Consider the following 64,976-nt stretch of genomic DNA (forward strand, 5'->3'; position numbering starts at 1 on the left):
TAACGAATAACAACATTTATGCTTAAATTTAGTCGTTTAGGATGGGTTTGGTTCTTTATTTTGTTTCCAGTAGGCTACGTGTCAACTGTAAAGTAGCAGTCTTTGAGTACCGTTAGCTTGTTTTAAGTTTTCATTTGAAAACCTTTCCATCAATACCACAAATGTAGGCTATATTTCGCACTGTCTATCATTTTAACCGTGAAGGGTCGCGAAAAATTTTAGGAGATTAAAATGGTCATGAGCAAAAAAGTTTGGGAAGCCCTGGGCTATAGGGCCTATTATAGATTAGTATAACAAAAATATATTTGTATAATCCTATATTAAAGCAAACAGTGCTGTCGATCAATATTCTTGTGAAACTCTGCACCAAATTATCTCGCATGAGTAAGTAAAATATTTATTTACCAAAGACGGTTCTTGAGCTCACGTTAAACAAATATCGATGGGTTTTGTACTTAGACTACCTAGGAGACTAAAAGCTAAACAAGGCTGTAAGGTATGCTGATAAGCAAAGCAGACAGCAGTGCGACAGTATTAAAAAGCAAACACGATTATTGTTAAGCATAGAAACACCGGCTTAAACAAGGGTTTTTCTAACTATGGGTCGTAACTCGTGACCCAAATATGAGTCACAAAGGGGCAAAAAGTAGGTTGCGCAGGGATTCAAATCTACCAAAATGATGAGATAGAAGTAGAAGATTAAAAGAAGTGGTAGAGTGCTGAAATTGTTTATAAATGTTGTCTGTGCTTTGGGTCGCGATTTGTTCACCAAACTCAGATTTGGTCGCGCGTAAAAAAGTTTAACAAAAGTGGAAGAATGTCCGTTTGAACTGTATCAAATCACAAATTAATGATTAATAAGATTAATGATAACTTTGATTAATGAATTTAATCAGCATTTCGTAGTTTCCTTTGTTATAGCAGATTTTGTCTTTCCCGATTCTTATTTTTGTCAACATCGATTTGCTGTTTTAACAATGTATTTACTTTAACTTTAGACACAGGTAGTAAAGTAGCCTTATGGATTGCTCACTCTGACGGAAAATAGTGAGTAAAGTGCTGTAACGAAATCAATATTTTGTGCTAAAATTGAGTTTCAGAGATAAGTAATCTTTTGATTAGTTTGCCCAGTGTTTGATTCTTTTTGCATGAAAGTAAAGCAGATGTAGAAAATCAATGTAGGTTTACAGCAAAGAGTTCTAGCCTAAATGTAATTCGTCAAACTTCAAAGGTTTGATGTTCTAGTTTTCACAAGCTTAGGTTACGACACAGCTTAGAACCTAGATTCTGTTGTAGTCAAAGGCAGAAACTTTCCTCAATTTACAGCAGCTCTTAAGATATGCGTTAGCAAGTTTGTTAATAACTTGTTTACGAATTCACAAATTGCTTTATAAACAGCATAAGAACTTTTATTAACTTGTGCTTGTACAGTTGCTATGGAAAAAGAGGCATTTCCGCCTTCCTCATGCGACCAGCTAGTTAAAACTCAAGAAAATAAAAAGAAACTTATTCTTGATGAAAAATTTCAGCAACACTCAAGCAGGAGACATTCAAAAGTCGGTCACTCAGAGCCTAAACGTGCTAAACCAACTTATCATCGTCAGGCTTCTACACTAATTTATTCCACTCTGGAAGGTGATATTTTGGAGCCATCAAAAAGACATTCTTTGAAGACACTTGGACCAGTACCTCAAGAAGTAGTTTGTAGAAACTGTAATGCTAGAATTACAAGCCAAACGAAAACCATTATCTCAACGTGTGGCTTTGTCTGGTGTTGTATTTTCTTTTGCTTTGGAGCTCAATTTTGCTCTTGGATTCTTTTAATAAGAAACGACATGAAAGAAATTAAGCACAAATGTCCTGATTGCCAAAGTACACTTGGATACCACAAGCTGAAATTTAGCAGGACTACTATCTTTCTTTTCATTTGCCTCGTCGTGTGGTGTACTATATTCATTTCTGCCATTATCTGGTACCTTTCATATGTTTCAAGGTCGTATATTGGACAAGAAAACCAGGCAAGCGTGCAATCGACGCAAACTAATGTAGATTACAACGTATTGTAGAGCAATGCTTCATTGAATTCTTATATTCTTGTTATGAAAATGTACTGCAAACAAACAGTTGGCCATGTTACAACCAAGTAGGCTAGATTGTTCTTCGGTTGAAGGCTTTCTATGCTTTCTTACTTAGGGGAAAGCCGTGTAATATGAACTGCTGTGTATTATGAACCCCCTGTTGTTTTCAGAAAACGTGGCAATAAAAATGTTTGACTTTTAACAGCTTGAATTAAGTAAGTTTGTTGGTCATTCGACCGGAAATGTTCTTGTTGAAAGTTGGCGTGTTGATGAAGTTTTGGGGGTATGAAGGTTTAAAGTAAAGCTTGCGTGATCTTATTTTGCAGATGAAAGAAATTGCTGTTTTTTATCAATGTATCAATGGACTTGTAATTTTTTGATTAATATACCCTCAAATAAACGTGATGATGGAAATCACAACAAGTTTTGTTTAAAAAATGCATTATTTAGTTGATTATCAGCATTTTAACTGGAATCACCACAAGTGTGTAACATGAACCCTAGCTGAATGTGTAATATGAACCCAGGTTCATATTACCAAGTGCTTTATGATGGTGTAATGAATTTTTGTAAACTGGGGTGGTTCTGGGTTCTGTAAACTGGGGTTCAGACTTCAATTTTACCAGCATTCTCAATGCAGTGCACGTTATTCGATTAATGTTGCTTATCTTTTTGTGAATTTAATGCTTACATTTAAAAAGTAGTGCATGTTTACTAAAATTGGTGTAAATTATTTGAAAACCTTATGGTAATAAATTTTGTTATGCTGCACATGTAATGTGGCTTGCTTTAGTGCAGTTTTGTGTAGTCAATCCACCTCTATTCAGCAATGATTCAAAGCGGTTCATATTACACATCACAGGGGTTCATATTACACAAAGGGTTGTGTAATATGAACTCTTTTGGTAAATTAATAAAATTGAAATAACTTTTTTATTGCAAAATATCACATGCTAATGTATTGATGGGGAATAGGTAAGCATGTTAGCTTGCTGTTCTGTAAATATTGTCCATATTTTCATTGAAGTTGTGAAATTAGGAACGTTTATTGTTAGGGGGTTCATAATACACGGCTTTCCCCTACATAGCAAACAATTTTAGGGTAAGCCATTTATGTTTATTTTATTGTCTCACTTATCTCGGTCTCAGTGTTTAACATGAGCATCAGTCTTTCAGTGCGGTAGCTTATGTAAATAAGTTTAGGAAATTTTATGATTCTGAAACGATCTGTTTATTGCCTTATTCAATGGTCGCTTAGTCTTACTCATCATAGCTGACATCAGCAAATCACTTTTTTATCTATTGAAGGCCGTTTTTTAAATTACTAGCTAAATATTTTGACAATAAGCAAACATAACTCAGCAACAACAGTACATTCAACATTATAAAAGCAAAAAACAAATAATAAGCGAACGTTTTCGGCTAACCATACAGCCCTTTTCAAGCCCATAAAATGATTTTAAAACAAATACTAACTAAAGAATCATACAGTATCACAGCAAAAAATATGATCAAACCTAAACATTAGAGAAACTGCTCTACTGGCTCACACAAAATGATAACTGAAAAATTACGCAGCACAATGGGTCAAGTAGCCTATCAGAGAGGTAAAATTAGTTGTTTAAATTGCCAGCAAATAATTGCCTGTTGAGCCCGACTAATAAAACTTTTCTGTTTTTGTGAACCAACCCGCAAACTGTCCACATGAAGCGGTTGACTGTCTCGTATCATTAGTATAAGCTTTGTTACTCAATAAGGCGATGTGAAAATCAAAAAATTTTAAAAAATCAAAAATCGAATTATCACACAGGGTGACTATTGCTATGTAGAGTATTTCTGTAAAATTTCACGCAAAAATATTCAGTAACCTTAAACATGTAGTCGATTTTGTCTTTGGCATTTGTTGCCAGCACAGAGTTGCCAGGTACAAATTTTTTGAAGAAAAAACTTTGTTTATCTTTTTTAAATTGTAAAAATTTCCAACTTTAACAACCACAACAACAATTACATATGATGCGACTGCTAGTTGCCCTTTTAGGTAAAGGCTGGCGGTGTACGGTAAGATATTAAACAATCACCTGGCAACCCTATTTTTGCTTGGTCAGCAAAAACTGATGATATTAAAGCCTTTTTCACTTCGATGGCAAGAGTAGGAATGCACTGTGCATAAGATGACACTTTGGTTTTGTTGTAGTAATATGTATTACATAATCACACAACGCACTGCATTAATATTCGATTGTTTTCGCCGATTTACATTTGTTTTTTGACAGATATAGTAACTGCAACTCTCCAATGGTAGCTTATACATCAACCAACCAACTTTATATGTGCTTGCAAAACGTGCACAAACGAATGAAAAATAAAGACAATGAACAAGAAACAATGGTGAATATCAAAACATTGTACTGCAGCCAATGAAAGAAAGTCAGATTTCGTGTCTGCTTTCGGCAAGACCCTACGCGAAGCAATTCTCGCCCGAATGAAACTATACCGTTGTTGATGGCCAGCAACACTTCCACAGTCGTTAGTGACTTCCCAAATGATACGCTGCACAGCCTGAGTATGGGCAGGAAAATGAGGGCATTCAAACTTTGTGTTTATCAAACCCTTTAGTTCATCTATGGTCAAGTGTGAAGTAAGGATAGACTCAGTAAGCGTGGCATGGTCCCAATCAAAGAGAACCGTGAGTTGGCATCCAAATTTAATTTTGGTTGGGTAAAAGTGAGGACAGAAACATCACAAGAGTTACTGCCTTTGCGAATATTTTCTAACATGTTCACAGAAAAAGATCGCAGAGCAGAATCATCACTGGATACCGGGGCATTGTCACATTCAGATGTACAAGGTGCAGCTGGTTCGCAAGGAGAGTCAATTTCTTCATCAATTGCTGCAGAAAACTGCTGTTTTTTTCCAGTTCACTTCCTCTATCACTTGTGACTTTTTTGCTGCAGCGAAATCATCTCCTCGCTGTTGTTTGAGGCTCTTGAAAAACAAGTTTTTTGTGTGAATGATAAATGTAAAGAACACAAAATAATCCATGTAAATCAGTTCAGTTTGTTTTTATTTCTGACTATCACAACGAAAAACAATATATGCCAAGCATAACAAATAATACTCTTTCGGACAAATGACAGTAAAAATCAGTGATAGTCAAGAAAAATCTTATCGCCATAGCACGACTAGCTTATAGTGAAAGCACAAGCTGCCTGCCTTTACAGACATAGAAATCAGAACATCTGAATCACTTTCCCCACGAGGAAATGCTTTAGGAAAGCGAAAAATCCTTAAACCACCTACTATCTAGAGTTGGTTGCACTACATCTGCAATAGTGAAGTGGGGTTGTAGAATTGGCAGTAACCCATTCTCCTTCTCATATGGCTCCATTCAACAAATGTTGTTAGAAGAGCCATGTCAATGACAACAACTGACCAACCCCAGTACACAACATGGGACATGTCTATGCATGACCCATTGACCCTGTTATCAAAGAATATACTTATAAAAGCCTTACATTTCATAGAAAATTACTAGACAAAAAAGTTTGAAAAGATACCGTATGTAAGAACTTACCTTTTGTTAACTCTCTTTTGAAGCGTTTTCGTTGTTCTTTTGTCAAGAGGCCCAATTTGGTATAACGGTGCTTCTACTCCAAGATAACGTTGGGAGAGGAGAAACCTCAATTGTTTTAGGAATGCGATCTTCATTTGAAAAGAGAATAGTTAGCTTTTTTCCAGCTTCCTGAAAAATTAATTTTTTATGAGTGCTCTGTCTCTGCAAACGTGCAATTAATTATTTCAACACATTAAGGTTTTGAAAAGTGTCTGCTAGTTGGTTATTGTAGCCTACGTGTACTGTTCATTCATGCAAGCTATATGTTAGTATTTTCAACAACTACCGGTACCCTTCATCCATACGAAGATATACGAGTTGGTCTATGTTTTATGTCACTACCAAGCTTAATTAAAACCGGTCAGAGAAAAAGTTGCCGTAATAAAGTACTTGAGTATCACCTTTAACAAAGTACAGAATGCAAGAACATATCGTAGTGTTGGTAAATCAGCAGTGGGAAGCTCCTTGGAGGGTCCAATGACAGAAGAGCTTTCCATGCTTCTTACTCTCTTTTTAGAACTTTTAGGCATGATTTAACAGTTAACAATGCTACCCACAACAAGGTCAGCTTTATGAACTAAAGATAATATGTGAAGAGATTAATGTATTTTTTAAAAAATAAACATAGCCCACTTACCGTACACAGAACTAATAATTTAAGTGCTGAAAACTTAGTTGTCTGAGCCTTCCGTAATACTATGAACTTTATTAGTGTCATTCTCAAAGCTACATATAAAAAATGCAGAACCACAAACAGCAACTTCACCTGAATAAGCAGTTCTTATTCCAGAAGACCTGATAATTACAGACACTGCCTCTTAGGCCTACTTTACACAATTTGGAAAACCTAGCCTAAACTAACTTTGAACCGAAGCCTGAACGATTATTTAACAACCAAGCATAAAATCATAGCAAACATTTCGGCTGAACACAACTTCTTATCTGAATTTTGCAGCCTTATCTTCAATAATAATTATCAGCAATTCAGCATCTCAAGCTATAAATCTCTCAGCAGCAGACAGCAATCGCTCGCGCGCGCGTGTGTGCGGCACACAACGCGTTTTCCTTAACTAGCCATTCAGAGCGCGCTATCTGGATCACGTGGATTGATGCGTTGTGATAGCATTTTTTGTGGAATCACCTTGCAAGAATTAGAAAATACTAACCTTAAAACGCTTACATGTTTATGGATACTGGATTTTATTGCATAAAACTTCACAAAAATACTCTACACAACAGTAGTCACCCTGTGTGATAATTCGATTTTGTCCATTCAAATTTCACATCGCCTTATTACTCAACGCAACAAACAGTTTACCAGCCTCATTATTTAATCATAAGTCGATTTCGCTATCAAAGCATCTCCAGTATGCATACAACACAAAAATATGCTGACGAAATAAATAAAGTAGCAAGAATCAGAGTTAAAAAAAACGCAACAAATTACCGCTCAGTATGTTTAATTGATACCGCAGTGATGCCTAAAAACAGTAGACTACTACCCGGCGTGTTATTTGCTGCTGAACAGGTTGTGTTTACCTGTTTCAGTCCCCTTGATAAACTCAGTCGTGCTGACTGACGAAACGTCGGTAACAAAAGCTAGGCATCATCCTTAACACCAGGAGGTAACCTGGTAGCCTATAGTGGCCAGAAGAACGCAAGTCACTTTATTCATCAAATGTCTGTTGAACAGTTTCACTCTGTTTTTAAAGAATATGTGTCTAGGGCCGTTGACAGGATTTCTCTGGCCCGGTACCAATTTATTTCGGGCCCCCTTTATCGACAATGTTATGAATATAAAGGTTGTGTACAAACTTTTATTGATGTTGTTTTTTATTGATGTCGTTTAAGCATGGTCGCTTAACAAATCTTGGGCAATCTTAAAAATTTTCCGAACCGCAAAACTTACTATCTCAATCTAGCGGTTACTTTTTTGAACTTTTATTTGTCACATGGCGCTAGAATATTACTTTCCAATTCCATTAATGTTTCACTGGTTATTCTAGACTAACTAGAAGAGAATTTACAGCAAAGTTAGTGCAGGCGGTCACAAAGTGTTCAATTTGATTTGGGAAAGGTTTTTGGGCCTAGGTCAAACATTTGCTGATTTGCTGAAATCTGAAAAGCGGTTTTGGTTTAATTTTTAGTGCGGAAATAGGAATAGCAATCTTCTTATCTGTGCCATTTCAGTTTTTGAGTTTATACAAATATTAGCCTGTTTATTTTGAAATTCGTGTTTCGGGTTATTTCACTAAATATTTGTGGTTCAGGAAAATCTGACGGCTGAAGTGGCTGTTTTAACCTTTGATGACAATTCCTTTAGATCTGATTATATTAAGATCTTGATTATGTTTGAATTCGCGGGGAATATTTTAAATCCGGGCCCCTTAAATATTTCGGGCCCTGGTCCAAACGTACCACCTAGACCCCCCTGTCAACGCCCCTGTATGTCTCACTATTTGATAGAATTTTTTTTTGTGGGTTTGATATCATTGCGTAATTTTGATACAGACGTTTTGCATGCTATAAGACGTTTGTATTATAAGCACTGAGCAGCTTATCGGTAAATAGCCTGTCATTTTTTGGACTTTTGCTATTTTGACGTATTATTTTTTGCTGTCGTGGTCAGAAATAAAAACAACTTTACTGAACAACTGTTTTCATTGGACTGATCTACATTATCATAAATCATAACAATTTAAGCAAACAACGTTTATTTTTGGATATAAGAATAACTGTTTTTCAATTAACATCTTCAAGGCAGAAGCGAATGCGCGTGTAAAATCTGTGCCCCCACAGGATTTTTCATGAGTCAATGACGTTTTGCGGAAAAGCTTAATATGAATGCAAATCTAATATAAACCAAAGAAAAGTCATGAAGCTAACACAACACCATTATTTCATTGATTCAAATAATAATCGTTTATGAGATCACTATGGAATAAAATGATAGCATTTGTGTAATTTGACTACTTTTACTGTAATAAGAATGTATAGCCTCATCGTGCAGAAGTCTTTAGCTAGTAAATAAAAACTGGGATTAGGAAATCTTTCCTTAAGCTTAATCATGGAGCAAGTAAAAAGTAAATTATTTCCTCATCTAGCCAGAAAGGAACGGATCCTTGAGTATTGTTGCTTTGTGGTTGCACTATCCGCTTACTACTCATCTTTTACAAGCGATCACTGGTATTCGTACTCCACATTGGAATCCCACAATGAAACTAAATTTAATAATTTTTCTCAGCTTTCTTACACGGTAGGACTATTATCATGGTGCTCTACTCAACTCTGCACTACTTGGGGTAAGTAAAAATCAAGCTAATAAAAACAGCAACATAAAATTTTGGAAGTAAAAAAAAAAGCAAAAATAGTTTTCATTCACAAAGTGTTGAACGTCCAACTACAGCTACAATAAATATTTGTAAAATGAAGTGAAGATAAGAATAGCGATGGAGAAGGCGCAGTACTGCTCAAGACCAAATTGCGGCTTTTGAGATCCATAGTAATGTCGGCACTTTTTAGAAAATTTTAACATTCAGTAACATTTAGAAATGCTTCGCGACCCACCAATGGGTCGCGACCCACCGGTTGGGAAGCACTGTAATACGTGATAGGCATTGTTTTGGAGATACTAGTCAGAGGCGGTGCTTTATGTGTTTCCGAAATAGCAAGTGTAGCTAACCAAAAATTACTGGCTAACCACAATTTTGATGCAAATGGGCCATTTTTGACAGAAAATTAAATTTCCGCATAAAAAATAAGAGGGTCCAGGTTTTGCAATTACCTTCCAAAAAGGGCAATTTGATCACAGCGCGAGTTGAATTGACAGAGCTAGTAACATGGCAAATAAAACGGTTGACTTAAAGTACGAAGAAAACACCTGGCTGTCGTAAAGTGACAAAAACAATCCACAATAACGAGCATAGGCCTACAACCCTACATTGAATAAAGATGAACAATTCTGCTTCACTGAAACTGAAACAGAAATGATTCTTATCAAATAACATAATTGATCACTATGCTGCCATATAACCACTGTTTGAGGATAGGCCATAGTTCGTAAGCTAGTTTTTTGTGGCATATGCTGCATGTGTCCGCCCCGTTAGCTCAGTGGTTACGCGCCTGGCTCAAGATCACGCGGCGCGTTGGTTCGACTCTCGGGGTGTGCGCTTCAGCAACGCATTTCAGGACTGCTCTCGATTTAGCGGCACCTAGTGAATGGAAAGATTCCCCGGCAACAACACTTCTACAATCGGAAAACTTCACTCTGTCAATCTCGGTAACCGGCCCTGCGTCAAGAGCCTTTACAAGTATGCGAAACTGCCAGGAATAACTTCCCAGTGTAGATTCTAACGATCTGTTTAAGCTTGATGCTGCGAGTTCATTGTGGTAATATCGAATTACACGAGCTTTCGGAACACAGTTCCCTAGTCACGTGCTATGACGAATGGTGTTGAATTCAGTAAGTGGTTCTTTCATGTGGCTCTTTGGTTTAGCTTAGCTAAAGAGCCATATGAAAGAACCACTTACTGAATTCAACACCATTCGTCATAGCACGTGACTAGGGAACTGTGTTCCGAAAGCTCGTGTAATTCGATATTACCACAATGAACTCGCAGCATCAGGCACAGATCGTTAGAATCTACCCTGGGAAGTACGCAACGATCATGCTGCTAAAAGCGAAACTCAATCAATTGCATACCAGGAATAACCTATCAAGGCTTTATCAGTCCGTAGATAAAGATTCAAAACCAAACTAAACCAATTTATCAATAACCTCCTTGAATCCAGTGACGTAGGTATTAAGGAAATTTAAGGAGGGCAAACAGTAGTGCCGAAGAAGTTAGTTGAGGATTGGGGGGGGATAAATCAACATTTTCTCAAATTTTAGACGATTTTGAACATTAGGGGGATGCATATTTTTATACACAAATTTAGTGGTAGGCTACCAGTATTAAGTTTATTAAACAATCACCGGACCTCAGTAAATTAGCTGCTAATAGCATAATATACAGATAAGAAATCATGGAGATAAAAGTGCTATCAGTGCTCTTGTGAATGACTGCGCAAGATTGAGAAACAAGCAAAAAAAAATTGGTACCTCCAGCGGGATTCGAACCTATGACCTTCCAATGAATACTTAGTTTTTCCAAAAAAAAAGTTATACTTTTCTTCTTGTCCTCTCCTTCACTAGAATCACTACACTTAGTGCACTTTAGGACAAAGTTACTAGTCAGGAGACTGAAAACGAAGCTACAGAAGAACTAAGATTCAAAGAAAATGAAGGGGTGTACCAACAAACATCTAATAGGATTGGCCCACGATACAAGAGAAGTATCCACAGAGGATACAAACTGATATGCGTAAATCAACAAGTGAATAAAGAAATAACAGTAACCGCTCAAGTACATATAGCTCCACACAAAGTGAAATTTACATGACTTTTGACTCTTTTTTTATTTGTTTAAAAATAATGTCTAAAACATCATTTTGACTCTTTTATGTTTGTTTAAAAGTAACTACGGACAATGGCCAGTGTTTCGATCTTCTGATCTCTTTATCGTAGTAAAATGAAAGTGAAAAGTTATCTTGAAGTTTTGAGAAGATACCGGCCACTGGCTTTCTAATCGATTGTCTATTCAGCTCTGGATAATTTTTGACCATTTCAGGATCTAAGCCGGTCTTGAAAATTCGTGCAAGTTGAGAATTGATGTGATTATCGTAAAAGTAGAACAGCAGACACTATAGTTACGAGCTGCGATTAAACGCAGGAGATTAATCCATTGCATACCATAAACACAAGGCCTGCATAAGAGCTTAATACAGTGCTTCTCAACCCCTGGGTCGCGACTCAAAACTGGGTCGCCGTTTCATTTGGCTGGGTCGCTGTATGATGTGGTGATGAAAGAAAAAAGATAATGTCTCTTGAGCAAAGTTAAAACTGCCTACCACTAATTTATTTTTCGTAATTTCCACTATTCACGCTACGCCGCAGGTTTCATCCGACGATTTTGCTACATGCATTTTGAGGTGAAGTGTACCTATACAATAGTACACACTAGACGAGGGAATAGTAACAATTAATTGCTTCAAACACCACACCAAACAAATACAATTTATTTCTAAAGTTGGACAATTATTTGTTTTAAACCTTATCAAATAAAAAAGTAATGTATTTCCCGCACTCCTTTCAAGGAAGGAAAAAGGTGCGCAAGGAAGTGAAGGAATTTTTGATAATCAAGAAGCACAACATGGCAGAAAAGTTTTCTGATCAAAAGTGGCTTTTGTTTGTGGCATATTTTTCTGATATATTTTCGCAGCTGAACGTTTTGAATAAATCTTTTCAAGGACCAAATATAATGTTAGTCGATGTATCTGAAAAACTGATTGCTTTTACGGAAAAGCTAAAGTTGTGGAAATGGAAGATCGTGTCCCAGAAAACAACATCATTTACTGTTTTGAATCAGTTACTGGAAGATACGGAGTTCGGCTTTAACGATGTCCAGCTTGTTATAGAAAAGCATTTGGGTTCATTGATACGAGAATTTGATTTGATTTTCCCTAAAAATGCGAAGGGTTTGGAATGGATGCGAAATCCGTTTGCTATTGACGTTGATCCTCTGCCTGAAAACTACCAAAGCATTTTTGGGCTTCAAGAGGAGTTTATTGACATTCTGCGCTTACTCACATCAAACAAAGGAAAGAAATTGTCTTCAGCCTGAAGATGACATGAGATTGGCACTGAGCACAATAACCTCAAACTTTGACAAAATTGTTGAAACAATACAAAGTCAAAACTCATATTAATTAAATTCGACATTTTGTTGTTGTGTTCAATCGTGTTATATAGCCTATGAGTGTAGCTCATTTTTTCATGTTTACAAAACGTTGTGGGAAACGTAGTTTTGGAAGCAGGGTCGCCAAATCTTCACTATTAATTTAACATTAATATTTGGGTCGCCACAAATAAAGGTTGAGAAGCACTGGCTTAATACAATGAGTCCCCTCATAAGCATTACTGTAGTGCCGTGGCCAGTGGCCTGGTCCACTCGTTCTTAATACCTTCAATGAAGGTCCTTCATTGTCTAGTGTTAAATCCAAAACAATTTAGAACTATGATCAAACATTAATAAAAGAAAAACAACAGCAATTAGAGATGCTTGCAAAGTGCAAACAACTAAATCGAAGTACAACTTCATAGCAAATATTTTTTTCTAAATTATTGGAGGGGATGCTGCCAAAATATTGGGGGGGGTATATCCCCCCATCCCCTCTACTTCGGCACCACTGAGGGCAAAACATCTGTTAAGGAGGGAGGGACAAATATTTTAATGTGTGAAGTTTTAGAAGTATGGCTACTGAATGCAGCCAAAAATTTATAAAACGTCATTTAACATGTAAGCCTGATGCAATTCCATTAAACTGTTGTGATAATATTAAAAACATATACTTTTTGGGGGACAGATAAATTTTTGGTCAGATTGCTCTCCCAAGCTCCCTTCCCTTGTGGCTATACGTCCTTGCGTAAATCAATTAACCACATAATGTATAATTTATTTCATCTACAAGGTTGGAACCCGACCTTGGACGTCGTCCCAGAGGCTTTTGTAAGCCGAGTATTTATGATTATAGCTTTCTTTATCATCATCTATTGTTTGAAAACAAAGCTATCTTTGATGTTTTTCAACGAGAGTCAAGCTAAAAAAAAGATTGTGCTGGTTGGCTTGTTAGAGATTGCTGCAGGTATTTGAAAAAGCCAAGTATTTTTTTATAACATTTGCATTGAATCACTCTGATTCTTCTTATTCTCGAGTTGTCGCTAAATATTATCCCACCCGTCGGTTAGCCACGGCCTGATGTCATCATCAATGGAGACGAGGGCTTTCATACCATGGGGAGGTCTGTACAGTGTACACTGTGAACAGCAATCACGCTGCTTAAGTTGGCACCAAGCATGAGAAGTCCTCACACCGCTCGAGGCTAGAGCAGAAGATGTGAGGTGGTCTGAGCGATGATCGAATGGGTATCGGTTCGACACCGCAACAGAACACGCGTCTGTATCTAGGCAAGACGTTTTACGGCATGCCAATATAATCAAAATTGCTGACTCGATAATTGCATGTCTTTTCACTGCTTCCAGTTGCCTAATATGTTACATGTGTGCTTTGTAGAGTACTATGTTGTCGTAATGAACATAAAATAAAACTATTTTTTTACTATTAATATTATGATAAAGGTAGATTGCTGTAGCTTGCCATAGAGCCACTGAAGAAGCAAGAGATTGTTCTATTCCTCTTAAAAGTCTATATGCACCCCAGACAGCCACTTCATCTGGCCCAGATCTGGACCAGAAAAGGTGGCTGTCTGGGACATTCCTCAATTAAACCGCCATGTGATGTGCCTATCTCCTTTGCCATGTTTAGTTCAATCTTTTGCATTTCTTATTTCATTTCATGTAGAATATAAACTAGAGTAGAGTGTAAAGTATCAGATGTTCAGATGTTTGACTAGAGCTAGCATGCGGTATAGTTGAAAACATTCGTAATTCGGTTTTGGTTTATTTCTTTATACTGTATTGGCTACGTCGATTGCTTAGGCGTTGCTTAATGTCATCTGCTTATGGTTCTGATAAAAACTACCGATTGTTTGCAACACAGTGAAGAGAAAGTGTGTTCAATTTTGATCACAAGTTGCATTGAAGTATCTACAAGTTTGTTTACCACCAAAGATTTAGTAAGCTACTGTAGTAACTATAGTACACTGTATATAAAACTATGGTAACAATAACAATTGTGTTATAGGCTTTTGCATTTGGTTGGCTGCCATACTTTTTCCATTCATACAAATTTTATCCCTTGTCGACTACGGATCGTATGATTCAGGGTTAGACAAAGCTTGGGTATCTGGAGCCGGTTTTATTGCTTCAGGTGTCTTATCGTATATTGATGCAGAAAGCTGCATTTCTAATTCTTTTGAAGAAGTATCCTGTCACAACCCAGATGATTTTTTTGATCAAAAAGAACTTCAGTCATAAGGCTTTGATATTAAATTTGCTGACAGAAGAAAAATTCAATCAATCGGGGAGGATTAAAGTTGTTGAATAGACAAAGTAGAGCTCAAAGATTTTTTTCAAAGAAGGAACTTTCTAAATCAGTGGCGGGTAAAAAGTAAACTTTGTTGTCCTCATCAGCAGCTGACTGGATGACAAAATGGTTTTTCGCTGCTCCTGACTAATCAGATTGATTTGTTCAAAATTCAGCGTCAGCGTACTTAGAAGTTTCTTGATGTTTGTGAAATGTATGTTATTATAATGTAACTTATTGTGTAACCTACTTGTATAAAATATGATCGGCAAATAAAGTTCAATTCAATTCAACTTTTTATTGTTTTTTATTTCTCTCTTGCATTACACGTACATGAAATGGATAAATTTTTGACTGAAGGGTTCAGATAGCAAGATCAGTCTTTTAACATCGATTCAACGTTTGCACACGTTAATTAAGTGTGAAAAAAGTTGATTCTGCCTGCTAGTAGACGACTTAAATTTAGAGTAGCCTACTCTCCTACTTTATCACAGCTAGCAAAATTTGTTGCTTTTACATTGTTGCCACGTCTAGCGACGTTAGACGTTGAAACGATGTAAAAACGGCAACTTTTGCTGGCTGGGATGTATTCTCCAAGCGAATTTCTTTCAACTTCTTATTACACCAAAGCAGACAATTGTGTTTATTATACAACAATAATGCATTATTTACCATGCTTAGCATTCCCTGAGCGAGTTTCTTTTTTTAGTGGCTCCTGTGCCTAGTCAGCTCAAGTTCAGTTTACAAAACATGCAAAAATGCAGAAATAGTAAGAATAAATTTTGTGAGTGCGTTAAAAACCAGCGGGCAGCGAGTACCCATGTATGACTCATTACCACAAATGATGGCAAGAAGAAAAATCAAATGATCTGCTTCAGTTCAGTGTTGCTGTAGTTTTTGAGATAGAGATTTAACTTTAGGAAGTATGTTAAAGAACATTTAGAACTCTTGACGTGGAGAAGCAGGATTTCTATGAGAACTTCGCAAAACGTCAAGACGCTAAACTAACTGCTTTGAATGAACACCAGTGTCGAATGTTTCTTAATCGTTTCCCAGTGATTTCCCAACTGCCCAGCAGTAAGTTTCTAGCTGACGTGGATTGAAATAAATCATACCATAGGCTACTTTCTACTTTAGGAAAAAAACGTGTTTGTTACAACCCGAGTGAGAGCAAAAAAGCATAGGATTTTTGAGAAAGCCAAGGTTAAAAAACTGTATTAAAATTGCCTGATTCGAGAAGAAAAGGGAAGTTAAAAAGCACTGAATTTCTCGCTAAGAAAAGATGAATGTGCTCAGCGAAGCCAATTCGTAATTGGCCTATATAGTTTATTGGGAAGTCACTTCAGTATCATTCAAGTGAGTTTTCTTCCTAGGGTTGATACCGGTAGCCTAATTTAAATTTTATAGTTTTTAAAAAGGCGCAACGTTTAGCAGCCTATTATTTATTTTTAAATATTGTTTTTCAAAAGAAAACCTTTTTTCAACTGAGTGCATAAATAGCTTTGGACTTTTTGCTTCGAATTTTAGCTTCTTCAACATAATTCTCACCAGCTATCTTTATTGTTTGAACTAGCTTTGCATTCAAACTTCATCTGTTGGTTGACAATGACAGGCTGGTGCTGCTTTGCAAAATACGATTTTGTAAATGGTATGGGTCCTATAGAGGAGACTACTGTACAGTATAGGCTACAGCAGTACAGCAAGCCTACAGCTATTTGCTGATTTTCAGGTCGTTACTCCTTGGGTCATCATGACCAAGGAAAAGTTGGCTTTTTTTACAACAACTGCTTTATTTCTGGTGGGTTTAGCTGCTGGCATGATCTCTATCTTTGGAAACTTATGGTATTCTGTGGATTTATCTACAATTCCACCCGATGGAGTTGCAATACCAGCTAATTCTACTTTGTACGTAGAAGGACTGCTTTCTGCTTGCTGGTTTGATGACTGCGAGTTAATACGTAAGCAAAGAGAACCGTTTATTTTTTTTGAAACCATTATCACACTTAAACAGGGGTGCTTTTTTTTAAATACTGCTAGAAGATATTACATGAAAAGTCGCTCCTCTACACAATTTTTTCATAGATGCTAAGTCATATATAACTTTTGAATAGCGAAATGAAGATAAATTTTTAGCAGTAAGTTTTGTTAAAGTAGATTAAGATGATTGCTAGCTGACGAATACTTTGAATAGAAACTGCTGCGCTACATTTAACAACCTATTGTATAGTCTTTGTTATAGCTTTTGCTGTGGTACATTGCTTAAGCGACATCTTGTTATTAATTGAAGATAATATTTAGTCGTCTCACACCTTTTCGAGTAGATTACACAATTAGACCGTTGTCAAATATTGAAATTCAATCGTAAATATCATACGAAAATGGACAAAGATTACTGTCGCTAAAAGACCTTAGCTGTTGAAGAGCGACAATAAATACACCATTATTTTTTGATGTACTGGATGTACTGTATGTTTATTGCTAAATTTCAGTAGGCTATTAGTTACCAAAGCTAAGGTAAATTTTTTTCTGATTCAACAGACTCTCTGGAGGCAAAAAATAGCCTCGGTGAGGTTTATGCTGCCAGCGTAATGATGATAATAGCGATGGTGCTTGAATTGATGTGCTTGCTAATCAAGATTTTCAAGTTTTTTCTGTGTAAAGATACGCCTGTTGGAAAAGTTTATGTGAATGCTCTTGGAGTAACAGAATTATGCTCAGGTATAAAAAAGTTAAAACTTAGAAATTTTTGCCGTAGCTCAACATTAGACTACCTTCTGATATACCATTTGATACATAAGAAGGAAAATTCAACGGTTAGAAACAATTAGTTTTATTACTATCAAGAATCAATCAATCATCAATCATTTTATTTTTCGTCATTAACGCGTCTGGAACGAAAAAGATACTAATTCCAAAAATCGATATAGAGTATAGATAGACCTACCAGCACGTAAATGAACGGGAAAAGGTGCCAAAACCAAAGAATAATAGCCTAATCTAATCTGGTTGTAAAGTGTATACTCTGTCTACGATAAAGCACAGAGATTACTGAAGATTTTCATAGATTTGATGATATTAATAAATCTCTATGTTTCTCGTTCATGGTGAAAGTGGAATGCCAAATGTTCGATTAGAATTGTAACTTAATATTAATTGACATATTTTCTGTTCGTTTTTGAAGGTGCAATTTCCCTGTCGGCCCCCGGGTATTATTGGAGATTTCACAACCTAGCGAATAAGGGTTTGGGAGCATTTGAGTATTGTTTTTATTTGGCCTGGGTTTCCGGAGGTACATTGGTGCTTTGTGGATGTTTAACAATTTTTCTTGGAAGCTATATTATAGGGAAAACATGTCCAATAAATGACAGAAACCAACCAAGTAATAAGTATTTCCGGAATAGCGATGATTCGATTATAAGCAAAGCGTTGCAGTCTTTGACTGAACTTGTCTTGCCCAAGAGAAGACGAACTGTTTGACTTTTGCAACGCGTGCGAACAGTTTTGTAAAATATCAGTAAATTGCTAGTTCTTCTGACTCACACAGATGAGAGGCCACGAGGAGATGTAAAAGAACTGCTTCATTTGTATGAATTTCAGTTTCATTATATTGCTTGCTTTTTGATTTTGTAGCTTTTTAGCTACTATAGCCTACCTGTTTAATAGCGTACAGTATTTGTTACTTTTTGTAATACCGGTACGTAAATACTGCACTTGTCTGTTAGGCTGCATGAATTCTAAGCTCGATAAACAGACCAGATTGAATCTTTGAGCAAAAATATTTAGTATGATTGTACTTGGAGCAAACACGCTATCATTGTTTTGGAACACCTGCTCTTAAACTTTATCTCTCTGTTCACCCTTTCATCAACAGGATTGGAAGATTTTCTCTAAACCCGCTGTATTTAAGCAGATATTATCGGTACTAAAAATATACAATGCATTCCTGAGTCTGTTAACTGAGCAGCATATCTTGCCAATGTCAGTTTTACAAATAATTTTATCCACTTTAAGGAAATGAAGAAACTTATTCCCAGGTGTAAATTTAGCACAGTTTTTGAATTGCTGCTTTGGAACATGTTGTAGCCTAACTAACGTAAGCTACTGTAGGCTATGTATTGAAGTAGCCTATGTGGCGCACACCGATATTGCATGCGTTAAATTAATTCCGTAGAAAATTTTAACTGTTTTCACCTGCTTTGAGGATAACATACATTTCAAGTTCGGACTTAAATTTTCGACCTCAGATGAGTATCACATTTTTTTCTAGTTCCTACGCGTAAAGGAAGGATTGATGACGTAGTTTATTGGGATATCAAACGTTAAACAATATATAAATTGTCGAATAGTTCTACTTGTGAAATGATGGTAGCCTACTGCTATTTTGCATTCATTGAATTGCTTGTGAAATGATAGATGAAAAATCCTAAACCGACGAACTTTTCACCACTTTCAGCATACAAAGAAATCAAATTGTGACCAGCAAACGTCTTTATCAATTTCAAAATAAATATACACTACTACTTGCCACAGCTACTTTACAATTGGCAATAACTTCCACTTTACAATATTCAATATCAGCCGCGACTGTACAATCGTTTTCAATATAGGCTACTTTTCATTTAACTTCTAATGCCCGTATTTAATAGGTTACACAACTTTAAACAACACAACTCTAAATAATAAAATCAAATCACGCGTCTATAACAGGTGTGCTTGGACCAGAAGCTTCCAGAGACTATAGGATAATAATACATCACAAGAATTCATTCTTTTGGTCAACAAGTCAAAGAAGTTTCCAGAATGTCACGTACACAGAAACTTTCTAGAAGCAAGATTTCACACGAACAAATTGCGTAACTAAAGGGGACTATCTGTCAGTAATCGTCGAAACACCACAACAGAATTACGCTGTAAAATATTTCTCCCATTCTAGAATGAAAATGTAGCCAACCGCGGGACTATGCATATTGATTGTGACAATGAGGTTGTTTGACCTGAAACGCAGTTGCGGATCCATGAGCTAGAATGAGACAAACTCTCCTCTCCTAAAACACTGAAAGGTAACTTTATTCACTGTGTATTTGCAAAGTTGAATTAATGTAGATCTACACCTTTAGCACCTTCTGTGTTTTATTGAAATCATCCTCCCTGAAGCTGGTGCTGGATCCGCCCCTGTTGAAACGTCAACCAAGTTTCTTACTCTGGTATAGCCTACTCCAGTTTCTGATGAAAAACTGAATGTAGCCACAAGCAATTTGTTGTCGACCGCCAATGTACGTGGATAAAAAGCAATTTATGTTCTCGCTTCTACATTTAAGTAATTTGGCGGTTTTACATTTTTCTAGATCTCTGCTATGTTTGTCATTGTTTTTCGTTGTCATGGTCAGAAATAACAACGAACTGAACTGTTCTCTATTCAGCAGCAATATTATTAGAAAACGGACAAATTTACCGGCATCAAGAACGGAAGCTTTGCCAGGTTAATCTCGATGACCGGCCAGTTTCAAAAGTTTGTGTGGTTTTGTCAGTTCGAAGAAGATTCAATAGGCCACCAACCAAACCAAAGTACACGAAACTGGCAGGATTGACCTATGACAAAGGTATTCTCAATTCGAAAATAAAGATTTTCTCTTTTAACACCGAAATTTGTTTAGCAAAACAATTCTTTCTCTTCACGTCACAAAATAATTTAAAACTGTTTTTTTGTATACTAATAACTAAGTCTTGCATAAACGAACTTTGTCCGGTCAGATCGCTCAGAGAACCGTTTTTACTGAATATTCGACAGCGTGCAGTAGGCCTAAAGGTAAAAAAGTTTTGCCAGGGTCATGTGACCCATTAAGCCGCACAATTCGTTGAATAGGCCTGCAACTTCAATGTTATACGTTCTAACGCAGTAAGGTAAGTCCCACACTTGATCCAAGCATCGGGGGATGAGAAGATAAGGTTCTCATTATAGCCTATTAAGCCTTCGGCACTAACGAGAGTAGGATGGCCAGTTCCTTTCTCTCGGTTGCCTTTCCTTCAGCAACTAGGCCACCCAGTTTATTATACCCTAGGTAAAGGTGAGCGGTGTTTTTCAACAACCAGCTTAAGCCGAAAAAAAAAAACGTTTAAACGCTTGTTATTTCTTTAATGTAACAATACATCTAGATCAAGCGCACCAGTTCGGTTCTCGGGGTGTGCTCATTTCAAGACTGCTCTCCGTTTAGAGCCACCTTATGGATGGAATAATTCCCGGCAACAACTATGGAAACTTTACTCTGTCGGTCAAACTCATTGACTGGCCCTGTGTCAGCGGCTCAAAGTCTCTACTTGTATGCAAAACTGCCTGAAATAAGCTCTCAAAGGCTTTGTCAGTCCGAGGTAAAAGATTCAAAAACCAACCAACTGTTATTTTTTTGCTTTTGAAGAAGCTTCATGACTATACAGTATAGTCCTATGCGCCCGTCTGGATTTGTTCATTAAAAAAACAGCCTTTTTTAGGAATCATTAACCTATTTCACTGTTTTGTTGTGATACAGTCACCTAAAAGCAATTGTGCCAGTAGGCTACCGTATGTGAACAGAGAAAACAATCTATCACGCGTGTCTTCCAGCTACAACATCAACATTTGGTAACTCAGACCACGTTGACAGTAGACTATATTGCAATTTAATCCAAACTACAGTTAATTTGATTAGGCTATTTATTTAAAATCGATGTTTTGCAGCCGAAAGAAGCAAACAATTTGAAGGAGATAAACCTATTGAGCATAGACTAGGGTTACCATATTTGAAAAAGCAAAATTCCGGACAATACATGACTATTTTCATGAGACCATAATATGCGCTACCGAAATGCTAAAGCTGCAAAAGTTGTACGATACTCATGCTAAAGCGCCAGCTACCGAAATGAAAAGTATTGTCTTCTGTCACGAGCAGAATCTCACACCAGGCAGGGTAAGCACTTTCTAAATATAGCTACGGACCGTCACTGAAAAAAATCTCAAGTTCACAATGAAAAATAATAATGAGAATTAGGTTGTGCCGAAAAAGGAAGAACAGCAATTACATGCTTAAAACAAATTAAAGACACGCTTGTAAGTCAAGTCACTACAAATTTACTCTTCCGACGATGCATATTTTTCTGAAGATCTAATCCTCTTCAATAGGGCCTTGTGTGATTTCAAAAATGAGAAAAATAAACTAGATGAAGCTAAAAAAAAGACCAGAATGAACCAAATTGAAGCAGAAATACACTAAAAAATAAACCAACATACAATACTGATAAATCACATTACGACACATGAAGCTAAACAAATATAATTCCGGACATTTGAGCATTTTTTTAAATTCCTCCCGGACGCAAAATTTAACCCTAAATTCCGGACATGTCCGGAATTTTCTGGACGGTATGGCAACCCTAGCATAGACCTCACCGAATTTCACAAATGTTTTTTGTACAGTAGGCCTACAATCAGGCGCGGATTTATGGGGGAGGCCCAGGGGGCCCGGGCCCCCCCCGAAATTTTGTGAAAAATTGTAGAAATTGTATGTTTTTTGCATCATATGGTTTGATATGCTTCTAAACAGCTGATATTAGTCCCTCGGCATCACAATTGATGAAAATAGTCGTTTTAATGTCTATTTTATAGCATATCGTATATGTCGTAGTATCATTGTTCATATCTGTTTAGCTTTTTCTTTCTTTTTAATTGATTTTCAAATTTCCTGGCCCCCCCCGAAAAAAACTCTTAGATTCACGCCTGCCTACAATAATCACAAATCTATAAAAGACAATTTTTAGTTTATTGTTGCGGCTTAGTACAGGAAAGCGGGACCAGCTGTTAAAAACAAACGATTTGTTATATATTTCTAATAGCAGATGTAAGTCTTGTTTCAATATGTAGCATCAAAACGGTTTAAAATAATTATTTTTTGAATGGTTTGTCGCATTGTCTTTCCATCCATATGTAAATTTGCCGCATCCATTGAGACATTACCTCAAAAGAATAAAAAACCTGAACGGTCATGCATGTGGTGTAGTATTCTTTTATTGAGCATTTAAACGAAACTAACTTCCGATAAAATATACAAAATTGTAAACAAACAATAGGTAAATTTGTCACATCCATATGCCAAATTATTTTGCAATGCAATGACATGCGGCTTATTGTTTGAAGTTTAAACCACAAACATAAAGGATGACATTTCTCTTCTGGTCATCTGGAGCTTGTTTAAATTGGGGACTGTTCGAGAAAAACGACGTAAAACTCTTTGTCTCAGTTTCTAAAAAAGCTGTTTCGTTTCTCTAGGAATTCGAAATGACTTGACTTGTCAACGATTCAGTCTCAACATTCAGCACAAAAACGCTTCAGATTCAGCACAAAAACGCTTCGTTTTGTGACGACAGAAACTGCGTTGTCTTGATTTCGTGTCAAATGAAATTCTTCGTGAAGTAATTTTTTTTGAACAGTCCTACTTTATAAAACATTATGCAACACATGTTAAATATGTCATTCAGGTTTTTTGAATTTTTTCTACAAACATCCAAACTTTCATCCAATCATCTTTACAGCGTCTCTACGTAGAAACTGAACTATCAAATAGACTGTCTTCCTTAAAATTAAGGTTTTAGTGTGATGATGTATTGTACAGGTAATGGACACGTAAACTAAAAAAAATGTAGCAAAAGCAAAGTAGTAGAAGCTTCAATATCTTGATTTCCTTACGGATGCAATTGAGCATAATCCTGACAAGATAAACATTGCTCCGGAGACCCACCCAAAGTAATAGGAGTAATGATAAGATACGCCTGAGCTTTTACTTCTGCCAAGAAACTGAATCGAGTTGATGTCTTGAGAGGTAAACGTTCCGCAAGCTCCTAAAATAACCAAACCTGAAAACAATTGAATTTTAGAAACTAGGGTATAATAATTTTTAGAGGCTACCAAAAATTCATGGAGTAGGCTAGAATATGTATTTTTTTTCATATTGCACTGTTACAATCTTGATGCAAGTAGGACTTTATCAGACCACTGTGAAATGAAAAATGCTAAGAACTAATATAGTTTACGCAGCAAAACGGATGAAGACGAAGCTCTTATGATTTATGTAAAAACATTAAGGTCTACACTCTACAGACTCTTTTGGGCTGTAACCATAACCACCTATTGAGCTTTGGATTACAAAATTTGATAAAGAGGGTTACGTGAATTTGTGTGTAGAACTCGGAAAACCATTTCGCCAACGTTCAATTTCAAAAGACTCTAAGAAGCTTTGTTGTTTATGCAAGATATACAACTTAGTCCGCCTGTGCCATCGTTCATATAGTACTTGTTTAAATGAATATCTAAGTCCAAATGCTCGCTCTGTTTGACCACAATTGCGAGTAGGGTGATTGAATTTACGTGTAAAGCCTTAGGCCTATTGCTTTTCATCTGAAATGTGGTTTATTGGTTGTTTTATTTTCCAGTGATGTAATGCAACTGCTCTGTGTTCTTTATGGAAAATACACATTTCATCTTTAGCGGATTAGCTTATAGCCTGCTAGGCCTACTTTAGCTTGAGAGATTCTTTTTTACCTTCGTAATTCTAGTTGGCAACTATTCAAGAAGGCAATTTAGCTTAATCTGAAAGCAAGCTTTGTGTACGTTAATTAACTTTATTTACAACAGGAAATACCGACGGAACGAACCAAAAATATCCAAATAAATAAATGCCAGAGTTCTAAATTCGATTGATTTGTTTTTGTACATAGGTTACATATGAGAGACTATTCGCCGGTTTATGATTTCTCAAAAATTTATGGGGAGAACTCTACAAGAAGACTTAAAAAAATTTGTGCTTAGGCTACTGCAATAAAAAAAAGCTGAGCTACTAATTTTAAGGTATTACCACCAAAACTGGTTACACATCTAGTAAAATATCTGTTATGTATGTTTAAGCTTTCCAAACATCACAAAATTAAGATTGTGTTTGTTATTTTTATGTGATTTTTTCTCGAACACTTGTTTTTGAAACTTACATTTTTTTTACTTTTAGTTTCTCAAGGTGTTGGAGTCTATTCAGTAAATTATTTTAGTTTCAAGCGCTCTTCAATGTTTGCGTCTTCTGCCTTGTTTTACACTCCTACTATCATGGCAATAGCCTATGACTTTTCTCTTTGATGATCAGAAATAATACTGAAACTTGACCTACACTCCTACACAGTGCCGGTCTTAGGGTATTTCGGGCCCTGTGCGGAATATGCTTTGTGGGCCCCAATGACAATAATCCAATTCAGTAGCGTAGCTAGGTACTTTGAAAGGGGAGGGGAGGTGGTGGCGGCGTGATCGCCGAAGGCGACAACCAACGGCGGGAGGTCTGGGGGGCCTCCCCCAGAAAATTTTGAAAAATTACTTTGCATTTGGGGCATTCTGAGAGCATGTTCAACAAAAATTCAGGTATGAATACTACTATAAAATGGTGCTGTCCGGTGGCATAGCAAAAAGATAAGATCATTCGGCTATGTCGTTTTTTTTTCTCGATCATTTCAGGGTACGAAATGTTCAGGTGACGAAATAGGTTGAATTCGTTGAGTCTCTATGTTTTCTTGTTGCTAATTCCTTTGTTGAATTCACTTGTTAAATTTTTCCATTGAAAATGACAAAATTACTGCATTTTCTGAGTAAATTGCGGACCCCCTGATTTGCGGGCCCTGTGCGATCGCACGGTTTGCACATCCCAAAGACCGGCACTGCTCCTACAGTACAGTCTACCATACATGAATCAATTTTTCTTCACGTAGACTTTGGTTACGACTTTGATATAGAAGCAATTTAGAGCTTTTTCTTGGACACTGCTGATGGTATGACATTGGTGCTGAGTTTTGACTAAAAAAATATTTCCATTTTCTCCCACTAAAATGCCTACCTCCAAGTATTTCAAAGCATCCTTCAGTGATCATCGGGCATCCCTCTCCAGTGCATATTCCCACCATGCCAATCAGCACTCCCAATACAATCAAAGCCGCACCAAGTAGCATCATAATTCGAGGAAGAAAAATCAGTAGAAAAATGGGGTTGTTAGGATGTATGTTCCATCCTGAAAATTGTTTATAAAATCATGGGTTTGAGTAAGTTATTAGGCTATGCTGTTGCTAGTTTTTAAATTTATTTTTCTTGGATTGTCTATTGTTTTGCGTATTTGCAATCAATTACATTCTACATGAAAGAAAGGTCTCGAAAGAAATTGTTAGAAGAAGATACAAAAAAGTTGACTATACCTGTTATAAAGTGAATGAAATCAAGCCATGCATTGTTTAAGCCTTTATGAAATGAAATGTCACGTGAAGTATGAATGCTACAACCCAGCGTATCTACAGTAGGCTATAGCCTACTTTGTAATAGATTGCGTTTTGCTTTATTCTACAATACACGCAGTGCCGGTCTTTGGGATGTGCAAACCGTGCGATCGCACAGGGCCCGCAAATTAGGGGGCCCGCAATTTACTTAGAAAATGCAGTAATTTTGTCATTTTCAAAGGAAAAATTCAACAAGTGAATTCAGCAAAGGAATTCGCAACAAGAAAACATAGAGACTCAACGAATTCAACCTATTTCGTCGCCTGAATATTTCGTACCCTGAAAAGATCGAGAAAAAAAAACGACATAGCCGAAATCGCTGATCGGAGTTGCCGCAAACATTTCAAAATTTCTCGATCTTTTCAGGGGACGAAATAAGTCGAAATTTAATTTTGTTACACGATTTCAGGGGACGAAATAGGTTGTATCCAGACTCAACATACTGTAGACATAGCTTTATTTCCAAAAAATGCCAAAGAAAGCATGATCTTATCCTTTTGCTATGCCACCGGACAACACCATTTCACAGAAATATTCATACCTAAATTTTTGTTGAACATGCTCTCAGAATGTCCCAAATTCAAAGTAATTTTTCAAAATTTTCTGGGGGAGGCCCCCCAGACCCCTCGCCGCTGGTCTTTGGCAATCACGCCGCCACCGCCGCCCCTCCCCTTTCAAAGTACCTAGCTACGCCACTGAATTGGATTATTGTCATTGGGGCCCGCAAAAGCATATTCCGCACAGGGCCCGAAAAACCCTAAGACCGGCACTGATACACGTGTAGATATAACGAGTTGTTTCTGCTTAGTGCTGCGGGTTCGCTATGGTGATATCGGTTTTTCACGAGATTTTGGAACACAGTTTCCTAGTCATGTGCGATAATGAGCAATAATAGCAATGTTATGGCTTTATTTAGTGTCGCTCTACAACTGCTACTTAGCGTTTTTTAGCGACATGGCTCATTTTAAATTTTGCATCATATTCAGAATGTCATCACATTATTACCCGACTTATTCTCACTGCGTTATGCAAGGAAAGAACACAATCTGTACCGTTTTTAAAGTCTTCGGTTTGACCCGACCTGAAATCGAACTCATATCTACCAGCACTAAAGCCGAAAGCGAAACCACTCGGGCACTGAGCAAGTAACTATGATGAGTGATGATGGACTGGGACATGGACTTCTAAATAGTAGAACCTGGACTGGACACGCAGTGGACAACATTAGGCCAGTTGGCACAACAGTTGGCCAACAGTGGGCCAACAGCCAAGTAACTAACCCTGTTGGTCCACTGTTGGCCAACTGTTGTACCAACTGTTTGGCCTCATGTTGTCCACTGCGTGTCCAGTCCAGGGTCTACTATTTAGAAGTCCATGACTGGGAATATTGTAGTATAAAAGGGATCCTGTTTTCAGCTTGAGGCTTCTGTCATAATTGCCGATGGTTGAGTTTGTGTGCTGCCAGGCGAAATTACTGTAACTTGTCTTGTCAACTGATTAGTAGCTAGCTAGCTTTAGTCAAAATTCTTCACTCTCGGCACGGTTGCTGATTTCAAGTCCGCACGGCACTTTTGCTAATGATCAAAATGGGAGCTTATGTCAAAGCTGAGAGGCATTTTTCTTAGTTTTCTGAACGATCCACGGTGCTCACGTGTTGCAAAGTAATGAAAGTTGTTTTGTTTTTTATGATGGAAAGAATTTTTTAGCTGTTGCCAACATGAATTTGGAAAGTTTTTATCACCTTGGAATGAACGTTTCATTTAATCGCGAAACAACATTGCTGCATACTTTAAGTTTTAAATATTAGGATATAGTTGGTTTACAGTATATTCTTTTTAATGTGACTTTGAAGGTGCGTGCAACAAAAAACATGCAAAAGTTATGAATCTGATCGTGTTCCCTCAGAGAGCAAGAGAATGATGGTGAAGCAATGGAATGTAAAAGTAAATGATGCGGGTACCGAACTCTATGGGACCAAGAAGTGGTATGAAAGCCTTGAATAATCCAAACCGCTCCGCAGAATGTCCGGCAACCCAATAATCCGTTAACATTGCTGTGAGGAAAAGTCCTGTTGCGATTGCCCAAAATACAAACGCAAATATCTTTGCAGTTTTATTCATTTTAACATTCAGTAATACTGTGGGCTTGCTTACAAACTGTTAAATCTAAATAGACTGAAATGTAATATCAAAAAATCAATGGTTTATTTATCAGAAACAGGAACAATAGGCTATATGTTCAAAATATGCAAGTTGTAGGCTTATATACACCAGTAGCGCACTCAGAAAAAAATTTAGGGGGGGGCTAATTCAGAAATGTTGGCTGAGTGATTTGCGACAATAGTGACAGTGACAATAGGCCAATGCTCATCCCTTTGATTAATATTTAAAGGCACTTACAACCCACCGGTTGCCGATACATCAGGATTTGTTCTCTCAATCAACTTAGAAGTTGGCTTAGTGAACCCCATGCTACTAGCACCATCAGCATCCTCATCCAGTGGCGTAGCCAGGAATTTTGAACGGTGTGTTTACCTAAGACGAAATCCAGCAGCGGGGGGTCTGGGGGCCACCCCCAGAAAAATTTGAAAAATTACTTTGAATTTGGTGCATTCTGAGAGCATTTTCAACAAAAATGTGGGTATGAATATTCCTATAAAATGGTGCTTTCCGGTGGCATAGCAAAAGGATAAGATCATGTCTTCTTCGGCATTTTTCGGAAATAAAGCTGAGTCTCTATCTTTTCTTGCTGCTAATTTCTGGCTGAGATATTTGAATGTTTGATATTGGCAAAACTCGCTTTTTTAATGCAGTTTCGTTTAAAATCAGGCAAACTTTGTTTTAAAGACATAAAGAGTCTGAAAGCATCATTCTCAATATGGTGACGTCACACGTGTGCCAAAGAGGGTGTTGAAATCCCCTAAAAAAAAACCTTGGCGACGCCACTGCCTCATCCCTACGTCCACTCTTGCAATCTTCTATAAATTTCGACTTTTTCGTCATGTATGACAAAATAGAATTAGCTTTCCGTTTACATGTCCGTGTGATTCGGCATTGACGTACATCGGTATGTCCACAGACATTTGACCACGAGAGTAGGCTACAGGAGCATCTGAACTTTAGGGAGTTAAAGAAAAGTGCCATCAAAGACCATATCATGGAATATTCTTTTTGCTTTGATCGAAAATTCTCTGCCGACTCATTTAAAATTTTGCGCAATAAAAATCTCAATTTGACACCAAAATCTAGAAAGCGCTTTTAATCAAACGCTACAACCCAAATTTAAACAAACAATTATTTGCTGGAGGCGTGTCCATTCTCTTCAACATTTACTTGATGTATCACGTTCCCTGTGGTGCAAATTTTTTTGTAGTTATTTATGTAGTTGCCTTTTCCTAATGTTATTTTACTTTCAAGAAGTTGAAATTTATTGCATTTTTATAAATATTTTCGGATTCCTGAGGAGGGCTTAAGTTAAACCGAAAGCGTTCAACTGTTAAAACTATTTGTAAATATGTAAAATATATTGTTATAATGCTCAGCCCTGTTGTGTCTTATTCATACCTAACCTGTAAGCAAAATATATAAATTGAGAACATGCAAAAACTTCATTTTTAGTGGCGAGTTTGGGGGGGGCTTGAGCCCCCTTAGCCCCATGCTGGGTGCGCTACAGATATACACTGCAAAACTGATACAAGTTCTCATACTGACAGGGAGACAACGAAACGACCATACGCTCTACGAGTCAACTTTATTTATAAATAATTATTTCCTAATTAACAGGTTAACTATTTTCACAAATCAGATTTTCAATACGAGTATATAGGCCTAATCTAACGAAACAGTAATCACTATGAAACACGTTAAAGCAAAAGATGGATCTGATCAAATAATGCTTTTTTAATTGTTCACTCACTGTATTATATTATTACTGTAGATGAGCTCAAAGCTTCACTTGCAACTAGGTTTCTATTCTCTATGCCTCTAACTAACCTAAACGCATATTACAACATTTCTTGTTGCAGAAAGTGCACCCTACATAATGTCGTATCAACCATTCATCTTCTACGACCTGACAAGCAAACGCTTTGTATCTTTGCCTGCCCTGATTGAACGAATCCTTCAAAGTGCTGCAGTCTGACCTTTTACAGTACGGTACAAGCTGTAAATGAAGCAACGTCTTTCGTCACGTATCTTGCTTGTTAAACAATTAATTCTCAAGACAGTTGAATACAAACCAAGTCGTGACGTCCAAATTGCTTAACCTACATGCTACGAATATTAGCTAAGAAGCCTTTTCAATTTTCATACAGCTGTAGCCTATAACTTGAAAACAAGTTTCATTCTGACAAAGTGCTGTAACCAAATACGTTAGCATCCACAACCATTTGATGTACTGTACAAGCTTATGTTACCAGAGGCTTTGAGATGATGTTTTGGGTCCGGTACTGATGAAATTTCTTGGGTGCCCACAAAAATCGATACAAAAATTAAGACACTTCTTCAAACGCGAAAATTACCTTTAAAAAAATACCACTATATAGTATCATGAAGAACAAAAGAGTCGAGTCTAAAAATACAGTACCACTGGATCACTCTGTTAACATTATTATTTGCTATTGTGAATAGTAGTATAGCCAATTGGGATTTTATTCCTTCTTATTGCTGTAAAATTAAAGTCAGCAATCTTTTTGTTCTATAAATTTAATCTAGAGAGACATTACTTTAAGGTACCGGTCATCAAAACAGTAGTAGATTGATAAAACCGAAATAACTAGCCACAATTGCATGTAGGCTAATGCAACTTTGTCCAAAATGAAAAGAATTGCGTGTTCTTCTTTTTGCGAATCAGCATTGAACGACTCGTGATCCTGTACAGGTCTGTGGCATGGTGAATTTCGTCTTCTGCTAAAAAAAACAACAAAAGATATATTTCAGCGATTGTAGTTTAATTTTCTTTCAAAGTTACTCGTATAACATGTCAACAAATTGTTTATCCTATATTGCTCACCAACTTTTGTAGGCTATTTAAGAAAAATACTATGACCCGACGTAGATCGAAATAGGGTCTATCAAAAACGGCTATGATGACGTCAAACAGTCGGTCAGGTAACTAGAGTGTGTGTAATTTGAAGTGGACACTTGATAAATCAGTTCAATTGTTTTGCCCACAAGGTGTTTTGACTTGACCTTAATTTGTCATGGTTGGTAGACAACATGGCATATTTCGAAAGAAGCTATTGCTTGAAGTCCAGATGATTACTTCGGAGGATCTGAACAATTTCAGTCGATAACTGGTTGGGGTCTTCAAATCTGCTTCTGATAAGACTAGGTTCGATTTCAGGTCGGGTCACATTCATATCAAAGACTACAAATACTTCAACAGTTGAGCATTTTGTTCTAGGCCTACCAACCAATAGCCTACTTGCAGTCACTGATGTAATCAGTAGATCACATCAAACAAGTAAAACTTAAAATTTGAGAAATGTAATTCCGAGAAACTTTTTGATGTTGTAGAACAGAAAAAATAAAAATTTGTAGCCCACATGTATTATTAATAGTTTACGTAGGAACTACTATGAAACTCTTTACTAAAATGATTCGATTTGTATTTTTCATGTGCAATTGCACTTTCAACAACATGATACGCTCTTCTGGTGTAAAAATAAACTAAAAATTACACAAGAAGAGCGTCTGGCCTATATCATGTTAAAATGCCTGATGGACACTGGATAGTCTCAGTCAATGTTTAGTGCAATCCCAGTTTGTTAGACTCAGTTCGACTACTTCTAAACAAAGAATCAACATGCTACAAATGCTGTTACGGACAATCGCAGTCTACCAGCCCACTCCTTGATGTCAGCTGCTAAGTGATGATAATGTGCCAGAAACATAACTTGCGCGTGATTTTGAGGGAGCGCTGCGCAAAATAGCGTTGACAGGGAGTCCAGGGGGCACTTTTGGGCCCGGGCCCAGGATGAATTTAGCGGCCCGTAATCTTTCCAAGGGGCCCGGGAAGTTGAAAAAAATACTTTATATTCGTTAGAGATACAGTAGTACGTTTTTCTCAAAAGTGTCTTAATTTAGGGCCCAAATCATTCATTGGTACTAGGCCCCAAATGATCCTCTCAACGGCCATGGTTGCGCTGGACTCTAATCTCACTTTCTCGTCTCATGCCTCAGAATCGCTAGATAATGTGAGTAAATTGACAGTTTTTTTAAAAGAGAAAAAAATGAAATGCTCTCCTTCAAGAAAATCCTGCGTGCCGTACACTTCTGGCTCCAGTCATTATATGGGAATCAAGGAAAGCCGTAACACAGCAGCAATATTAAAAAGCCAAGCTATTTGAAAGGTCTCCCCAGGTATACGTTTTGATAACAGCAGGCCGGTGGTGCGCATTTTATTGTTTAATTGTTGTAAACTGAGAAAAGTGACGCGAAAAAAGCTTGGTAAGTATTGAGAAATTAGCAAACTTTCTTAGGGTTATGTTTTGGCGAAAATACCACCACTAAAAAAAGTTAGATTGGTTTTGTTATGTACAGGAAGACGTACCGTAATATTAACATTACTTACACAAAATAAAAATAAATGCACAAAGACGACTAAACTTTACTGCAAGCACTAAAACGGTAAAAACAGCGTTACTGACATCATTCGAGTAAATCATACGTACAGTATAATAATGAACATAAAAGACACGTGAAATATGCAATAGTCTGTAGTCTATTTTTAACAGTAGAATAGTATGATTAATTTTAGTAGAGTAGAATAGTATGATTCAATTTATGTACTTAATTATACCACAGAGAACTTGTTAATAATAATTGGTAGACCACATAAATCACGGTTTATTGAAAAGGATTTTTCAGACCTAAATCGATTAAGCGATAAAAATCCTTGATGAATAAAGTCTTGCCAACAGAGCTATTTTATATTTAATTCATCAACTGATCATAGCAAATAATAAGTATTGATAATTGCGCCGCTTAATGTAAAGAATTAGGCTACATCAAAATGCAAAGAAGGCGTCATAGTCAAAAGCGTCCATTGAACCGATTTCTTATCCATGTGTGTGTATAACTGTCTCTCTCTACCTACAAGCTACTAGCAATTGAGTAAACAGCTGTACGTTCGCAAGCTTGTTCAGTTAGTTTATGAACAAACTTACACAGCAGCAATTTAACTGAGAACTTTTTACACATTGTTCTTTCAAGTTCAAACTTAATACGAAGAACTTTTCGATGAGATTATTGAGCAAATCCCGGCTACAATGAACACCGCTCCAGAGACCCAAGCGAAGTAAAAGGAATAATGAAAGGTTTGGTTTGGCTCTATAGGTATCCCAGCAATTGTATCCGGTGAGTAGTTGAAAGCTGTGAAAACAGCACAAGCCGCAAAAACCACCAAGCCTAAAAAATAGTTTGTTCAAAAAAATAAATAACTGAGTAGGCTGACTTTCATAGCAGTTTTATAAAGTAGTTTAACGAGGTTTATAGGAATTACAAAACGGAAGGTAAAAGTGGCAAAGCGTAATCTTTAAAACGTGCTGAAAACAGAAATGATATACATAAATAAAAGGGATTGGCAAGGCCTTCTTGTGTTATTACGACCAAAGTCCTGTTCACCGTAAGCTCCTCATACAGCTCAAATGAAAACTTGCTCGGTAACATTTTTGCAATCGAGCAGGCAAAACCGCAGTTCAGTAATGTAGACTAAGTTGTTGCTATAACGTTTGATAGAAATACATGTCATATAAGACAAAACCACCATATAACATTTAATTATCTTTATTTAATATACATTTTAATCTAAATTGAACTTCCTTAAATCTAATTGAACTTTCTGACACTTCTCATACCTCCAAGAATTTCAAATATTCCTTCAGTCACCAAAGGACATGATTGGCTGGTACAAACTCCAACAAGTCCAATTAGGGTTCCCACAGCTACCAGGCCGGCCCCAATCAGCATTAGGATACGAGGAAGGAGTAACATGAGAAAACTATCGCTTTCTGTATCAATCTCCCATCCTAGGAATGAAATAAATGCAAAAAATGTCAAAAATCAGTTTGAAATAATGTTTGTAAATTCTAGAAGAAGAAATCGTTATTTGTTGAGGGAAAACGCATCGACATTTAAAAAAGGAGTAGATCGGTGGTTTCCATCCGTATTTTACGAGCCTCTGAGGATTTAGGAAAAGTTTTACTGGGGTCCGTTAAGGTTGATTTTAAGACTAAAATTTATGCACTAAACTTCAAACTAAACGTTTTTTTTTTAAATTTTGACTATAGGTATCTGAAGGTCAAAGTTCACAACCCACTCTCGCTTCACTATTAAAATGAAATCGTCATCTATTCGGGGATGCCTGACATCATCAACACAGTCCTTCCAAACAGTGAAGTAGCTATAATTTTTTTAGAGGGGCAAAAGCAACTTGTGGGTACAAACATCATTCAACATGAACTACAAGGGTTTTGCAACTTTGTAATAGTAATAAAACATATTTTTTGGAGTACGGTAATGGCAAAATAAGATTTTGGAGGGGAGCGATTGCCCCCAAGCCCCCCGTGACTACGTCTCTGCCCCTCATCAATTTGGTAGTTTACGTTTCTGTACTCCAATATCCTGTTCCAGTTGGTAGAAAAGGTTTTTGCCTATTGACCTTTTTCCTAATGTTATAGTTTGGTTCTCAAAGACTGCTTGAAATTTTTTGTTGACCTTTAAAGCAATGGCTAACCGTTCTCCCTATTATTATTACAACATAAAGGTTACAGATTACAAGACTTTTAAAGCAATGGCTTGCAACCGTAACTATGGTGTTGCAATAATTTTTAACAAACAAGCACGCGTACCAATGTCAGAGCAACCAAACGGAAAACAACGCTTGAAAAGTCCATAACTGGTTGACAGTCTTCCAGCAACCCAATAATTAGTCAGCATTGCCGCAAGGTAAAGTCCTGTTGCAATTGCCCAAAATATAAAGGCAAACACTTTTGTTGTTTTATTCATGATGGAAAAAGTACCTGATAAACAGATAAATCTTACTACCTAAAAAAAGAAATAAAAGTGTTTAGAAACAGAAATAATGCTGATGTTTTCTCACATCTACATGTCACATGTTCCAACTGTAGGCTATAGTTTGAAAGTATCGTACAGATGCATTATATCCGGGTATGAATTGTAGCTATTAAAAACATTGTGTATAAAGAAGCATTATACAATAAGTGCTTTTAGTACTACAAGAAGTGCTCAATGCCATGCAAAAAGCCAAGCAGAGCGAATTACATCAAATATAGTTATTATTTTCTACACCTCTACAGCCTGCTGTTTCACCCAAAAAAGGGGATCATCAGAAAGTCCTTATGCAAATAGAATTTATGTATACAGTATATAATCAAATAGAAGCATTATATGTTTTGTACGGTGTGCTTGGGATTTGGCAATGCAAAAAGATATTTTTGTTATTCACGCTTGATGCGTGTCATTGGCTAGGCTTCTATTTCAGATGAACTTAAGAACTGTTTGTCCAAAAACGGTGATAAAAATTAAGATGTATTATTTTTTATGAAAATACTGATGCTAAACAGTAAACATTTATAAACAAAGAAGAAAACATCCTAAAAGTAACGGAATTGTAAAAATTAAAGTATTTGGAAATAGTCACAAGCATCCCCTCCCCCATATCCCAAATGCTACTATTTTCTAAATTGTGAAATATTTCAAACACCAAATACGGAAGTCAATATTGTGTGAGCTTTACTGTTTGGTAATGATAAGGTATCAAATACATTATGTAGACTACTGTAGTATCATAATGCTCAACAATGCTGGTCAAGTTGGGATGCATCATGCATTCCACCTATGATGTCGAAAACAACAAACCCAGACAGCAAATCTGTCATTTTTACATTAATTCAACGTCTGCAGACGTTGTAATGAACTTTGGTTTTCATGAATCAATCGGTGCGGTTTACGCCACGAAGCAGTCATACAGGAAATGACGTGAGTGAACTATGACGTGTCTGGCTATTTCTACAATCGATCGATCTTGCTGCAAATCTTCAATTATTGCGTATTTCAATGAATACCATGTTTGTAAAGCTTTTGAAATTATGACCGTGCCAAAATTTAAACGGATTATCCTGTTTCGGTATCCAACACGTTGTGGGATTTGCGTTTTGTCGCTTCTACTCTTTCTTAGACCTCTGCTATGTTGGCATATGTTGTTTTCTTTGTGATGGTAAAAAAAATCGAGCACATCAAAAGCAGTTGTGTCCCGAACAGCAAACCCTGTTTTAACATTGATTTAAAGTCTGCAAACGTTGAATCAATGTAAAAAACAGTTGATTTGCTGTCTGGGTTTGGATGAATTCATGATTATAAATGAAGTGAGATTTAATCATTTATTATGTCTTTTGCTATGATCGTTACACATTACAGCATTACAGAAGCAGTGGCCGATACAAGGGCGAAGTTTTAAAAGTCGAAACTTTACCCAATGAGCTTGATATTGATCTTCACCAGCTCAGTGGCCGAGTGGTTTCGCCTTTGCCTCTGGTGCTGGTAGATCTGAGATCGATTCCAGGTCGGGTCAAACCGAAGACTTTAAAAACGGTACCGACTGTGTTCTTTCTTGCATAACGCAGTGAGAATAAATCGGGTATTAATGTGATGACATCGTAAACCTGATATAAAAAATTAAAACATGAGCCTTGTCGCTACAAGACCTTAGCTGTTGTAGAGCGACAATAAATAAAACCATAACATTATTATTATTGTTGATATTGATCTTGAGTCTGCTCCGTTAGCTCAGTGGTTACGCGCCCGGCTCATAATCACGCGGCGCAAGTTCGACTCTCGGGGTGTGCGCTTGAGCAACGCATTTCAGGACTGCTTTCCGTTCAGCGGCACCTAGTGAATGGAATAATTCTCCGGCAACAAGACTTCAACAATCGGAAAACTTCACTCTGCCAATCTCGGTAACCGGCCCTGCGCCAAAAGCCTCTACAAGTATGCGAAACTACCAGGAATAACCTATCAAGGCTTTGTCAGTCCGAGGATAAAGATTCAAAACCAACCATATGTTAACTTTTTTTTGAAGTTTTATTTATTTAGTATGGTTTATTTCATAGGAACAGTTTATTTTTCTTTGTCACTAAACATATTCATGTTTTTTGTCTAAATTGACGTCAAGAAATACTCATTTTTGTGGTGATATGAGCAACAAATTGAGAAGAAAAAACAGTGAAAAAATGACCTAGCCTGATTGGTATCAGCATTTTTAAACGTTTGGTTCTCTGCAGCCTATGCTTTTGCTGTATAATAAGTCTAGTACAGCTGCTTGCAGTAAATCTGGGCCACTGTCAACAAGGCGGACCAACGCGCAATAAACCGGATTATTGCTCAGTGGTGACAAAAATAGTTTTCAGTAGCCTATAGGCTACAGTTTCCACCGTTTATTGAAAAGACACAGTTTAATTTGCTACATTTTGCGGACTGTTTTCACCCGTTGACTAAAACGTTCTGTTGTATAAACCAAAGATTATCTAAGCCGTCTTTCCAAGGCTATTAGAACATAACACTGCCTGGCAGTGAAAGTTTGGAAATTTTGTTTTGAACAATTTCGTTTAGACTGTTAGCAACAGTCTTGCAAAGTGTGACAAAACAAGCCGTCTCACTAGTTCATCATGGCCAATAAAAATTCATGGTTTATCTCAAGATGCCAGAGGATAACCCCACATGGCACTGCGTAGCTTATCTCTTGTAAATAGCCTATTTCCTTTTTGCATATAAGCACCATCAAAAGTTTCCATTTTGCATCGTTCTAACATCACGAGATAATACGTCGAAAAAGTAGATCAGGTCTCGATCAGCAATTCGAGTAAACATAAATCTATATATTTGTCAGCAATTCGTCTTCGTGTTTAATTTCCAGATTTCCTAAAAGTTTGATATGACACCCAAACTTTACTTTGAACGTTAACAAAATTTTGAGTTAGTCAAACATTAGGCTATGTGCAAAGCGTGGCCTACGGTGCAAAGCCATTTATGAATGAGAAAGGATGAAGGAACAGAACAAATCCCCACATCTCTATAATGAACGAGAACCTTCATAGATTCCATTTCAGGACAAAACTGACCCCAGACAGCAAATCTATCGTTTTTTGAAATGTAAAAAACGGTTGATTTGTTGTCTGTGTAGCTTCAACAAGGTTACTTTTACAACAAAGTGATATTACTGAATCTTCATCACTTGTGACTTGCGAGATTGAATTGCGATTAGCCAAGAACGAAAGTAAATTGCTTGATCAATGAAAATATTCACATAAAGCAACATTTCAACAGGGGACATCACTTTGTGAGTTTTCAGAAGTGTTGGTTTCGCTCAAACATATTGTAAGAAACTTTCAAAAAGGAATCAATACGATATTATTTCAATCAATCTATTTTTTTTTATGTACGGCCATTACAATCAGCTTGCCAGATAAAATATCCACAATATTTACTATTTTATGTGCAAAGCAATGTCTGCCTTATTTTACCTTCAAATCCAGTTACTAGTCTATGTGTATGTAAATCACCTCCCATTGAAAAGTAGGCTCTCACAAAAAGGTACCTGACGGAATCACGTGATGTCACACTTCATTGCGTAATTTATCGCCATTTGGTGCCAACCGTATGATTTATTCATTGCTACTCTACAGCAGCAATTTTTTTAGCAGTTACTTTTATGAACTTTATATCATATCTACCGTGTGACTGATAACATTATTGCCCGACTTGCCCTCACTACATTATGCAAGAAAACACAATCGGTATAGCTTTCAAAGTTTGTAGTATAACCTGACCTGGAATCGAATCAAGGCCTACGAGAACAGGATTCCCAGTCCACACCTGAGCTGGTACCGCCTTACGCAAAACTTGCAGCAACAATCTCCGCTACACTAACCCTTGAAGCCTTAAAAGTTAAATTTTGGTTTCAAGTTTGGCTTATATTGTTTACCTCGAAAAAGTGTAATTCTATTCCTAACTAGAACACTTCCTTCTAGAAAGAAACATTGCATATCTAGAAACATTGCATATCTAGAAATATTGTATACACGTTTCACTTTCGCTTCCAAAAATTGTGGTGACGGAACTCATTTCGCAACCGCATGATCCTGCGGTCACAGCAAGCTCGAAAGCTTTAAAACCTGTAAAATTAATAAGTGTGACAACAAGCTGGGAAGTAAAGTATTTTTCATACTGTAGCCTAGTTATATTGAAATCTGTGTGTCAGCACATAAATAAAATTTGTAACCTGCAAGCTCGATATCAAGCCCAAACGAAAAACAGCCTTATCGCAGGAGTTACAACAGCTTATAGCATATCCGGTTTTAGTAAGCAAGAAGCACAAGGTACAAAATCTGCTACATGTTTAGATTTCGCTCATATGATGTTCACAATCACACGAGAAAACGTTTTTAGGCAAATGCCTCTTTGGTTTTCATAAATAAGACGTTGTTTATCATACTAGCAACAGCATTAATTTTGACACGGATTGGCTGTTTGGGACTATTTTTTTTCACTATTTTATGCGGGGCGTATTGGTACAGGTGGTGGGTCGAATGGAATGTGCAGAGAGACTGTAAGTTGGCCCGGTCTGTTCTGAATGATGACACAAGCAGGCAGCCCACTACGTTAAACGGAGTTGACTGAACATCTTAGTTACGCTCGTTCCCTGTTCGAAAATTCCGAAACTAAAATGTTGTAGCCTGATCAGTTATGACACGCACAGAAAAATCCGTCAGTTTTACATTGATTCAACGTTTGCAGAATGACACTGTTTTGCTCTCTAGGGACACACAAAACCATAGCGATGTTCAAGCGTCTTCATGCAAACATGGTGATGTTTGCGTTCCGTGACTTCCATTTTTTAAAATGTGCAAATTCAAAGAAGCATCTCGATTTTCCAAGTACAGTAGGCCTAATACATAAAATCTTTGCATTAGTGAGTACCACATTTGCAATGCATAAAAACAAAAGCACTAGCCTACCTTATTTAAAAATATAAACGTAAAAACCTGCAAAAGTATGTGGTGCACTAGTGACTTGTGCGCCACGGCACATGCTACGAACCACGACCAAAACAACTTCCTTGACTAAAAAAAACTGGTTTTCTGCAATTCCGAAGCTTGAAGACTGCAGGCGATCATGACATCGATTTCATTGTCGACTCATTCATGTTACAATTATTACGTTTCTATATCAGACGTTGAGTTGACGTTTTCTAGCCATCAAATCGGTCTGCAGACATTGAATCAATGTAAAAAAGATCGATTTTTTACCAGGTTTGGAGTTTATCTTCTGGGAATAACACAAAAAAAAAAGGAACCCATGAAAGAAAACTACAAATCACAAGCAGTTCTATTCAAAAGCTTGCCTTACAAGAAAACTAAACTGTACTGAAATTTATACTGTAGATATGGTAATACGCATATTCGTAGAATCGTAGTAAGCACGCCTCATGGTGTTATTCTACACTTCTAAAAGAGAAATCTCGCAAGCAAAAGATACATTTAGTCACAAATGTTTAAATTATTTAATGCAAATTTTTGAAATTCCGTTAATGACTTTCACAGAATTGGACATCAACCCAGACAGCAAATCGACCATTTTTTCACATTGACTCAACCTTTACAGACGCTGAATCAATGTAAAAAACGTTTGATTTGCTGTCTGGGAATCTGCGATTGTCTGGGTGCGCTATGTTTTCTGGCTATTCATCTCAAACTAATTGACATCGCAATGAACGCCACCAAGGAAATTCAACACTAAAGTCGCTTGTCGAAGGGCAAACGCCTACACAGTTACACGCCTTCATCATAACTCATATGCTGCATTATTAGCCTTCAGGCCACTACATCATCACATGATTTCGTTAGACAGGACTTATCTCGATAAGGACTACTAAGTCTGGATATGAAAGTTGCTGAACTTACACGCTGATTTATTGTTGTGTAGTGTGGCATTAACGTTAGCTTGCAACTCATAGAAAATAGGCGTTCGTTTCGTGATTTAGACAAAACTAAAAAAAGAAGTACTTGCGTATCAACTGTCCTGATTGCAAATATGGTCTCTTCCTGCTTTAACCAACCTTACGTTGTAGGTTCGACGATACTGGATGACCTTATCCGAAAAGCAGATATTTATAATTTTCTTGTATTTTCCTGTTTGCATGCGTAGGTTGTACGATAATAATAATTAAACGTACGAAAGCTGTCATTACGGAAGGAAATGCGCATCACAATGCCAAACCTGAAGCAACATTTTCTGATAATAGAATGTTGAAGTCAAAATAACCAAACTAAGGCCAAGTCAGAAAATGAGTTCAATTTAAATCATGCAAAGGTAAATGCGACAATAGAAGAACGATCATTTCAACATTGTGATTTACTTGAAGAGCAGAAGCTTGATTTTGCGTTGGAATTACATGATGGATTTAGTTCCAGTCTAACACTGACAAAGTCGACTTGTTGGGAGAATGCCATGATAGAAACTAGAAACAAAACCACACGTTGCAATATGGCCTGAGAGGACAACAGGTTGAAACGACACCGAAGTGTAACCCAGACAGCAAAATCCGTTATTTTTACATCGATTCACGTCTGCAGACGTTGAGGTACATCAAAGACACCAAGGAACTGACGCGCAAAGTTATAATGTCACAGGAACATGGAAAACAACTCGGCTGCACAAGGAAGATGCAAAAAGTGGCACAACTCTGTAATGAGCAAATCACCTTTGCATGACAGAGCAGCTTATACAGCAAAACTAAATATTAGATAAAAAGAAATAGTCAACAAGTAGGAATTTTTAAATTTCTAGTTCAAATTGTAGGTTTAGTTAAAACGTCAAGGTACCATGGCCCCTTCCTTTTGAGAAAATATCGACATCATTACTTAAGACTGGTTAAGTTAAAGTCTGCAAACAATGAAAATACATGTTCCGTTTGTAAGCGACTTGCAAGGTGTTATTTACATGCAGTAATGCAGTATCCCTTTGAACGAGGCTGTTCACCAGGCATTTAGTAAAATAACATGATGCGTTCTACTGCTGCAAATTAAGCTAAACTATAACAAGATCACAAGATGTATAAAGGGAGAACCTGCTTTTATTCCGACGTTTCGTCAATCAGACACGACTGACTTCTTCAGGGAGCTAGACCAGGTAGTGACTACTTGTCACTTTATACATCTTGTGATAGTTTAGCTTTATTTGCACCAGTAGAACGCATCATGTTATTTATCACTTTAATAACATTTTCATTACCCTACTAACGTAAATGTAGTCTTGCGTTGTCTCTGTCTGAACAAAAGACATAACGTTCGTTGTCAGAACGTGCCCTTTTCAATCGGTAATGAAAATATCGTGACATTAGGCTACTCGAAGTCAGATTCCTATCAAAAGCATAACCTCAACCGCCCACACAAATGTACCTGTTTGACTCCAAAACTGTTAAAAAGGTCGAATACGTGCTTACTAAACTGTAGCTGGAACCACAGTAACTCTCAATTTGAAAAATAAATTTCTGCAGTCTATATAATTTTTACAGGACCTGACAATATCTGTCGGCAACGCTTGAGGAAAACAAGAATTGATTTTGTCAAAAACTTAACTTTCTGTGTGGTGTTGTGTACATGGCCTGCTGGATCATTTGTAATTATTATCAGACATTGTTGGTGGTTTTGACAGCGGAAGTTCAAAGTCTGGACGACAGCAACAAATCCCGACGTAATGGCAACCACAGCTATGTAGCTGAAATAATTCAATGCTTTATTGTTTTTAATGCACATTATCTGTGATGTTGAGGCGTAGTACAAATTTTTTTTGATTTTGAAACCATCGTGAATGTGACAGTTTTGATAAATTGATGACGTAATCGCTGAAAAAACTGGAGTTGTAGTCTACAGAAAATGCTATTTCTGAATTCATTTTTACTCTAAAAAAAACTTAAACGAGGCACAGGTTATGTTTGAATTGGCTTGTTAAAACTGGTCCCTAGCTAAAACCCGGGACTGAAAGTAATAAGCTACCATTTTCCATACTTCAGACACTGATTGATCGAAAGTAGGCCTACGTAGCTTCCGTTTCATGCAGGACAAGGCATGAACTTTCAAAATAAATTCTTATGAATAAATAATAAGATAATTGAACCATTCCTAACCGTACAGAACGTAGCCGTAAGAAACGACTTAAGAAATTAATCGGTCCAGTGCAATTCCTCACCAATATCATTCCTGAGTACTGAGCGTTGTTATTAAACGTTTTGAAACAGCAATATCTCAGACAATAGCCACTCCAAGGCCAAATTAAATATTCTGCTTTAATGTATTTACAGTTGAATGAAGTAACCAATGCTATGTTTACAAAACTTACAATAAAAAAGAAGCAAATACAAAAAGAGAAAAATGATACCGATAGTCTAAATTGGCTAAAATGAAAAAACATATTGTTCCAAAGTGCTTTACTAGCGATAGCAATGTACAACAGAATGACTTGACCATAAGAAAAAATTGAATTTTAGCGTTTTGCACATTTATCGGTGAATTTGGTTTTGTTTTTAGCTTTTGCTAAAAGTTTAAATACACTTTCATTTTGTTCAAGAGAATGCGATAGTTTTTAATAAAAGTTTACGTTCATTTAATGGAAATATACATTACATTACAATGAATGTAAATTTGGCAATGAATTTGTTCAAATTTAAAAATAAAAAAAAGTCATTAAAATTTAGGATTTGAATTCAATCCCGGTCCGATTCTATAAAAAAAAAAACGAGATCCCGATACAATCCGGATTCGTAGAAAAACAGTAGGGCTAGAATCCTGGTCATGTTCCTGTACGCCTACACCTCTGCTGCTTTGTAACCTTTATTTAGTAGGCCTGCTGTTTTTCATTTGTCAACCGTCAGCTTCACAACTCCTTCACTTTCATTTCCTCCAGTAGGCCTGCAAAACGGGATGGGTTTGAATTTTCTCGGCCAGAACTAGTACCAGGCTAAGAAGGCTTCGCTTTTACCTCTCGCTTTGGTCAAACAATAATGAATATAAACACAACGATTGACTTCAAGACTATATCATCTCCAAACTAGCCTACTTGCTTGCGAGATTTAAAGTTTAAAGGAACAATTAAGCCCTACTTGAAATAACTTTGAATCACCATGAAAAGAAATATAAACTAATAACTGGACGAGATGAATACGAAGGACTCAAGTCATCGCAAAAAAAAAATTAAACTTTTTGAAGTGCACCAAAAAGCTCCTGTAAAAACAACAAGAGTAGCTGAGTCTAGTAGCCTCCTTGCATTTGATATTGCAACAACGAGGTTAGAAAACAACAAAACTTGGAAGTCTTTACTGTATAATTTACTAGTAATTTAGTTATCACAACTCCATATCTGAAATACGTTGCAAAGCTAGCTGACCTTGAGATGGAATTGTTGAATGTAAAAGCTCAGGAATAAAAGTTTCACGATTAACTAACTGCAACTGCAGATTATGCATTCTCTTTTCATCGTATTACTGCGGAAGAGCTGTTAACCAATTAAGATTGAATGAAAGTAAATACCCTCCGGAAAACTCCTGAGAAAAAAAAAACCCAGAGAAGATCCACTCTGGTAAATATACTTTCCAGGTAAAACTTCTTCGGATGGGCATTGCCAAAGTGGATTTTTCGTCGAGATACTTCCCTGAATACATTTTCCCGGAGAATGTTTGCCAGGATAATTTTTTCGGGTGAAATTTTAGCAATCATGCAATCAATTCAATCATTGCTCACGAAGCGTAGAAACGTGTAGGCTTAAATGGTTTTCAAGACCAATAGCGTATTGTGTTAAGTGCGGGTTGAGCGAGAGCTAAAAGCGTCAAGGTCTGGACATCACAACACAATTTACATAAAAAATATCTTTTATATTTAACTTAAGCGTGAAGCCTAGTTCTAGCAAACAATGTGTCCACGCATGTAGGGCAGGAAGTCAGTTTTACTCGCCTACGCCCAAGTAGCAAAGTCAAGCCCGTCCTTTTTACATCAATTCAACGTTCACAATGGTTGAATCAATGAAAAATCATAAAATTTGTTATATGTGGTTATAAGCAAAAGTTCTCAAGCGACAAAAATAAGATGGTATTGCTAATTGCAAACACAAATTATCAATTTTTGACAAATCATCAATTCTCACAAATCATTAACACAAATCACAGATCCATCCATCAGTGCGGCTGCCTGGGCGGACTACCAATGGAGCTCAGAGTGGAAAAAGAACTACTTCAAAGACTCCAAAGTTTCATCTCAAAGTTTCACCGGCCCCACCCAACCGGAAGGCCTGGGTGCGGCTCATCCGCCTGCCTACTGACGTTGGATTATTCCGTTCCAACATGCACAAATGGGGGATGGCTCCATCCGCGATCTGTGGGTGTAGCAAGGAGAAGCAAACCGCAGACCACACCATCTGTAACTGCGCTATGTACCATGCTCCAAATGGTGTGCGTGGTCTGCGTGAAGTGGATGACAAATCAATTCAGTGGCTGCTCGACATCTGCTTAAACATCTTCTAGACCGAATCGCCGCCACTGCCCAAGGGTGGTAAAAGGCAAATCCCCTCAACCATTAGATTGGCGAAGAAGGTTCAAACGAAGAAGAAGATCAATTTTTGCTTCAGAGCAAACAGTTGACGACTAACAATGGCAAAAACAAAGTTTTGGCAATTTCAAAAAATAGGTTCGACTGCATTTAAGATACTCTATGCTACTTTTGCAATACCGGCAGCTTCAGACTTTGTGAAACTGTGAGGAAAATGTTTGCCACTAACACTATCAACAAAGCCAAATGTGACTCCTCATGTTCGTGGATCTTGCCATGTAATCTTGTTGGACAGTTTCTGTAGTTGTGTGAACGTTGCACACTGACTTCGCAAGTCACCTCTTTTATGCTCTGTTAAATTTTATCGCGATGTGTTTCGTTTTACAATTTGTTGGAGACACAGGCTATTGCGGTCACCCAGTAGCGGATCGAGAAATCCTTTTGGGGGTGCACCAGATAGCCTATTTCAAAGAATCAAAATTTACAAGCTAAATGAACATTTTAAATTCTTTGCAAAGAAATTTATTTTCACGCGAGTCAGTTTTAAATTTTTTTAACTCAGAAAAAAAAATATAAAAGCTTAAAGCAGGAGTCTGGCTCTGGAAATGTAGCCCTAGAAAATTATAACAAATATTTAACTTTTGCATTGATCACGTTTTATGCATTTTCGACTCCAATAATAGTTTGTTTTTATCAAGATGCACACCTTGTATTGTACCAAATGCATCAAATTGATAGGTAGCCTACTAGGTCACTCTAAAATTTGAGTGACAAGCAGTAGCGCACCCAGAAAAAAAATTAGGAGGGGGCTAATTCAGAAACGTCGGCCGAGTGATTTGCTGTAACAGTGACAGTGATAATAGGCGAATGCCAGTGGCCTAGCCAGGAATTTTGAAAAGGGGGGGGGGGGGGGGTTAACGGCCGGCGGGCAAAGCCAGATGGCGTGTTCGCCTAAAACGACACCCAGCGGTGGAGGTCTGGGGGTGCTCCCCGAAAATTTTTTAAAAAATTACTTTGAATTTGGTGCATTCTGAGAGCATTTTCAACAAAAATGTGGGTATGAATATTCCTGTAAAATGGTGCTGTCCGGTGGCATAGCAAAAGGATAAGGTCATGTTTTCTTCAGCAGTTTTCAAAAAAAAAGCTTATAGTCTCTATGCTTTCTTGTTGCTAATTCCTGCCTCAGATATTTGAATGTTTGGTATTGGCAAAACTCGCTCTTTTAATGCAGTTTTGTTTAAAATTAGGCAAACTTTGTTTTAGAGAAATAAAGAGACTAAAAGCATCATTCTCAATATCGTGATGTCACACGCGTGCCAAAGGGGGGATTGAAATCCCCCCTTTGGTTATGCCACTGGCCAATGCCCATTCCTTTGATGAATATTTAAAGGACTAACAGCCATACCACTAGCACCATCAGCATCCTCATCCCTACGTCCACTCTCGCAATTGTCTATAGATCTCGACTTTTTTGTCATGTATGCAGGGCCTGATTAAGGCTCACGGGGGCCCGTGGCACAGCTAAGTGTAGGGGCCCCTATTGGCAATCGCTTTCGGTGCAGAGCAGCAGTGCTCAATTTTTGCCTAGCATAGCCAGTAACTTCGCCAAAGCGTGACGATTCGGAATCGTTATTCTATTTAGCAATCGTTACACAATTTGAAATCGTTTCTCAAAAATAACAACTGTGCACACACTGGCACAACAACTTTCACTATCTACGCCTACGGTACTAATGTAAAAATTGGGGGCCCCCAAAACCAGGGGGCCTGAGGCCTGTGCCTCGTATGCCTCATGGTTAATCGGGCCCTGCATGTATGACAAAATAGAATTAGCTTATTGTTTGCCAACACAAATAAGTGCGAAAACAACAATCAGCACGAAAACAGTTTGAAACAAAACACTAATTTTGTAAACATTAAATTTGATGTGGACGTTTTTCCTACAGTACTTACAAAACATTCAAAATTAGTTCGTATGTGCAACTAAAGTCCCAGACGCCTTCGTCTCTCTGCTCAAATGTCGTACACAGTTTTAAATGTCCGTGTGATTCGGCATTGACGTACGGTACATCGGTATGTCCACCAGACATTTGACCACGAGAGTACGGGAGCATCTGAACTTTAGGGAGTTAAAGAAAAGTGCCATCAAAGACCATATCATGGAGTGTTCTTTTTACACAGATCAAAAATTCTCTGCTGACTCGTTTAAAATTTACACAAAGGCAAATCCTAATTTGATACTAAAATTCAGGAAGCAGTGCTAATCAAACGCTACAACCCAAATTTAAACAAACAATTATTTGCTGGAGGTGCGTCCATTCTCTTCAACATTTACTTGATGTATCACGTTCCCTGTGGTGCTAATTTTTTTGTAGTTATTTATGTAGTTGCCTTTTCCTATGTTATTTTACCTTCAAGAAGTTGAAACTCATTGCATTTCTATAAATATTTTCAGGTTCCTGATGAGGGCTTAAGTTAAGCCGAAAACGTTGGACTGTTAAAACTATTTGTAAATATATAAAATATATTGTTATAAATAATGCTCAGCCCTGTTGTATTGTTGTGTCTTATTCATGTCTATCCTGTGAGCAAAATGTATAAATAGGGAACATACAAAAACTCTACTTTTCGTGGCGAGCTTGGGGGGGGGGGCTTGATCCCCCTTAGCTCCATGCTGGGTGCGCTACAGGTGACAAGTGTTGGTTCAAAATTGAACTTACGTTTTGAATATTTTTCCCCACAGAAAAATTTTGTCGAAGGCTTTCACTGCTGAAACCGTGCGTCTCCAATGTCATCATCTGGATCAATAAAATAGGATTGAACAAGCGAGAAAATTTAACGTTAGCGTAGAAAATTCAGCTTACGGTACCTACTTGTTTTTTTTTCTGTTTTCTTTTTGGGAAGAAGAGCACATGACCAAGTGCCCTCCTGGATCTGCTACTGCGGTCTAGTCTATGATAGGCTACAATCAAACCTGTAGTTTCAGCCTAACTTTGGCTATTGGCCGTGTCCTACTTTTTAGGCTATACAGATCAACTTCCTTTCCTTGTAACATTAACCTCCGTACGTGGGTCGACGAATTAATTAAGAGCTGCTTGACAACGTATAGGCTACTAACAACCCATGGCCAGCAGTACGATGGTAGGCGATAGGAAAGGGTGGAGTAAGATAAGCATTTTTTTGCTTAAGTTGCTTTTGCAAAAAAAAAAACAGATCGCTTTGAAATTTTAAAAAGGGTTGACTTGAAACACCAGTCATTTAGATACATTTAGAATTAGATTGAGTTAAATGACTTTGATTGATGGGCGGTTATTTTGTTGCAAGTATATAAATACACACATTCATTAAGGCAAGGTCACATAGTAGCCTACAAACGATCACGAAGAATCTGTGGATACTGCAACCGTGCAACGGGTGGCTGCGAAGCAGGGGCGCCGGAACGATTTTTGACTGGGGGGGGGGCAAGATTACGAAAAAAGGACACTTTTGTTTACTAAAAGGCCAATTTTTTTCAAGTTTTGAGATAAGATATAGCGACAATGCTAATCTATCAGCTCACTATTTATTGAGTAATGATAGCCTACAAGTGTCCGGTATACAAAGAAGGGCATCATGCTATGTTATAATGATGTAACCTACTGTCAAGCCTTAAAGCAGCCTGTGGCCATGGCCGCTAAGTAGTGCTTGAATGACCGCCGGTGCTACCTCCTCAATCGGCCAAGTTTGCCCGCCGGTCTCTTCTAGCCAATTATTTAATTTCGCAATAGAATGATCGTGGATTTAACTGTCGAAAATATGTAGTATCAAAGAGTGACGCAAAATTAGGTCAGCGCGTCATAATCGCCACTGTTGCATTGTGCGGGAATATTTGTTATTGATGGAATATATCCATCTGCGATCACCAGCGCTGTAAGTCTTGTTTGTAATTCTCGACGTTTTAACAAAGTCTTAATCCGAAGTGCTAATTTACGTCGGCTGGCAATATTGTCGTTTTTATGTCGACTCGATGTTGTCGGACATAGAATCGTTGTTAAAAGGAGAACTAGGTTAGTTGACATCCGAGGGGAAAACATTTTTTGATCATATTTTGCAAAAATTATGCTTCTCTTAGTACCAGTAATGTCCTTCACATCATTGAAATACTTATTTTATTACCTTGCCGTCATCGTTAACACATGTCGAACGTTGTCTTTCGTTGCTAAAAAGAATTCTGCGGGAGTGGCGAACTTCTTTAAAATCAGCCACATTGGATACACTCGTGCAAGTGTCGTTAGATGGTCCCGCAGTACTGGATTACAATCCCAATAAAGCAGTTATTGCGTGGTGCAACAATTCTATTGTAGGACGTCGCCCAGGCCCAGACTTCAACAACGCTAAGTGATCATTTTAGCATTGTTGCAAGTTTAATTCTATTTACTTGTGCTATCGTTATTTTTATTTTGTATTTTGGCCTCCAAGCACGCAGATTTGGCCGCCGAGAAGGAGCTCCCGGTAGGCCACGATGGCTACCGAAAAAAAACGAGTTTTAAGGCCTGTACTGTGTTGCAAACTTTTGTGCCTTAAATATTATTTTGAGGTAAAAATAAAAAATTATAATTAGGCTAAAAGCGAATAGCAGAAATTGTTATATTGCAAAATGTGAAGTAGCTTACATGACATTAAAAGGGCACCATTGCCCCCCCTGCCCTTCCATCTGCAGAAAAATTGAGGGCAGGGGGGCATCCGCCCCCCTGCTCCCCCGCTTCCGGCGCCCCTGCTGCGAAGTGACCTGGAAGATCTTCTAGTCAAGCAGCCACCCATGTGATATTTTTGATATTTAAGTTTAGGCCTATATTTAATATTTTATGCTTAGCCTATTGTTCAACTTACCCCGACAAAATTTATGGGGTAAGGTGAGCAATGACTTGGGGTAAGTTGAGCAACTCCATTAATTCCTCTGCCCGTTGTTTTCATAACTGCGAGGTATTGCTCAAAACATAATAGGCCTACTACATTTTCTATTTTATCCAGTAAAGCTTCACAATACAAATTAAACGGTTTAGAAATTAAGTAAGCTATCGGTAGCATAGCATCTTTTCACATATAAACTAGGTGGGCAATTGCCCACCTAGTCCCTTTGCTTGCCCCCCTAGCCCTTTCTTTGCCCACCTAGTTTGAAACTAGGTGGGCATTTTTTAAGACTTAATTTTTGTTTAAGTTAAATCCAAATTTTACTCAAGTTAAAGAATGAACAGCTAAATGGAAAGCTTCAGCATACATTTAGAACTTATGATCCTACCTTTGACCTTATATTTATAATATCCCTAATTTTCCATTCAAGCAGATTAATTAGCAATTTGTGTTCTGAGTATAGGCCTCAGGGCCTCCGAGAGAAATCAGGACTGGTCGAAAAACAATACGAAAAATGGGCCTCGGAAAAATAATTTTCAGCAAAAATAAAAGCAACCACTTTGTATCATGCGTTGCGTCATATGCTTTAAGCTGAACTTGGCTTTCCTCAGCGTACAATTGAATTCCTCTGAAATTCAAATTTAACTAGGCTACGTATCGTCAAGAAAAAAAACTTTCAATGTGAAAATCAACAAAAATCACTCGACTACTTTTGCAGCAAAATTGCTTTGTTGCTCACTATTTTGTCTAGAAAAACTTGTAGCCTAGTAGGCGTAGGGTGGCATGGTGTGCACATCTCATGTGCGTTGCAACCAGTGTTTAAAAATATCGGATGTGCTGTTCCATAACCACCACTGATTTTGTGGTTGAGCACACCTTTCTTGACCAAGTGATCGATGTCCTGAATGTTGGATTCGCAGTGTGAACATCCAGGGCTGCTGAGAGTAGCCTACCCCACCTACCAGTATCTAATGTTTGGGCAGTGGTGCGAGCTTGTTTGCTGATGATCTTGTTAGCTGTGACATATTCTTGTTTGTTTGTTGCGTGGAACAGAGCCGTTGTTGGGTCGGTGATAACGGCCTCCTCCCCTTGACAAGTCTGCGTACGAGTAGCCTATAGGCTATTGGTTTCGATCATGATGCGAATCGAATTTGTTCTAGCTGGTAATTTTAGTATAGAAATTGTATAAAATATTGTTAACACACAATACAAGCATTGAAAATAGCTCAACAAATCACTCAATCCGTTTTGGACCTTTTGCAATGCAACGTTACGGATCACAGCATCTTTTAGTAGAGATGATGAGGTGGTGCGTTCCGGTGTACAGCTCAGTTAAGTTTACTGTGTAGCTTTCTTTCAAAAGTACCAACTTATCCAAAATTTCATTATTGTAGGCTGGTAGGGGATAACCTTTTAAACTTTGTTCCACATGCCAGCAACTACACATCAGACATACGATGATATTTCCATAAAACTTCAAACTTATCGGCAATATGTTTGAGTTTATTGATACGTTTATGAATAAACTACCAACACTAGCGAATCCTTTGCAACATAGCACACGGTAGAATAAATATCATTTGTATGATTGAGTTGGTGAAGTGGAGTTGTTGGATAGTTTTGTTCCCAATAAAAGAAAATTCTTTTCATTTCATAATTGGTACAACTACTTAAGCTTGCGAGTAGCCAAGTCCAGCCTACTCTTTCGAGCTTTCTCTACTTTGATTCCATTTTCCTATAATTTCATTCAATTTTTCTGATTGTCCATTGAACAGTTCTGCCAGTTCTTTATCGCTATATGAATTAATTAGTCGAGTAAATCTCGTTTGGGACTGTAATCCACATCGTGTAAAGAAGCATAAATTTTAAGCAGCTCAAGTAGTCAGCTTGGACTATGGGACAGCTTTCTTTAGAATTTCCTATCTGGCCGAGTTACTATCGAAAAAGACATAAGCTTACAGTCGATCAATTACTCCTAAATTGATATGACATCTGGACAACACTGTGTACACTATGAACTCCAGCTAGGTTTAAGCAATGCCATCCATCAGAAAATAGGCAGAAAGGTTTACTTCCTTTGATCTTGCTTGAACATCGTTCACCTTTCCAGACATGTTAGACCAATTTGCCTGGCCAACGCAGCTTTTGGAGTCAAGATTCAGTTGGTCAAGCAAAAATAGGCTACACGCTTAACAAAATCAGTTTCTAAGTTAAAACAACAGAAACTGTTCAGTGATACAGAAATCAATAGGTTTAAAGCAGCATATTTTACGCCTTAACCCTTTGCTTTTCAACGTTTTTTTGGAAGTTAACTGCTCAAGGGGGGGCCGTTTTTGGATCAAATTCAATCAGCTGTTACGAGTTATCCGCTGATGCTATTTCAACAGAAGTTGCACTGGTGTGAAAGCAAATCACTTGTCTATAAGTTTGAAAACTCATTATTTTAAAATTTTATATGTTAAACTTGATATTTCAATTTTTGCAAAGGTACCCAAAAACGACAATTTTGATTTAACTTGCCGCCTTTAATTAACCGTGCTAATCCGATTTCATGCAAACTTCTAAATAACAAAGAGCTCGATCGAACGCACGAAGTGTGTGTGCGGTGTGCCGAATCATTGCATTGATTTGAATTTACGACTTGCGAGCAAATCTTGTTGTAAGCTACTTACTGATTCTAAAATAGTTACAATCAGAGTAATATTGTTACACGAATTTGAAAAAAACAAAATTGCGTTTGTTGTCTTACATTTTTATCCTAAACTAATGCATTCCGAAACTCATGGCTAGCTTCTAGTTTTATGGAACCAAATTTCTCATAAGTAACACCTTAGCCTGCTTGAATAGCTCTTTACATCTTCGTTTGTGTATTTTAGGTCTACAATTGAGTTTGTAGTATGAATATTTTTAGTAGAGAGAAGACAATTGAACAAGTTGTTGAAATAATCTGAAATTTCTAAGTTCAAATTAGGTGCTTTTGAAATTGTGGATTTGTGTCAAGTCGCATCACAAATATCATGCAGGCCACATCATAAGTCATTTCGCTTACGGGTGTTTATAAACATGACTCATAAATTACATCCACAAAAAATACAGCATTTACATCAACAAAGCTAAGTTCGAAGCTCACTTTTTATTGAAGATTGTGTCAATCAATTTGAAAATACATTTTTAGTCAGCCAGCGTCGAAATAATGCAACAGCGAATTGAGGAACATGCGTAAACAAAGGAAATGTGAAATAACCCACAGTCAGCAAATCTACATAAATTTAACGTTTACAAATGTTGAATCAATGTAAAAGGACTGGATTGCTGACTGGGTCCTTATTGTTTGAAGCACTAAAAATACGCGTAAAAGGGACAACGTCAGCAAGGCAGTGATTATGTTTCTGGCCAAAAAAAAATAACGTTTGACTTCAAAGATAAAAATGATTATAACGAAGCTTCAAAGTTTGTCGTAAAACATTTTACTGAGATACAATAAACATAATCATTTTGTGCCAGATTGTGAGAAGACTTCCTAGATTCTTTCCAACCATTTGCATGATTGCAAATTATTTTCTATAACTTTACACTGCTAAACAATGGCTTCTTTGTTGAAACAACGTGGCTACAATTCTATAAAAAATTCTTAGGCCTACTACATTGAAGTAATGAAATTTTTTTTGTGATTTTGCTGATGACGTTTTACCATATCCGAGAAGTAAAAAATAATAATGATGAATTATTTTACAAAACCGTGGTTTGCAAGTGCTTCACAAAAAATTGTTGGGGGAAAATTTACTATTAGACGTAAAACGTTTGTAAAAGAAAATTGTCGGTTTACGTATTTATGATGTTTATTGCGCTGTTATCGAATTATAAACTGCCTGTAGGCTATTGTCTACCTTTGTGGTTGCCGGCCAGCTTAGAGCAGCATGCAAACTAAGCGTTTATGGTATTTGCATCGTGTTATGATTCTCGAAAATTTCCCACAAGGTCTTTATTTTTATCGTGATATTTTGTGCCTCTTCTGTCCTAAACTTGAAGTTATTGTGCAGCACTATCCACATCGGTTTTTAGACTCAGTCTTCATTGAAAATCTTTTGTGTGGTGCATCATTTCAAGTAGTGTCTTTCCCTAAACTGTTACACAAATCGCCCAGAACCAGGTTGATTATTATGTATCTTACAGCAGTTGAGAGCCCGTTATTGTATGTGTGGAATTATTACTGTAGATGTCTGACTAAATTCATGCCAAAGTCGAGCAAATTCTGCTTTCGGGATCCTTGCCGTTATTTACTGTATTTTTTGTTGATAAGTTTAGGCAGCATTTTTCCAAGATAAATGAAGACATCGGTATTGTTCGTCACTTAGATTTACTTTTCTCAGCATTATTTATTCATTCTTTGATCCACTAGTTTGTCCCACTTTTGGTATAATCGGATCGTTTATAAATGGCGGGTCTTCACAATAGCCGGCCTCTTATACATTGGCGCAACGTATTCAGATGTTGAATCAATGATGAAGAAAGCTGATTTGTTGTTTGTCTTATGTGACGCCTAAATTTATGCCTCGTCTACAGTACAAAATATTTTGTAATGTACATTGTACATTTTGTTTGTAGGCCTACATTACAAAATATTTTGTAATGTAGATGAGGCATTATCATCTTTATTTTGCGCTCTTTGGAACAAAACACAGTGCACTGTGAAACAAAAAATACAGGACATAACAACAAGTAGGCGACATAAAGCAGTGAAGGGACGCCATCGAGTTAGCTGCTACGTGTAAATGGAGCCTATCTCATAATTTTGAGTGTATCTCACAATTACTGTTTGCAAAAACGCTATTTCTCCGGCTTCTCCCAAAAGCATTTGCAGTGATACATTTCCACAATTGCAAGTTTTGTCAATGAGAGCATTTCCATAGAACGTTTATTTCGAAACCAGGTTTTCGTGTCTTTATCCAAGAGAAGGTTTCTTATTGTAACGTTTTTTATTCGTCAATGAATATTATCTGCTTGAAACAACTGTTTTGAATAGTTTGTGGCCTCCATAGCCTACTATTTTGATCGTGGATTGCTATTCTTCTTTGTAGAGCTGATAACGCAAAAAAGCTTGCTATTATTGTTTCTAATTAACAGCTTTGTGATCACTGGCTTTTCTTTGTAGCATAAGAAATAACGCGCTTTGTATTATTGAGGTCAAACTAAACAAAAGAAAGCAAGAGGATGCTTCTCTCTGCTCGCGCATATCGATGCACGAAGCAATTATGAGCTTATGGCTTGTCATCGCAATGTAATCCATTTCACGCTTTGCTGGAAGTTAGCTAGAAATAGCAAAAATTCACCAAAATCTTGAATTTACAAGAAAACTACACAACTTTTAGCATCAAATTTAATATCATCAGATCCGCCTGGCAATTTTAGGAAAAGTCAAGAAAAACCAAGTGCATGGCGTTACTGTGCTTCAAATAATTAAAGGAAATATGAGGGGGGGGCCAAATCTGGCCTCCCTTTGAGGAGCAAAGTGTTAAAGCAATCATAGCCTACCTCACTACGAAAACGATTTGTTCTTGATTGTAGCATTTACAATGATCGAAAAATACTTGAAACATATCACTCAAAATTTATTCATTTTTGAGTTCAGACATTTTATTTTAAGAGCAAAAATGGGCCCCCCTCAAAAGTTAAAAAAATAAAAACTACTCGTTTTTCCTTGACAATGTTATCCTAGGGGGGAAAGTCGCCCGACTTCCTCCTTTCTCGGAGCCCCCGGTAAGCCTACCTCAAATTTTGTGTGAGATTCTAAATGTCTGAATTAATGAAGTTTGTTTCCAGATTTTCATCAAAATAAAATACCAGCTCTTTAGAATGATCTAATTCGCAAAGATTCAACTCATTATAATATCTTACCAGTTGTGTTTCATAGATTATCGTAGTTGTTTCTTTTTACTTTAGTACAAGAGACCTCTGCAACTAAATGTTGCTAGATTAAATTTTATTACATTATTATTTATAAAATATTGTGGGCGGGCATGAATATAGGAATCAATTATGGGTCTCAAAAGTTTAGTCTAGGTATGCCTTTTTACCCACAATTTGCCTGAGAAATCTACATTTTTAAGCTTACATGTTTTACGCTCGGGAAAAAATGCCCTTTTTCCCATCATTTATGCGCGAAAAGTGCCCTTTTAACATAACTCTCGCGCTAAAGGTGCCCTTTTTTGAAAATCTGCCCACCTAGTCCCAATTTGTGAAAAGATGCTATGATCGGTAGCCTGCAAGGCTATTTCTTTTGGGGTAAGTTAAGAAACTGCTTTAACGTAGGCTACCTAGCCTACTTCAATTACGGCATCTTGAATTTTCTAACAAAAATTAAAATATTTCAAAAGTTACAAATTAAGCTAACTAATGTAAACTGTTCATTGAATATCCTTACCTTGACCTATTATACAGTGATGGCTGTTTTTGCTTTGAACATTAAGTCTGATTCAACAGAAAAAAACCTTAAGCCATGCTTTGTGACAACACGCCCCGTGCTGGGGCGTGTTGTCACAAATTTTTTTTTACAAAAATTTGATTTTCTTGAAATCCTTTTGCGGTTAAAAAGTTTAACTAGTGGCAAAAGGAAGTGTAGGCCTAAGTGGACAGCGTACGAATGATATAACCAAATCATTTGCATTGTAGGTAGCAAAAGCACAAATCGAAAAACCCCAAACCTGTGACAGCACGCCCTGGTTTGCCTTAGGCTACCTATCAAAACAAAAAAACAAAAACAAAATTGATTTAGGCCTACATAGTGTACGGTACGGTAGCCTACCAATAAAAATGTTCCAATTTTTTGCAATCGAAAAAACGATTTTTCGACATAGGCTAAGCAGAATAATTGCATGTCATCGTAAAATGTTCGGCACTGCGCGATGTTGTCATTTCATTATTGAAAAGTTATAATTACATGAAGCAAAGTCAAACATCTATTCGCGCATTCTTAAAACCTGCTTCCAAAAGGCGTCGAGATAATTGAAGGATAACTCTGAAGAAGCTACGTCCAGCACGAATGAACGTAGAGATGACATTGATGAAGAAAGCAGTGCTTCAAGGATGGACAGTGGTGACGTCAATGTGTCAGGCACCGGTAGTTGTAGAAGACAGCATGAGCCATACATCTCTACTTGCTCCATGTGATGTTAGCATGCTGCCGGATCAGCTTCCTGCTCGTGAAGGTCGTGTGTTGCAAAGGAAGTTTTTTTCTGAATTCCAGTAAAAAGATTGATTTCAACGATTTTGCATAAAATATTGCTTTTATATTAGTTCCGTATGTCGAATGGGCCCCCATTATGGGTAGCTTAGGCTATGCCTTTTTTTAAATTACAGAATATTTAATTTTTTGAGTTTAGGGGGGCCCGACAAAATGTTTAAATTTGCGTGCTCAGGTCGATTTTTTCATAAAATATTGTTTTTATATGAATATTAATTTTGTATTTTGAATGGGCTCCCCCATGGGTAGCCTATGCCCTTTTTTAGAACAACAATATTTTCATTTTTTTGCCTTCAGGGGGCCAATAAAATGTTTAAATTTGCGTGTTAAGATCAATTTTGCATAAAATTTTTTTAATATTTTGAAGTTGGTATTTCTTATATGAAGTTGGTATTTCTTATATTGAAGTTGGTATTTCTTAATGTCATGAACAATAGCAATGCATTCATCCTAAGTTTGCTGCCCTAGTCTCTGCTGATTTCAAGGTCAGAAATGGTATTGTATGTTAATGTAAAGCTGTAAGCACACCAGTGGCGGCTCGTCATAAGAGACTGCGTGACTGCAGCCCCCCCAACATTTTTGTGCATATGTGAATTATATTACATAGGCCTATAGATCGTTTTGCCATGTTTTTTTTAATTTATTTCGCTTGAAGAATTAAAAAACTCTTAATATTAATTTTTTTTGAAAAAAAAAAAAAAATTGTATTACAAAATTTAATTGGCAATTCTGGGTCTGCAAATTTTGCAGGGTAGCCACTTTAACAAGGAAAAATTCTGCCACTGGAATTGACTAGAATGCACCGCCAACCAATCATAAGCTACGTTTTCTATGACGCGAAAAAGAGCGAAAAGATGATGATACAAAGCAAATCAAGTGATGGATTTTCTGTCAGCTGGTTGGCTTAGGCGTTAGGGTTAGGGATAGAAAGTAGTTATTTTGTTGACGCGGGTTCGATTCCCATCACTGCTATTGCCTTTTTTTCTTCTGTAATTACCAAATCGAGTTCAAAACAAGCATTAACTCTATGGCTGAGTGCTAGAAAGGTCACAATTGGACGGTAGCCTCTTATAACATGTTCTGATCGGTTGGCGGTTGCATTCTAGTCAATTGCAGTGGCAGAATTTCTACTTGTTAAAGTGGCTACCATTTTGCAGGCCCGGTGTTGTTTGTTCTTTTTTTATGACGTAGGTTTTTCAGAAAAAAGTTTTCTAGCATCACTGAGCAAGCGCTGCAGGGAATGCAAAGTGCAAATAGAACAGAACAGACCCTGGTCAGGGATTCCAACTTTGGTTATCGTAAATCTTTCTGGTAAGCGTGTGGAAGCTATCGGTGATTAGGTGAAGGGATCGTAGGTTACTTTACTTGATCTGTGTTTTGAGAAGTCACTGAGACAGACTAGTTTTGTGAAGTAAAGTCAATTACTGACATTGTGGCCGTGCTAACTACTGATATATAGCCTACTACATAATTTTTCATTCAGGCACGTTTTAAACCTTTCAGTTTCAAGGTTTTGCCACCTTTTCCCGTTCGTTAACGTGCTGGTAGGTTTAGGCTATATCGATTTTTGTAGTTAGTATCTTTTTCGTCCCGGACGCGTTAATGACGAAAAATAAAATGATTGATTGAATTATTGTTAACACGGAGCTCGTCTTGCTCCATTATTGGTGCTATTTCACAATTCGCCCTCTGGATGATGACGTCATGACACGTCACACAAGTTGGAATAGACTATTAGAAAGGAGGAAGTACAAGGTGGAAATGCTATGAAAAACACCTGAAGGAAATTGGGTGCAAGTATAGAATCCGCCACCCTGGTCAACATGACGTCACAAAACAGACGCAACTATTATTGGGAGGGTAAAAAAAAAAGGAAGGTGAAAAGCGGCGGAATGGAGGTGATAAAGCGGAATGGATATGGATTTTTTGACAATTTTACTGTGTTTTCACAATAAAAACATTAAACCAACGTCGAGTGTTGAATATTACTACCTAGAATGACATAAAATTTACCAAATTGCATCAATTCAACTAAAAATTTACCCATTAAACTTTAAAAATAAAAATATGAAACGTTTGCAACTAAATGTGTTGTAGCTATCTAATTTGTGCTCGCATTTTAATTTTTACAATAAAATAACCAATCAAACGCAACTGCAAAGAGTATGTCTTGCTTTATGCACGTGGAAAGTTTCAGGTTTATATCTTATCTACATAACAGGCAATCGTTGTTCAAACGTAGCCGCTCGCCGACACTTTTATTCAATGCGTTGTAAAGGCGAATCGATCCTTATTCAGTATAGGCCTAAGCCACCCCCTGTTTGCTGTGATCGGTAAATAGTGCTTCCACTAAACTTGCGATAGTTTTCTCGTTTCTGCTCGGATTTTAACAATTTTGCCATCGTTGGAAAGCACGATCATACATCTACACGAATCAATTAAACAGTAGCACAAAGTAAGTACTAGATATATCTTGTGATAACTTAAACTTCACCAATTTGTAACAATTCTCAGCTACTTAATTTTCACAATAAAATTATTAAATCTTTGCAAACTAAAAGAATTTGTCTTGCTTTATGCACCTGAAAAGTTTCAGGTTTATATCTTATCTACAAAACTGGCAATCGTTGTTCAAACGTAGCCGCTCGCCGACACTTTTTTCCAACGCGTTGTGAAGGCGAATCGATCCTTATTTAGTATAAGCCACCCCCTGTTTGCTGTGATCGGTAAATAGTGCTTCCACTAAACTTGCGATAGTTTTCTCGTTTCTGCTCGGATTTTAACAATTTTGCCATCGTTGGAAAGAACGATCATACATCTACATGAATCAATTAAACAAACACATGCACAAAGTAAGTACTAACTTCATCTTGTGATAACTTAAATTTCACCAACTTGTACAGACTCTCAGCAATTTACTTTAATAATAAAATCATTAATTTTTTAAAAATTGAAAGAGTATGTCTTGCTTTATTCACCTGAAAAGTTTCAGGTTTATATCTCATCTACCAAACGAGCAATCGTCGTTCAAACTTAACCGCCCAGCGAAGCGTTTTTTCAATGCATTGTAAAGGCGAATCGATCCTTATTCAGTATACGCCACCCCCTGTTTGCTGTCATCGGTAAATAGTGCTTCCACTAAACTTGCTGTAGTTTTCTCGTTTCTGCTCGCATTTTAACACTTTTGCCATGGTTGTAAAGCACGATCATACATCTAAATAAACGAATCAATTGGCTACAAATCCAAAACAAGTACCATCTTTTTCTTGTGATAACTTAAACTTTACCAACTTGTAGCCTACAGATTCTCAGCAATTTACTTTATACAATAAATTATTAAACTTTTGCAAATTAAAAGAGTATGTCTTGCTTTATGCACATGAAAAGTTTCAAGTTTATATCTTATCTACAAAACTGGCAATCGTCGTTCAAACGTAGCCGCTCGTCGACACTTTTTTTCAATGCATTGTAAAGGCGAATCGATCCTTATTCAGTATACGCCACCCCCTGTTTGCAGTGATCGGTAAATAATGCTTCAAGTAAACTTGCTGTAGTTTTCTTGTTTCTGCTCGGATTTTAACAATTTTGCCATCGTTGGAAAGCACGATCATACATCTACACGAATCAATTAAACAGTAGCACAAAATAAGTGTTAGCTTTATCTTGTGATAACTTAAACTTCACCAACTTGTAACGATTCTCTGCAACTTAATTTTTGCAATAAAATCATTAAATCTTTGCAAACTAAAAGAATATGTCTTGCTTTATGCACCTGTAAATTTTCAAGTTTATATCTTATCTATAAAATTAGCAATCGTTGTTTGAACGTAGCCGCTCGGCGACACTTTTTCCAATGCATTGTAAAGGCGAATCGATCCTTATTCAGTATAAGCCACCCCCTGTTTGCTGTGATCGGTAAATAGTGCTTCTTCTAAACTTGCTGTAGTTTTCTCGTTTCTGCTCGGATTTTAACAGTTTTGCCATCGTTGGAAAGTACGATTACACATCTACCCGAATCAATTAAACAGTAGCACAAAGTAAGTACTAGATTTATCTTGTGATAACTTAAACTTCACCAATTTGTACCGATTCTCAGCAACTTAGTTTTCACAATAAAATCATTAATTTTTTACAAATTGAAAGAGTATGTCTTGCTTTATTCACCTGAAAAGTTTTAGGTTATTACCTTATCTACCGAACGAGCAATCGTTGTTCAAACTTAACCGCCCAGCGAAGCTTTTTTTCAATGCATTGCAAAGGCGAGTCGATCCTTATTCAGTATACGCCACCCCCTGTTTGCTGTGATCGGTAAATAGTGCTTCAACTAAACTTGCTGCAGTTTTCTTGTTTCGGCTCGGATTTTAACAATTTTGCCATTGTTGGAAAGCACGATCATACATCTACACGAATCCATTAGCTAAAAATCCAGAACAAGTACTAGATTTATCTTGTAATAACTTAAACTTCACCAATTTGTACCGATTCTCAGCAATTTACTTTATACAATAAAATCATTGATTTTTTGCAAGTTGAAAGAGTATGTCTTGCTTAATGCACCTGAAAAGTTTCAGGTTTATATCGTATCTACCAAACAAGCAATCGTTGTTCAAACTTAACCGCCCAGCAAAGCTTTTTTTCAATGCATTGTAAAGGCGAATCGATCCTTATTCAGTATACGCCACCCCCTGTTTTGCTGTGATCGGTAAATAGTGCTTCCACTAAACTTGCTGTAGTTTTCTCGTTTCTGCTTGGATTTTAACAATTTTGCCATTGTTGGAAGGTACGATTATATATCTACCCGAATCAATTAAACAGCAGCACAAGGTAAGTACTAGATATATCTTGTGATAACTTAAACTTCACCAATTTGCACCAATTCTCAGCAATTTACTTTATTCAATAAATCATTAATCTTTTGCAAATTGAAAGAGTATGTCTTGCTTAATGCACATGCAAAATTTCAGGTTTATATCTCATCTACCAAACGAGCAATCGTCGTTTGAACTTAACCGCCCAGCGAAGCTTTTTTCCAATGCATTGCAAAGGCGAATCGATCCTCATTCAGTATCCGCCACCCCCTGTTTGCAGTGATCGATAAATAGTCCTTCCACTGAAAGTGTTGTAGCTTTCTTATTTCAGCTCGGATTTTAACAATTTTGCCATCGTTGGAAAGCACGATCATACATCGACACGAATCAATTAAACACAAGCACAAAGTAAGTACTAACTTTATCTTGTGATAACTTAAACTTCACCAATTTGCACCGATTCTCAGCAATTTAATTTTTACAATAAAATCATTAATCCGTTGCAAATAGAAAGAGTATGTCTTGCTTTATGCACCTGAAGAGTTTCAGGTTTATATCTCATCTACCAAACGAGCAATCGTCGTTCAAATTTAACCGCCTAGCGAAGTTTTTTTCAATGCATTGCAAAGGCGAATCGATTCTTATTCAGTATACGCCACCCCCTGTTTGATGTGATCGGTAAATAGTGCATACATTAAACTTGCAGTAGTTTTCTCGTTTCTGCTCGGATTTTAACAATTTTGCCATCGTTAGAAAGGAAGATCATACATCTACACGAATCAATTGGCTACAAATCCAAAACAAGTACCATCTTTTTCTTGTGATAACTTAAGCTTCACCAATTTGTATCGATTCTCAGCAATTTATTTTTGCAATAAAATCATTACACCTTAGCAAATTGAAAGTGTGGGTCTTGCTTTATGCAACTGAAAAGTTCAGGTTCATGTCTTATCTATAAAGCGAGCAATCGTTGTTGGTATTTGGACAACACTGATACATCTCACATCTAAGAAAAGAACAAGATGCTAGCCGTTTTTGTCATTCGTCCAGTTCAAAGAACACGCAACACAATTTAAACCCTTTGAATTGGGAAGGTTTGGAGGGTAGCTCATAGCCTTCCTACCAGTTTTGCAGCCAAGGGGGGGTTGGGGGTTGCAACCCCCCTTTAGCACGCGTGTGACATCACTGCAAACAGGGGGTGGCGTATACTGAATAAGGATCGATTCGCCTTTGCAATGCATTGAAAAAAACTTCGCTAGGCGGTTAAGTTTGAACAACGATTGCTCGTTTGGTAGATAAGATACAAACCTGAAACTTTTCAGGTGCATAAACCAAGACACACTCTTTCCATTTACAAAACATTAATGATTTTATTGCAAAAGTTAAATTGCTGAGAATCGGTGCAACTTGGTGAAGTTTAAGTTATCACAAGATAAAGTTAGTACTTACTTTGTGCTACTGTTTAATTGATTCGGGTAGATATTTAATCGTGCTTTCCAACGATGGCAAAATTGTTAAAATCCGAGCAGAAACGAGAAAACTACAGCAAGTTTAGTGGAAGCACTATTTACCGATCACTGCAAACAGGGCGTGGCGTAGGCTATACTGAATAAGGATCGATTTGCCATTGCAATGCATTGAAAAAAGCTTCGCTGGGCGGTTAAGTTTGAACGACGGTTGCTCGTTTGGTAGATGAGATATAAACCTGAAACTCTTCAGGTGCATAAAGCAAGACATACTCTTTCAATTTGCAAAACATTAATGATTTTATTGTAAAAAATTAATTGCTGAGAATCGGTGCAAATTGGTGAAGTTTAAGTTATCACAAGATAAAGTTAGTACTTACTTTGTGCTTGTGTTTAATTGATTCGTGTCGATGTATGATCGTGCTTTCCAACGATGGCAAAATTGTTAAAATCCGAGCTGAAATAAGAAAGCTACAACACTTTCAGTGGAAGGACTATTTACCGATCACTGCAAACAGGGGGTGGCGGATACTGAATGAGGATCGATTCGCCTTTGCAATGCATTGGAAAAAAGCTTCGCTGGGCGGTTAAGTTCAAACGACGATTGCTCGTTTGGTAGATGAGATATAAACCTGAAACTTTGCATGTGCATTAAGCAAGACATACTCTTTCAATTTGCAAAAGATTAATGATTTATTGAATAAAGTAAATTGCTGAGAATCGGTGCAAATTGGTGAAGTTTAAGTTATCACAAGATATATCTAGTACTTACTTTGTGCTACTGTTTAATTGATTCGGGTAGATATATAATCGTACCTTCCAACAATGGCAAAATTGTTAAAATCCAAGCAGAAACGA

The 64,976-nt window shown here is 37.1% G+C and overlaps 4 protein-coding genes across 13 annotated transcripts; 2 read left to right on the forward strand and 2 right to left on the reverse strand.

The window, feature by feature from the left end:
• Nucleotides 1-8,688: 8,688 nt before the first annotated feature.
• Nucleotides 8,689-15,061, forward strand: LOC145786788 (protein FAM200A-like). Of its 3 annotated transcripts, XM_082598531.1 has the most exons (3): nt 8,689-8,993; nt 13,261-13,434; nt 14,493-15,061. In XM_082598531.1, the coding sequence occupies exons 1-3, from the start codon at nt 8,759-8,761 to the stop codon at nt 14,723-14,725; spliced, it is 642 nt and encodes a 213-aa protein (XP_082454657.1). In that variant the 5' UTR covers nt 8,689-8,758; the 3' UTR covers nt 14,726-15,061. The 3 variants fall into 3 exon arrangements, 2 of the variants coding, with proteins under 2 accessions (XP_082454657.1, XP_082454656.1); XR_014291317.1 differs by lacking the exon at nt 13,261-13,434; XM_082598530.1 differs by lacking the exons at nt 13,261-13,434; nt 14,493-15,061 and adding an exon at nt 11,887-12,528.
• Nucleotides 15,062-15,509: 448 nt separating this feature from the next.
• Nucleotides 15,510-30,329, forward strand: LOC145786658 (uncharacterized). 8 transcript variants are annotated; one of them, XM_082598362.1, is made up of 7 exons: nt 15,510-16,130; nt 16,504-16,732; nt 17,313-17,492; nt 17,956-18,063; nt 19,708-19,834; nt 27,952-28,083; nt 30,124-30,329. In XM_082598362.1, exons 2-5 carry the CDS (start codon nt 16,525-16,527, stop codon nt 19,710-19,712), a joined length of 501 nt encoding a protein of 166 aa, XP_082454488.1. In that variant the 5' UTR covers nt 15,510-16,130; nt 16,504-16,524; the 3' UTR covers nt 19,713-19,834; nt 27,952-28,083; nt 30,124-30,329. The 8 variants fall into 8 exon arrangements, with proteins under 8 accessions (XP_082454488.1, XP_082454489.1, XP_082454490.1 ...); XM_082598363.1 differs by lacking the exon at nt 27,952-28,083; XM_082598364.1 differs by lacking the exons at nt 27,952-28,083; nt 30,124-30,329 and adding an exon at nt 21,487-21,606.
• LOC145786659 (uncharacterized) lies at nt 22,711-28,268 on the reverse strand. The gene is made up of 3 exons (XM_082598365.1): nt 28,060-28,268; nt 25,670-25,840; nt 22,711-23,654 (listed from the first exon to the last, which is right to left on the reverse strand). Exons 1-3 carry the CDS (start codon nt 28,217-28,219, stop codon nt 23,467-23,469), a joined length of 519 nt encoding a protein of 172 aa, XP_082454491.1. The 5' UTR covers nt 28,220-28,268; the 3' UTR covers nt 22,711-23,466.
• A 2,154-nt stretch (nt 30,330-32,483) lies between the features above and the next one.
• LOC145786748 (uncharacterized) lies at nt 32,484-35,142 on the reverse strand. Its single transcript, XM_082598478.1, has 3 exons — nt 34,951-35,142; nt 33,958-34,128; nt 32,484-33,508 (listed from the first exon to the last, which is right to left on the reverse strand). Exons 1-3 carry the CDS (start codon nt 35,105-35,107, stop codon nt 33,321-33,323), a joined length of 516 nt encoding a protein of 171 aa, XP_082454604.1. The 5' UTR covers nt 35,108-35,142; the 3' UTR covers nt 32,484-33,320.
• Between the last annotated feature and the right edge of the window lie 29,834 nt (nt 35,143-64,976).

This window comes from Aplidium turbinatum, chromosome 17 (assembly GCF_918807975.1).
Source record: "Aplidium turbinatum chromosome 17, kaAplTurb1.1, whole genome shotgun sequence".
In the NCBI taxonomy this organism is placed as follows: Eukaryota; Metazoa; Chordata; class Ascidiacea; order Aplousobranchia; family Polyclinidae; genus Aplidium; species Aplidium turbinatum.

Coding starts and splice junctions, on each gene's coding strand:
- LOC145786659 (XM_082598365.1), bottom strand. CDS start 28,219: ATGAATAAAACTGCAAAGATATTTGCGTTTGTATTTTGGGCAATCGCA. Junction 25,841..28,059: donor TCTTGGTCCCATAGAGTTCG/GTACCCGCATCA, acceptor AACAATTTTCAG/GATGGAACATACATCCTAAC. Junction 23,655..25,669: donor ATGCTTTGAAATACTTGGAG/GTAGGCATTTTA, acceptor AATTGTTTTCAG/GTTTGGTTATTTTAGGAGCT.
- LOC145786658 (XM_082598356.1), top strand. CDS start 16,525: ATGACCAAGGAAAAGTTGGCTTTTTTTACAACAACTGCTTTATTTCTG. Junction 16,733..17,312: donor TGATGACTGCGAGTTAATAC/GTAAGCAAAGAG, acceptor CTGATTCAACAG/ACTCTCTGGAGGCAAAAAAT. Junction 17,493..17,955: donor AGTAACAGAATTATGCTCAG/GTATAAAAAAGT, acceptor TCGTTTTTGAAG/GTGCAATTTCCCTGTCGGCC.
- LOC145786748 (XM_082598478.1), bottom strand. CDS start 35,107: ATGAATAAAACAACAAAAGTGTTTGCCTTTATATTTTGGGCAATTGCA. Junction 34,129..34,950: donor GTTTGGTTGCTCTGACATTG/GTACGCGTGCTT, acceptor TTTCATTCCTAG/GATGGGAGATTGATACAGAA. Junction 33,509..33,957: donor AATATTTGAAATTCTTGGAG/GTATGAGAAGTG, acceptor ACTATTTTTTAG/GCTTGGTGGTTTTTGCGGCT.
- LOC145786788 (XM_082598530.1), top strand. CDS start 8,759: ATGGAGCAAGTAAAAAGTAAATTATTTCCTCATCTAGCCAGAAAGGAA. Junction 8,994..11,886: donor TCAACTCTGCACTACTTGGG/GTAAGTAAAAAT, acceptor ACTCCTTTCAAG/GAAGGAAAAAGGTGCGCAAG.